At 56.0% G+C, this 67,878-nt stretch overlaps 5 protein-coding genes across 6 annotated transcripts in view; 3 read left to right on the forward strand and 2 right to left on the reverse strand.

The window, feature by feature from the left end:
- Positions 1 to 9,271: 9,271 nt before the first annotated feature.
- On the reverse strand, positions 9,272 to 9,528 carry SMIM45 (small integral membrane protein 45). Its single transcript, XM_064285215.1, has one exon. It carries the CDS (start codon positions 9,526 to 9,528, stop codon positions 9,322 to 9,324), a length of 207 nt encoding a protein of 68 aa, XP_064141285.1. The 3' UTR covers positions 9,272 to 9,321.
- A 5,961-nt stretch (positions 9,529 to 15,489) lies between these two features.
- Positions 15,490 to 30,512, forward strand: CENPM (centromere protein M). Of its 2 annotated transcripts, XM_003419735.4 has the most exons (6): positions 15,533 to 18,056; positions 18,589 to 18,668; positions 19,757 to 19,849; positions 22,532 to 22,611; positions 23,940 to 24,031; positions 29,813 to 30,512. In XM_003419735.4, exons 1-6 carry the CDS (start codon positions 17,883 to 17,885, stop codon positions 29,951 to 29,953), a joined length of 660 nt encoding a protein of 219 aa, XP_003419783.2. In that variant the 5' UTR covers positions 15,533 to 17,882; the 3' UTR covers positions 29,954 to 30,512. The 2 variants fall into 2 exon arrangements, with proteins under 2 accessions (XP_010597603.2, XP_003419783.2); XM_010599301.3 differs by lacking the exons at positions 23,940 to 24,031; positions 29,813 to 30,512 and adding an exon at positions 23,794 to 23,927 and having other exon boundaries at positions 15,490 to 18,056.
- Positions 30,513 to 37,952: 7,440 nt separating this feature from the next.
- On the forward strand, positions 37,953 to 40,829 carry TNFRSF13C (TNF receptor superfamily member 13C). The gene is made up of 3 exons (XM_023559881.2): positions 37,953 to 38,123; positions 38,457 to 38,678; positions 39,413 to 40,829. The coding sequence occupies exons 1-3, from the start codon at positions 37,988 to 37,990 to the stop codon at positions 39,589 to 39,591; spliced, it is 537 nt and encodes a 178-aa protein (XP_023415649.2). The 5' UTR covers positions 37,953 to 37,987; the 3' UTR covers positions 39,592 to 40,829.
- An 8,594-nt stretch (positions 40,830 to 49,423) lies between these two features.
- On the forward strand, positions 49,424 to 57,127 carry SHISA8 (shisa family member 8). The gene is made up of 4 exons (XM_064283443.1): positions 49,424 to 49,974; positions 52,777 to 52,910; positions 53,453 to 53,599; positions 54,078 to 57,127. Exons 1-4 carry the CDS (start codon positions 49,451 to 49,453, stop codon positions 54,470 to 54,472), a joined length of 1,200 nt encoding a protein of 399 aa, XP_064139513.1. The 5' UTR covers positions 49,424 to 49,450; the 3' UTR covers positions 54,473 to 57,127.
- Positions 57,128 to 57,860: 733 nt separating this feature from the next.
- The window catches only part of SREBF2 (sterol regulatory element binding transcription factor 2), a 69,526-nt gene continuing 59,508 nt past the window's right edge, over positions 57,861 to 67,878 (reverse strand). Inside the window, exons 14-19 of the mRNA XM_064283441.1 lie at positions 67,244 to 67,353; positions 65,636 to 65,768; positions 63,503 to 63,668; positions 61,349 to 61,534; positions 59,619 to 59,730; positions 57,861 to 59,193 (exon numbers count right to left, since the gene is read on the reverse strand). Coding sequence (XP_064139511.1) covers positions 58,973 to 59,193; positions 59,619 to 59,730; positions 61,349 to 61,534; positions 63,503 to 63,668; positions 65,636 to 65,768; positions 67,244 to 67,353 — 928 coding nt within the window. The 3' untranslated portion in view covers positions 57,861 to 58,972. The remainder of the gene's footprint in view (positions 59,194 to 59,618; positions 59,731 to 61,348; positions 61,535 to 63,502; positions 63,669 to 65,635; positions 65,769 to 67,243; positions 67,354 to 67,878) is intronic.

The following is a 67,878-nucleotide window of genomic DNA, read 5'->3' on the forward strand; positions in this document are numbered from 1 at the left end:
TGTTACAGCAGCACAAGGTGACTAAGACACCAAGTTACCTCAGTCAGAGACGCTCTCCCTCCCCTGCAAAACTGCAGGCATTTTCCAAATCTTGTCAATTCAACATTTTAAATCTCTCTCAAATATGTCCCCTCCTTCCTGCCCTCGAGGAGCCCCTGAGCGGCTAAGCACTCAGCTGCTAACGGAAAGGTCGGTGGTTCAACCCACCAGTCACTGCAGAAGAAAGATGTGGCAGTCTGCTTCCATAAAGATTACAGCCTTGGAAATCCTACGGGGCAATTCTATTTTTCTATAGGGTTGCTATGAGTTGGAATCAACTTGATGCTGATGGGTTTGTTGGTTTGTTTGTTTGTTTTCTGCCCTTGCCATCATCCTGTCTGGCAAGATTTCCACAGCTCCCTAATGGGCCTATCTGCCTCCAGCTCACTCTCCCAGCCAATCTGCCCTTCACACAGCGCCAGGGCTGACACACAAAGCTGATCCTGCCTCTCTCTGCTAAAAACAAGTCAGTGGCTCCCCCACAGCCTTCAGGACAAAGTTCACACTCCTCAGAACCCATGAAGCCTTTCACCATCTGCATTTCTCCAACTTTCTGATTGTTCAGCCTCCCCTCCCACCACGTACTCGCTGGCATTCTGTGCTCCAACCACGCAACACAACTCACAGTTCTCAGAAAGAGCTGGGTTCTCTCTCGCCTCTGTGGTTTTGCACTTGCAGACTCCTCTGCTCCTTACAGGGAAAACTCTTCTTCAGCCTTCAAAACCCAGCTTAGTAGCCACATCCTCCAGGAAGCCTTCCTTGACGACCCCCTTCCCCGGGAGTTAGTAAATTTCTCATACATACTTCTCTTGCTGTAGTTACAGTTGTGTACTTCATCTGATTACATATCTATCTGCCCCTCCAGGTACTGAGCTCTTTTGATTCAGAAGCTTTATCTGCTTTGTCTTTGTATTCTTCGTGCCAGACCCAGTGCTGGCTTAGAGCAAGTGCTTGACAAGCCTCTTTAAAGACCCAGAGGGTGGTGACATGATGCTCAACACGTATGCAGCGCTTTCTTCCCCACTATCTCCTTCGACATTGGCCGAGGAAGGCAGGCAGGGCAGGAGGGATGTGAAAATAACCAGCTCTCTCCAGAGAACCTGCATGAGCTGAGCACAATGCCAGGCAGCAGCAGGGGATGTTCATCTGGACTTTAGTCGTCTGTGATTCTCAGTGCCTGGTACACAGATATGCTTGGTGAATTCAGTTGTGTTTCCCAGAACTAAAGGAACGTGCCCACGGGCATACAACTTAAATGAAAACAGTTTTATAAGACTGACCATGTGCCAGCCCCAACCTCAAGTTGCTCCCAGTCAGGCCCACTGGGATGCCCTGGCATATGGAAAAATCCTGCCTCCATGGGCACCAGCCTGTTTTTTAGGCTCAGCCATCTGGGCCAGCCCTCCTGCTTTAAAGCCTGCTGAGGACATGATCTGCTGTGTTGCTCTCAATATCACATCTGAGGCATGTGTTTTCAATATTTAGAACCAGAAAACTTGCCTCTCATGAATAGTCTATCACTCCCTTATATAACATAACAAGAATGATATGCCCCCTTTGTGTTTCCCCTTTCATTTAGACTGCTGGAAAGCTCAGTAAAAGTAACAACATTAAATTAAGAGTTATATTTCCTTCTTACCCCCATATACGTGGATCCTTCAGCTGAAACCTTCTTGGTTCCTTTAGGGGAAGGGCAGGTGTAAATAAACACTTATGTAATAAGCTCTGGGAAGACAAGGAGATCAAACATGCAATCAAAATGCATTGATAATTACTAGTGATTGGAATGTGAAAGTTGGAAACAACGAAGAAGGATTGGTAGTTGGAAAATATGGCCTCTGGAATAGAAATGACACCAGAGAACACATGATAGAATTTTACAAGACCAATGACTTCTTCACTGTAAATACCTTTTCTCAACAACATAAATGATGACTATATACATGGACCTCGCCAGATGGAATACACAGGAATCAAATCAACTTTATCTGTGGAAAGAGACAATGGAGAAGCTCAATATCATCTGTCAGAACAAGGCCAAGCTGCCTGAGGGACCAAATTACTGGGCTGAGGGCTGTAGGCACCATCATCTTGGGGAATATCTAGCTCGACTGGCATAACATAATTTATAAAAACTATGTTCTACATTCTACTTTTGTGAGTAGTGTCTGGGGTCTTAAAAGCCTGTGAGTTGCCATCTAGGATACTCCACTAGTCTCTCCCCTTCAGGAGCAAGGAAGAATGAAGAAAACTAAAGATACAAGGGAAAGATTAGTCCAAAGGACTAATGGGCCACATCCACTATGGCCTACACCAGACTGAGTCCAGTACAACGAGATGGTGCCTGGCTACCACCACTGACTTCTCTGATGAATCACAACAGAGGGTCCCGGACGGAGCTGGAGAAAAATGTAAAACAAAATTCTAACTCGAAAAGAAAGACCAGACTTGCTGGCCTGACAGAGACTGGAGAAGCCCTGAGAGTATGGCCTACCAACACCCTTTCAGCTCAGTGATGAGGTCACTCCTGAGGTTCTCCCTTCAAGTAAAGACTGAACAAGCCCATGGAACAGAACAAGTTAAAAGGGCGCACCAGCCCTGAGGCAGGGACTGGAAGGCAGGAGGGAACAGGAAAGCTGGTAATGGGGAACCCAAGGTTGAGAAGGAAGAGCGTCGACATGTCATGGGGTTGTTAACCAGTGTCATGGAGCAATGTCTGTACTAACTGTTTGATAAGAAACTAGTTTGTTCTGTAAAACTTCAAATAAAGTACAAGGAAAAAAAAAAAGAATAGATTTGACAAATTGAGCACTATGGACTGAAAACCAGTGGCGTTGTGGAATGACATCATATATGAGGAAAGCAGAAGGTCATTAAAAAGGCAGGAAAGAAAGAAAAGACCAAAATAGATGTCAGAAGAGACTCTGAAACTTGCTCTTGAACATAAAGTAGCTAAAGCAAAAGGAAGAAATGATGAAGTAAAAGAGCTGAACAGAAGATTTCAAAGGGAAGCTCAAGAAGACAAAGTAAAGTATTATAAAGAAATGTGCAAAGACCTGGAGTTAGAAAGCCAAAACAGAAGAACACACTCGGCATTTCTCAAGCTGAAAGAACGGAGGAAAAAATTCAAGCCTCGAGTTCCAATATTGAAGGATTCCACAGGGAAAATACTGAACGACGCAGGAAGCATCAAAAGAAAATGGAAGGGATAAACAGAGTCACTGTACCAGAAAGAATGGGTCGACGTTCAGCCATTTCAAGAGATAGCATATGACCGAGAACCAATGATACTGAAGAAAGAGGTCCAATATGCACTGAAGGCACTGGTGAAAAACAAGGCTTCAGGAACTGACAGAATACCCAACTGAGATGTTTCAACAAACGGGTGCAGCACTGGAAGTGCTCACTCTTCTATGTCAAGAAATTTGGAAGAGAGCTACCTGGCCAACTGACTGGAAGAGATGCATATTTGTGCCCATTCCAAAGAAAGGTGATCCAACAGAATGCAGAAATTATCAAGCAATATCATTAATATCACACAAAAGTAAAATTTTGTTGAAAATCATTCAAAAGCAGTTGCAGCAGTACATCGACAGGGAGTTGCCAGAAGTTGAAGCTGGATTCAGAAGAGGACGTGGAATAAGGAATATCATTACTGATGTCAGATAGATCTTGGCTGAAAGCAGAGAACACCAGAAAGATGTTTACCTATGGTTTATTGACTATGCAACGGCATTCGACTGTGTGGACCATAACAAATTAGGGATAACATTGTGAAGAATGGGAATTCCAGAACACTTAATTGTGCTCATGAGGAACCTGTACATAGACCAAAAGGCAGTCGTTTGAACAGAACAAAGGGATACTGCATGGTTTAAAATCAGGAGAGGTGCATATTAGGGTTGTATCCTTTCACTATATTTATTCAATCTGTATGCTAAGCAAATAATCCAAGAAGCTGGGCTATATGAAGAAGAACACAGCATCATGATTGGAGGAAGACTCATCGACAACCTGTGATATGCAGATGACACAACCTTGCTTGCTGAAAGTGAAGAGGACTTGAAGCACTTCCTGATGAAGACCAAAGACTGCACCTTCAGTATGCATTACACCTCAATGTGAGGAAAACAAAAATCCTCATAACTGGACCAATGAGCAACATCATGACATATGGAGAAAATATTGAAATTGTCAAGGATTTCATTTTACTTGGATCCACAACCAACACCCATGGAAACAGCAGTCAAGAAATCAAACAAAGTATAGATTTGGGAAAATCTGCTGCAAAAGACCTCTTTGAAGTGTTGAAAAGCAAAATGTCACTTTGAGGACTTAGGTGCACCTGACCCAAGCCATGGTATTTTCAATCGCATCATGCATGAGAAAACTGCACAATGAATAAGGAAGACTGAAGAATTGACGCCTTTGAATTACGGTGTTGGCGAAGAATATTGAATATACCATGGACTGCCAGAAGAATGAACAAGTCTGTCTTGAAAGAAGTACAACCAGAGTGCTCCTTAGAAGCAAGGATGGCGAGACTTCTTCTCATGTATTTTGGACATGTTATCAGGAGGGACCAGTTCCTAGAGAAGGACATCATGCTTGGTAAAGTAGAGTGTCAGTAAAAAAGAGGAAGACCCTCGGTGAGATGGATTGACACAGTGGCTGCAACAGTGGGCTCTAGCATAACAACGATTGTGAGGATGTCACAGGACCAGGCAGTGTTTCATTCTGTTGTACATGGTGTTGCTTTGAGTCATAAACAACTCAATGGCACCTAACAACAACAAAAAGACAAGGAGAAAAGATCCAAGTTTGAGAGCAAAAGGCTTGGGCAAATCCTTTACTATCTCTGAGCCTCAGGCTCCTCGTCCTGCAGTCTGGATGGAGGCCTTGCTGCAGCCCTTGGACGGAGGCAGCTCTCCTGTGAGGAAGACAGACCACCGCTGAGCCCTTGAGCTGGGCCAAGGACAACACCTTCCCTGCCGAAGCCATGAGTTGGTAACCATGAAAGGTTCACACTTCAGGCTGAGTGACCAGAATTTCTGATTTTTAAAGGGAAGCCAGAAAAGGAGATGTTAATGTGAAATTTCCTGACTTTCAGTGTTGGCTACTAATTCACTTTTCTTTAAAACATGGTGACAGACAAATCAAACTTGGGTACAGGCCAGATCTAGCCTGAGACATTCCCTGGCTCAGCCAGTCAAGTCCCAATCCACCTCTAACAGGGTTTTGTTTGGTGTGGAGGAACAGGGGGTGGGGGCGATTTATGTAATTTCTTCTGAAGCCCACCTTCTTCCCACAACATCCATGTATTCCCAAGACAGCTGGCCTGAGCCTGGGTCATGTTGACTGGTCAAGTGGGCCCTGTTCCCCAGCTGGGCATACATAGGACTCTGCCCCCAGCGTCAGGTGAATGGCTTCAAAATGGGCACTTGTTCTAAGATGAGCCAGTGAATCTTTTCCCTGAGACGTTTGGACTTGAAGCCAGAGAAAGGGACAGGTAACTCTCTCTCCAGTGGCTGGGGCTGTGAGCTATCAAACTTGCCAGCTGTTGACCCCTGCTATGTTTTCCAAGATGGGAGCTCAGGGAGAATGAAGTGGGTGCCCAGAGGCAGAAATGTAAAAAATTTGAAAAATGGCCAAAGAAAGAATCCTAAGGGGGTCTGAGCGCCTGGTTCTAGTTGTCTTGAGCCCCTGCCCCTTCCTAGTCCTAAAAGGCCAGAAACCTCAGTTCCCTCATAAAAAAATTCCCTTTCTTGCCTAAGCTAGTTGAATTGGCTTTCCGTGTCTTGCAGCCAGCAGTCCTAACTAGTGCACGTGGCTTCTGCTAGCTGGCCCTCTCCAGTCCCGCCTCTGACCCAGGCTGGGAAGCGGTTTTCTGATAAACAGGGCAGCACTAAGGTTCAAGTCCTGGCCTCCCTCCCAGCTCTCACCCCGCATCTCCCACCCCACTCACTTAGATCTGCATTAAGCCTCCTCCCTCTCTGCGGCTCCACTTTTAAAAGGAAAAAAAAAAAAAAAGTCAGAAGAAAATGAACTGGTGAAACACAGAGCATCATAGTGCCTAACGGGAGGAGTTCATTCCCTCTGGGAAGGGAACTCAGAACACGCTGGGGTCCAGTACTGCGTGAGAGACGGAGGCCGTGTGGGGCTAGCGAGCCCAGTGAGTGGTACTGCCCCCCTTCTTGCATCGGGTGAGGTAAAAGGCATCCAAAGGGCTCCCCGCCCTCCCATGGTTTTTAGAAAACCCACCCACCTCTGCTCCATCAGCCCTGCCCTGGCAGCCCACACTCAGAACCCCAGTTCACTGGCTTACCACCCTCTGGGGTTCCTGTTCACCCTCTCCCTCACTCAGACTTCTAGTCCCAGACCCACTTGGGAATAACCTCCTGGGTGCCTCTGGGTGGGTCACTTCTCCTCTCCTCTAGAAAGCAGTGTTCTCAATACCTCTCCCGTTTTTGCCCACCCAGCCCCTTCCCCTTCTTTTGGTGACAGCCACAAGCACTCTCAGTCCACGTGACCGGTAGAGCTGACTCCGCCCCCGGCTCTAGGGGCGGGCACAAGAGCTGCCTGGCCAATCAAGTATGCCATCTCCTGAGCCCGTGCGCCTGGAGGGCCAATGCGAGTCCACTCCCTGAGCCTTACTAGAACTAGGCGGGGACGTTCTTTCTCCTGAAATCACAGGCTGTGTAAGGCTGGGGGTGTCGGGTCACTTTACCGCCACGCGGAGATCGTCCACCTGAGAATGAAGCCCACACAAAGGAAAGCAGTGCGGAGACAGACAGCGAGTCTTGGTGACATACCTGAGCTTTTGGGTTCAGCCGAGCCCCGGTCTGGAACCTGGGCCTTTTTATGTAATCTGTTCGTGGCGCAGTGGTTGAGCGCTCCGCTGCTAGCCTAAAGGTCGGCAGTGCCAACCCACAAGCCGCTCAGCTAGAGAAAGATGTGGCAGTCTGCTTCCATAGAGATTACCGCCTTGGAAACCTTATGGAACAGTTCTACTGTGTCCTATAGGGTTGCTGTGAGTTGGAATCGTCTCAGTGGCAATGGCTTTTCAGTTTGGTCCCTGTCACTTGTACCTGGAAGTGTCCTAGGTGATAATTGAGGGGAAGACGATTCCTGCCTGGCAGCCACCTAGTGTGATAGAGGAGTGTGTCAAAATCTCCAAGCTCTGCTGTATAAGAGGTTAGGGTTGTGAAACTCCGAGAGCAGGGCCAGGCCTAGGGTGGGGGGGAGGGGGGGAGGGAAGGGCACAACATTTAAGGAGGCGCTCAGGTGTGACCCTGAGAGCAGGTGTTTCCTCAAATGGTGCACCACAGACATCTCTATGGCCTCACCCTAGTCCTGCTTCTGCGAAACAGCTCAAAGAATTCTGGGTTTGCCCCGATAGAGGAAGAGCAGCCCAGCCCCTCGAGGTAAGAGAAGGTACCTTGTCTACTCCCTGGTTCCCAAGAGGGAGCATATGCAGGAAAGAGCCCCTGTCTGGGGTCTGGAGATCTGATCCAAATCTCAGCCCTTGGCTATAGCTTCAGGCAAGTCCCACTAAAACAGGATGGTAGCTGTCTGCCCTTCTTTCAAGGAGGTAGACATTTTACATGGGCACATGGCCACCCAGCTAAAGCTATGTCCCAGCCTCCCTTGCAACTAGGAGTGGTCATATGTATTGGCCCATGGGATGTAAGGGGAGTAATGGGTGCAGCCATCAGGGAGTTTCACTTAAGGGAGAGAACAGAGCCTTCCACCCTCCTCCCTGCCGCTCAGGATTGGATGAGCCATCTCAGATGCTCCCAACCAGGGCAACATCCCAGACATGGCAAGCAACAAGAGAGGCACAGCCTGGGTCCCTGAACACCGCCCTGGGGCAACACAGCCAAACCAGCTCTGGACACCCTCCCTATGGTCTGTACCATGAGAAAGAAAGAAAACTCTATTTGGTATAAGGCCCTGTTGTTAGGTGTCCCTGTGTCTGAGTTTATATCCTAACTGATACTCTACCCCAGGGGTTCCAGTTAACATTTTTGATTGTCACCACATGGGCTGGGGGAGTGCTATTGGTTTCTCGTGGGTAGAGACCAGGAATGCTGCTAAACATCCTACAGTGCACAGGACAGCCCCCCACAACAAAGAACTGTCTGATCTAATGTGTCAGTAGTGCCACTATTGAGAAACCCTGCCCACCGTCCCTGAGATTTAGTGTTCCCATTTCTAAAATGGGGATATTGAACTATCATGTTTTTTATGAGGACCCAGTGGGATGACAGACATGATCCTACTTTCAGGAAAGGAGACCATGCTGCAAAGAGAGTGGTGAAGTCTTTATTACTGTGAAAAAACTAGGATGGAAACTCCAGAGGAGGAGGGCGAGGCAGGTTGCCAATTTACTTCCAAAATGAGGCAACAGAGGCTCCAGGAAGGAAGAGGGACCCAGGGTGTTTTGGGGCCTGGTGGGGGCCCTGGCTCAGAGAGGGCTGGGCTCCTGGAAGTGCACTACAGAACAGGGTGGGGGCAGGGGCTCCTGCCTGCCGCCTCATCCTTGGGGCCGGGGCAAGGGTAGGGAAGTCTAGCTGAGAAAGGAGTGGGGAGATAGTCCCCACACCACCCACAAAGCCCACATCACCCATCCCCACCACCTCCTGACCTGCCTGGGACCCCAGTCTTTCTCACACACAGCTCTTCACCTCCCTATCCATACTCACTTCCTTCAGATGCAAATATACACACACCTCACCTTCCCATATGGGCTTGCCCTTCTGCACACCCCCAGCCACACCCACCTCACCCATTCTAAACCTTACCCCAGAGAGTTAGAGCTGGGCTGAACCGAGCAGATGTCCCGTGAAACGGGGCCCTTTCCTTAGGGCCAGCTTTGAGACCCATGCCACAGGGAACTGCAGGGTTGGGCAGGGCACACTCAGTGCCACTGGGCAGAGTAGTTGAGTTTAACCTGGGACTCAGGACTGTGGGGAAACTGGAGGCCCGAGCCTAGAACAGGCAGGGGCAAGCAGGAGCTCTAGACGGCACAAAGGCACTGGGGGCGGGTGGGAATGTCCCCAGAGCAGGAGAGGGTGGGCGGGATGGACACGGAGAGCCTGCCCCGGGCCTCCAGAAGAAATAACACCAGGTGCTCCATCTCTCCACAGCCAGGGCTCTCCTGGTGCACCCCGGGCTCCCCAAGCTGGGCTGCAGAGGAATCCCCGGAGGACCAGAGGGCAGTCTTCTCTGCTCGGAGGGTCTCCAGGCTGGGCAGGAACGGGGAGGGCGCCACAGGCCCGCTCAGACCTCGGGGCCACCGAAGGCCAAGTTGTCGCGCACCATCAGAGTCTTGCGGAAGTCGCGGTCCACCAGGGGGCGCTGCATGCGCCACTTGTGCGCCTCCTGCAGGCCCGGCTCGAAGTAGTAGATGCAGGCGCCGAAGCCCACGAGGATGAGGACTGAGATGACCAGGTAGACAGGTACGAACCAGTCCAGGAAGTGCGGCATTGCGGCAAGGCTGCCGAGACACGGGCGTGAGGGTCGGAGAAGCGCCCCTTGTCCCGCCCAAGGGAAGCCCCCAGGCAACCCGAGCCAGGAGGCCCAAGCGTCCCTTTACAGACAGGGAGACAGAGACTCAGGAGGGTGGCCGTCAGTGCCTGGTCAACCCAGGCCTCCTGACACCAGGCTCCTCACCCAGGCCGACTCACCCTCTAAGAAGGAGGCGTATAGCCGCTGAGAACCGGCTCTGTGTCTGGTTCAGTCCTTTTCCAGCATGTGTGTCCTTGAGCCAGCTGCCTAACCTCTCTGGTGCTCAGCTTTCTCCTGTGGAAGGCGAAACTAATAGAGCCTCCTCACAGGTGCTAGTGAGGACTCAGTGAGGTTACAAATCCTTGGATGCAGCCGTGCAGAGCGCTCAGGAGGTCTGGTTGAAAGAGGCCCCCACCTCCCCCCACCCCCCCCCACCCTGCCCCCAGCCACGGGGCTGGCCCTCACTGCGCTGTTGCAGCAGCGGCTGCTCTTCAGGCCCCACCTCCCACAGATGGGTGGGGGGCGCCCAGCCGCCTGCACTCACTGACCATCCCTGGGGCACCTGGTTGATATCAGCAGGGTCAGCATAGGCACCCGCGCTTTCCTGGTTAAGAGCATGGACACTAAAGCCAGGCTGACTGGGTTGAGTCTTGTTTCCACTACTTACTAGCCAAAAAACTTGGGCCAGATACTCAGGACCTCGGTTTCCACATCTGTAAAATGGGAATAACAATAGTAGCAAGGACATAGGGCTGCTGTGACTGTTGAATGAGTTAATTTATGTGAAATGCTTAGAAACAGTGCCTAGCACATACTAAGTGATTCACAGTAAGTTTGCTTTTCTCCAAGACTCAGTTTCCTCAGCAGGGATAGAAATAGGACCTTCTCCCAAAGATCACTGTGAATGATTTTTAAGTTGCGGTGAAAATATAAATAACAAAACACCTGACATCTCAACAGTATCTACATGTACAATTCAGGGTCACTGTGAATTTTTAACGAGATAGTGTCTAAAGAGCATTTAGTACCATGCCTGGCACAGAATAAGCACTTAATAAATATTAGCTGGTGTTATTGAGGAGCCTTGGTGGTGTAACAGTGGTAGGCTGTTAACTGAAAGGTTAGAGGTTCGAACCCACCCAGAGGCTCCTCAGGAGAAAGACCTGATAATCTGCTCCAGTAAGGATTAAAAAAAAAAAAAAAAAACCTAGAAAACCCTATGGTACCATTCTGCTCTGCCACATGGGGTCGCCATGAGGCAAAATCCACTTGACAGCACCCAATAACAACAACATTGTTATTTCCAGTGAACCGGAGATGGAGAAAGCAGGAAATTGGAAGGTAGCCAGTGTAAGATGCTTCACAAACATGCCATACACCCAGACTCTGTAGAATGGCCCAATGGCTCCCACATCTGCCTCCTGCCAACCTCCCGGCCTCATCTCCCACCCTACAGGCCATCCTATGGAACTGCTTGTCCATCACCTGCACACACTGGCCTTTGCAGGTGCCTTCTTTTTGCCCAGAACGCCCTTTGTCTTCTTGTTCACTTGGCAAGCTCCTATTCATACTTCAAAACTCAGATCAGAGATTATCTCCTCCAGGAATGGGATATAGTGGGGCTCATTTAATGCATTCTCAAACCCTCCCTGAGGTGAGATGCCCCACTTCTGTCTGCCCCACAGGGAGAGCACTGTTTGAGGGGCTTTCAGGAACTTTACAATGGGCATATAGGGTAGGTGTTACTGTCCACATTTTACAGATGAAGAAACTGAGGCTCAGACAAGCTCACTAACTTGCTCTGGGTTACCCAGCCAGAAAGAGGTGGGGCTGGACCCCAAGCCAGGTGTTGTCCTGAGACCTGAGTCCTCAGGGTGGGGAAAGATACCTGAGCAGGGTGAAGTGAGCGGAGGCCCACCAGGGAGGAAGCAGATGCATGGACAGGTGGCCTCAGTGGAGGCTGAAGAGAAGTCCCACTGCTCTGACCTCTGTCTCCAACCTGCAGTTCCTGTTGGCCCACTACTTCCAGGTGGGTCTGTCGAGGTGACCTGCAACCCTGGGGAGGAAGAGATGCTGCTTCCTGGGCTGCATCCTTCCCCGAGCCCCTCCCTGCCCCCAGGTCACTGGCTGCTCCAAGTCCAGACAGCCTCTCAAGGTTGCCCCACTCAAGGAGGAGTAAAATGGAGCATGCGCTAATTGCCCAAAGTCAGGGCTTTAGCAGCTAGCAGGATGGGAACAGGACCCACTACCCTCCAACCCTCTGCTTTTCTGGAGAGCCAGAGAGAGAATTTAGAATTGCCAAGTCCCAGGCAGGAAGGCTGCTCTAGCCCAGTTTGACTGAGGCCAAGGGGATTTGGACCCCCTCCCCTAGCCCCAGCCAAGACCCAGACTCCTTTCGGCTTAAACATGATGATGCAGGGAGCAGAACCATTTCAGTTGCAATATTGTGGGTCTGCAGAGCTGAGTTTAGGGTCCCCCAACATCTCCAGCCCCGTGAGCAAAATCTCAGACATTCTGGGGCAGACTGAGGCTCCCCAGACCTTTGCCTGGCTTCTCGGGAGACTGGCAGAGGTGGAGAAGCCAGACACCCCCCTGGCCTTCTTGGTGACCTTGGGCCACTCCTCACCCTCTCTGGGCCTCAGGTCCCCAGTGCATAGTGATGGAGAGTGGGGGGTTTACAGATGATCTATGAGGAATTTTCCAGCCCCATCTCAGCCACGGTGCTGACCCGGGCAGTGTGAGGGCTGCAGAGCCCCTATTCCTGCCTCCCAAGCCATCAGCACCCCTCTATGCCCCCCGAGTGCCCGCAGACCCACCTCACACCCTGCAGATGCCTGTTCCGGGGGCTCTGCGCTGAGCACACCACCTCGGCCTGAGCAGCTCAGCGTCGGCCCGTGGACTCAGTCACAGCTGCTGTCCCCAGAGACACTGCCATCTGCTGCTGCCCAGGGGGCTGGAGGCAGAGATAGGGCGAGGCCAGTGCCCTCCACAGGAGATGAAGCTTCCCAGGCCCGGGGGCTCTGACCGGGCCAGAAGGGGGCAGTCCTGGATAGGCTCTGCACCCTGGTACCTCTCCTTGTCCATGGAGACCCTTCCTCTGTCCCCCACCCTCAGGATGCAGGAGGCGGGACCTGTCTCAGCCAATCAGTAGCCTGGCAGAGCAAGGGCTTCATCCTCCGTTGCCCTGGCAACCAGCCTTCTCTTCTGGATCCCTCTCACTGTGCACGTGGTACAGCAGATGACCGGGAGGGCAGGGTTGGGGGATGCAGGGAGGGATGGGAGCCACCCAGTGGGCCACTGGGGTGCAAGGCTGGTGGGTTGAGGGGGGTGGACCCCAGCTCAGGCAGCTGGGAGGCTTTGGAGATTTGCAGTTTGGGGATAGAGAGAGGTGGCGTCCCAGGCAAGTGGGTGGGGACACAGAGGCAGGGACTAGTAGATCCAATGAGGGGCTTACGTTACAGAGGGGAGAAGCGAGCCTGAGAGTCTGGACACATCGTTCCGCCGCATTTACTATGTGCCAGACACTGTTTCAGCGTGTTGTTTTCACACAGCAAGAGACAGTAACGGCAGGGCAAAGCCCTAGCCCAGGCTTCAGGGGTCCGGCCTGAGAGAGTCGAGGCCCTCCCGCCCTGGGCACCTCCACGCGCCAGGCACAGCCCACACATTATTCAGGCCTCGTGGGTGGGTGGGTGCTGAGAGCCTATTTTGGGATGAGGCAACTACAGCTCAGAGAGGTGACACCCTTACCCTCTCTTCTAGGTCACTCAGCTCCTCTGTGACTGAGCTAGAAATCAAAGCCAGGGGGTAGGGGTGAGGGGCCTGCTTCCTGAGCTTGGGTCCTCCACCTGTGCTGTAGACATAGGGTCTGCAGAGTGCTGGCGCCTGGTGAGCATGCCATAAACAGCAGTGGTTACTGTCCCAGCAGGAAAGAGCAGTCCAGGAAGCCCGAGCCACTTGCGGGCAGTGCACGGTGGGGAAGAGCCTTCAAGGAACCACCTCCCTGCGGAGACCCTTCCCAGACATCTGAGGACCAGCAGGTGGGAAGGGCTCTGGGCAAGGTGGCTCTGGGACCCTGGGTCCCCCATGTCACAGACACTCTGCCTGCTCTGAGACTGTCTGGGGGGCTTGCAATGGAGGTGGGGGTCCTCCCTACCATATGGGGAGCAGTGGGGGTGAGTTCGTGTTCACAGGGGGATTTGTTTTGTATTGAGGTGTAGTGTACATACAGTAAAATGCAGAGATCTTATGTGATGAATTTTTACCTATTTTGCACCTGGACAATCACCACCAGATCAAGATACAGGCTATTTCCCTATCACCCCAGAGTCCCCGCCTACCTTTTGCTTGTCAATATCCCCTTCCTGAAGGCACCCACTGATCTGATTTCTATCCCCATCGATTAGTTTTGCCAGTATTTGTATTTAATGGAAACTGAATCACACAATAGGTACTCTTCTGTCTGGCTTGTGTTGCCCAGGTCCCGGGGAAGTGTAGCGTGGGCTTTCCAGGAAGGCCTCGTGCACCTTCATCTCTGCTTCCCCGCCAGCTCTCACCTGCTGCACTGCTTTAGGCGTTGTTATCTGCCACTGATAACTCCCTGAAGTAGAGGTGGCACCAATGGTGCCTGGGTCCCCAGGACCAGGCACCAGGCCAGTCCAGAGCCAACACTCAGAATGGGTCACAGCTCAGCCCCTCCGGGACATGTCCTGGCCAGGGTCCAGAGTTTCCATGGCCTACGAGTTCCTAAGGATCTGGCCCTCAGTCATGTCTCTGGCTTCATCTCTTCCCCTTTCTCCTCACTCTTCTTCAACCGCTGGCCACCTCGCTGGTCCTCAGAAACGCCAGGGATGCTCCTGCTATGGATTGAATTGTGTCCCCCAGGAATATGTGTTGGAACCCTAACCCCCTAAACCTGCGGATGTAATCCCATTTGGGATCAGAATTCCCTTCGTTAACGAAGCCATATCTGTGTAGGGCGTGTCTTAAACCTACTTAATGACTGTTGAGATGTAAAAAGAGCAGATTTGGCACAGAGAGAAGCAGCCACAAATGGGGGAAGATGGCTGCCATGTGGAGATCGCCAAGGAATGCCGAGAAGAACACCAGAGAAGTAGAGACAAAGGTTTTCCCCCAGAGCGGACAGAAAGAGCCTTCCCCTAGAGCCGGTGCCCTGAATTCAGACTTCTAGCCTCATAACTGTGAGAAAAGAAATTACTGGTCATTAAAGTCACCCATCTGTGGTATTTCTGAAAGAGCATCACTAAGAAACTAAGTCCACTCCCCCATCAGGATCTTTGCACTTGCTGCTTCCAATCCAAAAGTCTTTTTCTCAATATACTCACTTGGCTCCTCTCCCACTGCACCCAGGGATGCACTCAGATGCTCCCTTCTTAAAGGGGCCTCTCCTGACCTCATGACTATCTCACCCCACTCTGCTTTACTTTATCTTCATAGTACTTACCTGGCTTCCACACCCCACACTTAGCCATACTGTGGGGGTATCAAAGCCTCATCTGCGCTGGGGACAGGGGCCCCAGGAAGACAATTACTTCTTGATCTTTCTGAGCAAGATGTAATTAGTTTGGTCTGCAAGGTGGAGGATTGAGGTTAGACAGGAGTATACCTCTGCTTTCCCACACACCATAGCAATGGACACACTGTCATCATCTGTCTCCCTCGCCACACTGGTTGATCAATAATTTCTGACTCATGCATCATCCAAGGGTGGGGCATTGGGTCTGGTCCCAGAAAATGATGAATGAATGATTGTTGTGAATGAACGTAAATCAATCCATTCATTTGACAATATTTGCAGAGCAACTACTATGTACCAGGCACTTTTCTGAGCGCTGGACATACAAGCTGATGGTCTCTGCCCTCCTGTGTCTTAAGCTGTAGGTGGAGAGACAGATATTGAACAAGTAATTACATCACTGTTGGCAGATGGGATCTGCCGTGGGCCCTGAATGGTTCTGCACGTTCTTGTTGGGTATTGTTAAAAATGATCAAAACTAACCAAAATTTGAACATAAGGTTGTTTCAGAGCAGTTCATCTATCTGCATATAAGGAGACCATTTTATTTCCAGAAAAAGCAAATGGCTCGAAGAAACTAGGTACAATGAGGCTTTATAAAGAAGATAGGAAGGACAAATATAGAAGATCAAGCATAGGGTAATCCCAAGAAAGATGATCCAACTGAATGTGGAAATTATCAAACAACATCATTAATATCACACACAAGTAAAATTTTGCTGAAGATCATTCAAAAATAGCTGCAGCAGTACATCGACTGGGAACTGCCAGAAATTCGGGCTGGTTTCAGAAGAGGATGTGGAACCAGGGATATCATTGCTGATGTCAGATGGATCCTGGCTGAAAGCAGAGAATACCAGAAGGATGTTTACCTGTGTTTTATTGACTACGCAAAGGCATTCAATTGTGTAGATCATAACAAATTATGGATAACATTGCGAAGAATGGGAATTCCAGAACACTTAATTGTGCTCATGAGAACCTTTACATAGATCAAGAGGCAGTTGTTCGGACAGAACAAGGGGATACTGACTGGTTTAAAGTCAGGAAAGGTGTGCGTCAGGGTTGTATTCTTTCACCATACCTATTCAATCTGTATGCTGAGCAAATAATCTGAGAAGCTGGACTATATGAAGAAGAATGGGGCATCAGGATTGGAGGAAGACTTATTAACAACCTGCGTTATGCAGATGACACAACCTTGCTTGCTGAAAGTGAAGAGAACTTGAAGCACTTGCTGATGAAGATCAAAGACCACAGCCTTCAGTATGGATTGCACCTCAATGTCAGGAAAACAAAAATCCCCACAACTAGACCAATGAGCAACATCATGATAAACAGAGAAAAGATTGAAGTTGTCAAGGATTTCATTTCACTTGGATCCACAATCAACAGCCATGGAAGCAGGAGTCAAGAAATCAAAAGACACATTGCATTGGGTAAATCTGCTGCAAAGGACCTCTTCAAAGTGTTGAAGAGCAAAGATGTCACCCTGAAGACTAAGGTGCGCCTGACCCAAGCAATGGTATTTTCAATCACATCATATGCATGTGAAAGCTGGACAATGAATAACGAAGACAGAAGAAGAACTGACGCCTTTGAATTGTGGTGTTGGCGAAAAATAATGGATATACCATGGACTGCCAAAAGAATGAACAAATCTGTCTTAGAAGAAGTGCAACCAGAATGCTCCTTAGAAGCAAGGATGGCGAGACTGTGTCTTACATACTTTGGACATGTTATCAGGAAGGATCAGTCCCTGGAGAAGGACATCACACTTGGCAGAGTACAGGGTCAGCAGAAAAGAGGAAGACCCTCAACGAGGTGGATTGACACAGTGGCTGCGACAATGACCTCAAGCATAACAACGATTGTAAGGATGGCTGAGGACCGGGCAGTGTTTCGTTCTGTTGTGCACGGGGTCGCTATGAGTCGGGACTGACTCGATGGCACCTAACAACAACAGTCTCCTGAACTGTGAGAAAATAGATCTCTGTTCTGTAAAGTGACTCACTTGTGGTATTTGTGTTACAGCACTCCTAGGTAACTAAGACAGTGAGGAAGCAAGTCAGGTGACTGGGAGGAGACCATTCCAACCAGAGGGACCCGCAGGGGCAAAGGTCCTGAGGTAGGAGCATACTTGGAATATCTGAGGAACAGGCCAGGGGCCAGCATGGCTGGAGGGGCTGTTAGAGGGAGAGGGGCAGGAGATGAGGTCAGGGAGGTTGTCAAGGGCCAGAATGCAGGACCTCGAGGACAATGTAAGGCATTTGCAATGTACTCTGAGTGAGATGGGCTCCATTGGAGGGTTTAAATCAGAGAGGTGGCTTGCTCTGACGTCTGTTTTAAGAGGATGACCCTGACTTCTGTGGGGACAGGGAGCCTGTGAGAAGACCGTTACAAAAGTCCCAGTGAGGGAAGACAGTGGCATGGCTGGGTGGTGTGGTGGAGGTGGTAAGTGCTCAGCTTCTCGGATTCTGGGACTTTGAGGGTAGAACTGATGGGCTTGCTTACGGATTGGATGTGGAGCACGAAAGAGAGGAGGCAAGAATTTAGTTCTGAGCACCTGTAAGGATGGAGTTACCATAAACGGTGATGGGATAGGCGTGGGAGGGGCAGGTTTGGAGGGAATTAAGAGTTCTGCGAATGAGCATGAATGAATGGACGAAAGTGAACAAATGAACCACTGAATGCTTTCTTTCTCCGAGGTTCACGCCTGTCCCGCCAGCAGCACCTTATCTGCCTGAGGCCAAAGCCTGGACTCCCCTCAGAAAAGGGCTAGCGGTCCCTTTAAGAGACCATGAAGCTCCGCCCAGAGAGGGTCACGTGTCCCTCGGCCCCGCCCAAGGGGAAGGCTTCAGGGCGGTTTGAAAACCCGGCGCGCTCCGCGAGAGTCACGGTTCGGCCTGCGGCGAGGATGTCGGTGTTGAGGCCGCTGGACAAGTTGCCTGAGCTGAACACGGCCACCATCTTGGTAGGTCGCGTCCCCTGGCTCCTTTCCTCCTTGGCTACGCCTCCGCCGCCCTTTCCTTTGTGCTTAAGCGCTGCGCGGTCTATCCTGGCTGAAGTGGGTGGGGCGTGGGCGGGGGGCGGGAGAACCACGCTCTGAACCAATCGGCGTGGCCTCTCTGTGAGGCGGCCGGACCCCCCCACCAATCCCGGCTTCTGGTTGGTGGAGTGGGTGGGCGGTGCCCAGAGAAGACTCGATCTTCCCGCGTCGCGAGTCCGGCGGCCGGGAGGGCCTAGGCGGTCGGAGGACGGGCGGAGGCCGTAGTCCGCGCCGTGTAGACGGGACCAGCCGCTCCGAATGATCGCCCACCTCCGGCCCGCAGCCGTGCCTCCTCGCGGGAGTCCTCTTCTCAGTCAATGGCGCCCTCCGAGCGGGGCGGGAGTCCAGGAGTCGCGGCCGCAGCCGCAGGCGGTCGGTGTGTAGCCGGATCCCCGGGAGTGGTCGAAAGTGACTCTCCAGCCTGGGCATCGGTCGGTCGCCTTCTTTCTCTGGGCAGCTGGTGAGCACGGAGGATGCCCTTCTGCAGCAGCTGGCGGACTCGATGCTCCGGGAGGATTGCGCCTCCCAGCTGAATGTGTAAGTAGCGGGGAAGGGCCGTGTCCCTGAGCTGGCCTGTGGCCTTGACTCTGGCCTGAGCGTGGGGGAGGCAGGAGGCGGGCGCAGGTGGCCTGGTTGGCAGACCCCTCCATCCCAACACTGGTCTCAAGGTTCGTCCACGTTGTAGCATGTAGCAGAACTTCATTCTTTTTTATGGCTGCATAATATTCCATTTTGTGCATAGACTACATTTTTTTGATTCATTCATCTGTTGCTGGACTCGTGGGGTTTTTCTCCTTTTTGGTAAACTTTCGTGAACCAAAACGTCACAGTCCAACATGCCCTTTTCTGAACCTGGTCTCCATCCCAGCATGCGATGTGGCTGGCTACCCCCATGCCACCCGACGTCCAAATCTCCGTTTTGCCAAGGCAACCTCTGACCCACTGAGAGCCATCCTCCTGTCCAGATCGCTCTTGTCTGATTCCCTCTGTTAGTAATAACGGCTCCTCTCTGGCAGAGGGAATCAGACAAGAGCGATCTGGACAGGAGGACGGCTCTCAGTGGGTCACAGGCTGCTGCCTCCTGTTTAACAACGTTCAACAGATAGAGAGGGCCTCAATGTCCAGCACAGGGCACAGAGGATAAAACAACGAGAGACAGATACGTACGTTCCCTGTCCTCCTGGAGCTCACCCATCTAGCAGGGAAGAGGGTGTTATGAAGGAGAAGCGTAGGCTGCTTCAAGTGTAAAGGAAACCAAAACCAAATCTTGAGGGAGGTGGTCTGTTGCTGTAGTGTCTGATACCTTGCTTCCCAGGTATGAGGCAGTTACAACCATTATCCAAGTTCCACTGAGAGCCCGAAAGTCCTGCCCCTCAGCTCTAGTAGGTGTCAGACAGTCAGGGTGGTGACCATGTTGATATAAGGAGGAGCTCTTAGAATGGGATTGGGCAGAGCAGGAAGTGATGTGAATGGAGGTACCAGCCCTGCCCTCCTCTGTGCTCACCTGAGGTTGTCAGATGAACAGGTGAGGAGTCCCTGACAGCCTCTTCCCTAAGAGCAGCTTGTGAATGATCACTGCGAAGTGGGGACGTATATCTCTAGTCCTGTAATTCCTTGTTTTTCAGGCACTTGGCAAGGTCCCTCCCTCTGCCCTCCAGTGTGACCCGGCCCCGAATTGACCTGATTGTGTTTGTGGTGAACCTTCACAGCAAATACAGGTGAGAACCAGAGGATGGGGGCTGTCAGGGCTCAGGGGTCCCGGGACAGTGACCCCACTTATGATGGGAAGGAGGGGAAGCAGGGAGAGGCTGCCTGGGGTTAACCTAGAGGTGAGGAAGCAGGGGCTGGTAGGCCAGCATGCAGTGTTTAAAAGACACTGATAAATTTCGGCAGCGTCATTGGTTTGTTTGGCTGATGCTCTCTGAGGCCTGATTTGTACGCCTGACACCAGGTTGGAGTTGAACGAAGCAGACCCCTTATTCTTAAGGGGCTTCTCATCCAGTGGGGGAGGAGGCCAGACTTCTGAACAGTGACACCACCTGGGAGCTGTACTGTACAAGAAGGAAGCGCTAGGTTGGGAGTCCAAACAAGACATCTGATGCCCAGGAATTAGGTGTGGGAGGTCAGGGTAGACTTTGTGGTGGGCTTTGTGGTCTACTAAACTGACACCTAAAAGATGAGAAGGAGTTAACCAGGTGAAGATGGGAGTGAGCAGAATGTTCCAGGCAAAGAGTTAGCATAAAGGCTAGGAGGGGAAGGAACAGAGTGTGTTTGGAAGACTGTTAAGACCCACGTGAGGCCAGGAGCCTGGTCTAGTTTGGGGGCCCTGGCAGTAGCAGCAGGAGTGGGAGATGCCTGTGGCCCAGCCTGGCCTCTCTGTAGCATCTGGGAACCCTGGGACAGGATTGCAGCCAGCCCAGAGGAGTATAGAAGTAAGGCCTACCCTCTCCCCCATCCTGGGGGACAGCTCACTAGGGTTAGGCAGGAGCTCAGGGTCCAGCCCAGAAGCCACAGCAGACATCTAGTCATGTGGCAGGGCCTAAGGGAAGACTGTGGTGGAAATACTGGAAACTCAGAGGCGTGGAGGTACCAGGTACAACAGCAGTTAAGTCCAGAACTCACGAACTGACCTAGTGGGACAATCAGCAGTGGCTTCGGCCCCAATGGGTCTGAAAAACACTGGGCTTTGCCATGGTTGCCACAGCATCCTGGCTTATCAGATCTGCTGCTCTGTGGGTGAGGCTTCTGGTCTCTGATCCAGCCTTTGGAGGGTCCTGCTTCACAGCCACACTTAGGGGCAAGGTCCCTATTTTCCATCCCCACCTCTTTGCTGTTGGCCTCAGGCCTCGTTCTGACCAAGATGGCTTTTTGGCCAGGAGATGGCAGGTTCTGTCATCAGTGCCTAGACATCAGTGAATGAACGCCTTGACCTAGGAGGTCAAAGTGTCCCTAGTTTGGGGGAAAGGGTGTTTTCATACAGTTGGCACAACTGTAGGTTGCTATAACCATGTTGGAAAGCCATCTGACAATAAACCCACCCACCCAGTGCTGTCGAGTCGATTCTGACCCATAGCGACCTGATAGGACAGAGGAGAACTGCCCCATAGAGTTTCCAAGGAGCGCCTGGCAGATATGAACTGCCGACCCTTTGGTTAGCAGCCGTAGCACTTAGCCACTGCGCCACCAGGGTTTCCATCTGATGATACGTATCAATGTTTAAAGGAGTCCCTGGGTAACACAAACAGTTAAGTGCTCAACTACAGGGCACTAGCCAAAAGGTTGGCTGTTCGAACCCACCCAGAAATCCCTTGGAAGACAGACCTGGCCATCTGCTCAAGATCACAGCCTTGAAAATTCCATGAAGCAATTCTACTCTGCACACATGGGGTCTCCATGAGGTGAAATCGACTGGAAGGCAACTAATAACATCAGCATCTGAAAGGCCAGCCACTCTGCTCCTAGGATCTGTCCTACAGAAGCATTTGCTTGGATGTGCAAGGATACGTGTGAAAGGGCGTTCCTGGCTGCGTTCTTGTAAGTGGGAAATCGGAGACCACTTCTGGAAACCCAGAAACACTGGTGGCGTAGTGGTTAAGAGTCTGGCTGCCAACCAAAAGGTCAGCAGTTTGAACCCGCCAGATGCTCCCTGGAAACCCTATGGGGCAGTTCTAACCTGTCCTATAGGGTTACTATAAGTTGGGATCAACTCGACAGCAGCGGGCTTTATGGACACGCTGGTGGTGTAATGGGTAAGAGTGCAGCAGCTAACCAAGAGGTCAGCAGTTCAGTTCCACCAGGCGCTCCCTGGAAACCCTGTGGGGCAGTTCTGCTCTGTCTTACAGGGTTACTGTGAGTGGGAATCAACTTAATGGCAACAGGTATGTCTGTCACTGGAAAAACAGTTGGATCATGGTAGACCGTGAGGTCATTCGGAAGAATGTAACCACCAGCGATAGATGGTGGCGTAAAAGAAGGCAAAGTATAAACTAATACTGCGATTCCACTTGTGATGTTAAAAAAAAAAAATCCCAAAACTCAACTACACACTTAAATATATCCCTGTCTCTCTTTATATATGAAAAAAATTCTGCAAGTTCTAAACTGTTGCCAGCAGTCGCCTCTGGGGAGTTGGGAGTGAAGGACGGTGTTGAGAGAGGGGGGCTTTTCCTTCTTCCAGCACATCCGTATTTGCCAATTGATTCTTTTGCAAGCATGAATCACTTTGTGATTAAGAGTAATTAAAAAAATCAGAAGACCAAGCCTTGCTCTGGGGCTGTTTCCTGTGGTCTCCCGCCTTGCATGCTAGGGCCTTCCTGGCCTCCGAGGAGTAGGGTCTTCAGCTTTCTCTGGTGTAAGGTTTTGTCCTCTGGTTTGTTCTCTCACCCTGGCCTGGCCACCAGCCTCCAGAATGTCGAGGAGTCCCTGTGCCACGTGGACGCCAGCTTCTTCCTGGGGAAGGTGTGCTTCTTGGCCACAGGTGGTGAGTACATCCTTTGCCTGACCCTGCCCACCCCGCCCCCTGGCCCGCCCCAGGAGGGCTATGCAGAGGCAGCCTGGGTGATGGAAAGGACACGGGCCCTGCGGCTGTCAATCTTCCTAAACGCTTTACACTCTGAGCAGATAATGCTGCTGCTGCATGGGCCTCCCTGTGGCTTTCAGAGTGAAACCCCAACTCCCGTAAAGGCACGACATACGGTGCATTTTGACCTCTGCCTCCCTGCCTCGTCTCATCGGCTACGCTTGCCCGTTCTCTGGGCCGGCTTGTAGTTCTCTGAACAAGTCTGGCTGTTCTGAGACTTTGTCACATCAACAGTGGAAGTAGCAATAGCTAACCTTTACTGGGAGCCCCTGGGTGGCGCACACGGTTAGGTGCCCAGCTACTAACTGAAAGATTGGTGGTTCAGATACAATCAGAGGTCCCTCAGAAGGAAGTCCAGGTGATCTGCTTCTGAACAGGAAGCCACTGAGCCCCTGTGGAGCACCGTCCTGCGCCGACGCGCACGGGGCAGCCATTCTGCGCCGACGCACACGGGGCAGCCAGGAGCTGAAATCAACTCCACAGCAACTGGGGCTGGCGGGGGGGTTGTTTTGTTTTGCTTTGGGTTTTTAACCTTACTGAGCACTCGCTATTATCGCTGAGAAAACAGACGTCAAGTGGTTGAGTAACATCCCCAAGGCCACAGAGTTAAAAAGGGGTAGATTCACACCTAGGTAGTGTGCTCAGAGCCCATGATGACACTATGTGGCTTCTCTCAAATAGGTCTTTGCTTTTTGTCTCGCTAACCTGTACTAACGTCTCCAAACACAGCTTCATTGTCACCTTCTGGGGAAAGCCTCCTTGCCCCATCTCACTCAATGGCTTCCCATCTCTGGGAGCGCTCTCACCCTTCCAGCATCACTGATCGGCATCTGACTGGGCGGCCTCCCCAGCAGAGCTGGGAGCTCCCTGGGGACAAGAGAGGAGGGCTGGCACGGATTATTCTCAGTAGACATTGGCAAACAGAAGAATGCCAGGGAATTCCTGTATATTGGTTCATTGGATCTTTACGGTTACTCAGGGCAACAGGGGCTACCATTGTCCTCACTTTTTAGTTAAGGAGCCTCAGGTTCTTATAGAGCACTTTCTCGAAGTGACCTTGATCTTCCTGACTGCCCTGAAAAGAAAATAGGAGAAGATGACCAACCCATTGACTAGAAAGCAGCTGCGGCCCAGAGGGGCAGCGCATTCCTCGCCCGAGCTCCGTGGCTCCCAGCTGTGGAGGCTTAGGTGCTGGCGCCAGCCTCGTAGCACTCACGGCTTCTTTGCAGCTGGACAGGAGAGTCACTGCAGCATCCACCACAACACCGTCGTGACGCTGGCCCGCACCTACCGTAGCCCTCTGCTCTTCTGTGACCTGAAGGTGAGGACCCCACGCTGGTGGCAGGGACGCGCGGGTGGGGTGGGGCAGGGCCAGGCAGCCCCGGTGGACATGTAGGGAGTGTTGACCGAAGGGCTGTAGGGCACCGAGGGAAGTTGCTCCTGCTGTAGAGACACAGTTGCTAGTTCGAATCCTGGCTTCTCCATTTCCCTGGGCAGGTCACCCTAAGCCTCAGGGTACACACCTGTAAAATGGGGGTGCCTCTTAGGTGCCAGGCTCTATCACTTGCTGCCTTGCTCTTTAGTTCGGTTTTCTCTGCACTTATAACTCGATCTTGCGTGTGCGTTTGTGGGCCATGTTAATACCACGTTTTCCCACGAGGTGTGAGTGCTGTGAGCCAGGCAGCGTGTCCATCTCGTGAATCGGTGTATCCTCCTGTCCACCTGGCAGTCAGGTGCCTAATGTCCCCCTTACCTCCCTGGGTGGTGGACCTTCTCAGATTCATGCCTGTGTCCCAGTCCCAGCCCAGGTCTCATAGTCACACAGCTAGTAAGGAGGTGGTAGGGCCAGCGGGTTGGTATGCACCTCTCTCCCTGCTTTGTAGCCTCTGCCTGTGTGGCCTTGAACAAGTCACCTCCCTCCCCCGCAGCCTGGGTTTTCTCTTCTGTGAGAGGGAATCACCATCTTCACTCTACATCTCAGATGCGCATGGGTGGCCATTCAGCCAGCTGTGGTGCCAGCTAAAGGAGCCCTGGTGGCGCAGCAGTTAATTGCTCAGCTGCTAAAGGAAAGGTTAGCGGTTTGAACCCACCAGCCGCTCTGCAGGAGAAAGATGTGGCAGCCTGCTTCTGTAAGGATTACAGCCTTGGAAGCCCTGTGGAGCAGCTCTATTCTGTCCTACAAGGTCACTATGAATCAGAATCAGCTTGATGGCAATGGTTTTGGGTTTTTTTGTGTGTTTTTTTGGTGCCAGCTAACCTACGAACCCACTGCAGTGGCTAAGCACTCGGCTGCTAACCAAAAAGTCAGCAGTTTGAACCCACCAGCCACTCCACAAGGGAAAGGTATGGCAGTCTGCTTCCATAAAGATTTACAGCCTTGGAAACCCTACAGGGAAGTTCTACATTGTCCTACAGGGTCACTATGAGTTGGAATCGACTCAATGGCAATGGGTTTGGTTTTGGTTTGGTAACGCTTGAGGGCAGTACAGTTCTGTGTGTGGCCACAAGGCGGCAGGCCATACCAGGCCCATGTTCTTGTTGCGTTTTAGAGAATGTCTCTCAAGAAAAAGCCTATTGGGCCCCGTGGTCAACTGTCTGGGGAAGCAGGAGCCCAGTCTGGCCCACCAGCAGAAACTCCTGCTCAGAACATGGGTCTGGCCTTCCCTCAGGTAAAACCCTGGGTCTTTGGACAGCCCCCACTCCTCATACCTGTGCTGACCTACATGACCGGGCGTGAGCCTGGCCTGTGTGGCGAGAACCATCAGCTCCGTTTTACAGATGAGTAAGCTGTGATGGTTTAGGTTGTGTGTCAACTTGGCTGGGCCGTGGCTCTCAGTGGTTTGACAGTCACATGATGTGATCATTTCCATGATGAGGTTTGATATTATGCGATCATCTCCATGATGGATCTGCCGTGAGTAGCCAGTCAGTTGAAAAGGAGCTTCCTTGGGCGTGTGGTCTGCACTGAGTAGAAGTGGACATTCTGGCAAGGCTTGGGGGCTTTTGCTCGTTCTGGATCCTGCAGCTGGCTCCTGTTCATCTGAGCTCTGGTTTTTGGGACTTGAGCTAGTAGCTCACCTGCAGCCTTGCCTGCCGATCTTGGGATTCATCGATCTTCCCAACCTGTGAACAAGAGTCCTACTCCCTGACCTGTCGATCTTGGGTTCGCCAGCCCCTGCAACTACATGAATCAGGCGAAGCCTCTATCCTGACCCACGACTTGGAATGTTCCAGCCTCTACAACCATGTGAGCCATTTCCTTGATATAAATCTCTCTCTATATATATATTTATACGCTTTACTGGTTTTGCTTCTCTAGAGAACCCAGCCTAAAACAGAAGTGCACTCAGGGAGGGGTGTGATTCACCCAGTGAGATCCCTCCCTAGGCCACTTGCTGGTCCCTGGGGACACAGATGACTCAGACCGTGCCCATCCTCTCAATGCAGCGAGATAGACAGAGGTGTGACAATGCCACAGAAGAAGGGTGTGCAGGCTTTGAAAGGCCTGCAGTTGATGGGGCAGAAAGACAGTGTGAACGGACTTGTCCCTGGAGCATGAAGTGTGGGCTGGAGGAGGCCCAGCCAGAGGCAGGGAGCTGGGGCCGAGGCTGCACCAAGGCAGACGCAGAGCCTGAGCTAGAGCAGGTGCAGCCTGGAGATGGCTCGGGGGCAAAGGCCAGAGAACTTGGGGTGAGAGGGTTCATTCCACAAATACATCTCACACATCTGCAGTGTGCCAAGCACTGTTCTAGGCACCAGGGATACAGCATGAGACAAAACAGAAAATAAAATCCCATTCTAGTGGAGGAAACAGACAAGGTAAAGAAGTAGAAGGTGTACTGTTAAAAAACGAGCTGGTGACATGTCAGGTAGTAGTAAAGGGGTAACATTTAGATAGGGTGACCAGGGAGGTCCTCAATGAGAAAGAGACTTTTAAATAAAGACTTGAAGGCAGAGAGAGTGGAGGGAAGCAGCAGGCTGTCTCATTAGGGGGAGAGTGGAAAAAAGTTAGGAGTATATAGCAAGGTGTATATAAATTTTTGTATGAGGGACTAACTTGATTTGTAAACTTTCACTTAAAGCACAATAAAAATTAAAAAAAAAAAAAGACTTGAAGGCAGCAAGAGAGTAAGCCGTGGAGATAGCTTGTAGAAGAGCACACCAGGCAGGGAAACAGCAAGTGCAAAGGCTCTGAGGTTAGAACTTTCCTGGTGTGTTCAAGGCCCAGCAAGGAGGCCCCGATGCTAGAACAGAGCAGAGGAGGGGCAGCGTAGTGGGAGGTGAATCAGAGCATAAAACCCCCATTGCCATCAAGTCAGTTTTGACTCATAGCGACTGTAGGACAGAGTAGAACTGCCCCACAGGGTTTCCAAGGCTGCACATCTTCACAGAAGCAGACTGCCATGTCTTTCTCCCACAGAGCACCTGGTGGTTTCCAACTGCCGACCTTTTGGTTAGCAGCCAAGCACTTAACCACTGTACCACCAGGGCTTCTTGAATCAGAGTATAATGGGGACAAATCACCAGGGTCTTGTGGGTCACAGGAAAGGTAGTGGCTTTTACTCTGAGTGAGACGGAAGTTGCCAAGGATTTCATTTTACTTGGATCCATGATCAACGCCCATGGAAGCAGTGGTCAAGAAATCAAAGGGCACGTTGCATTGTGCAAATCTGGTTCAAAAGACCTCTTTAAAGTGTTAAAAAGCAAAGATGTCACCTTCAGGACTAAGGTACACCTGACCCAAGCCATGGTGCTTTCAATTGCCTCATATGCATGTGAAAGCTGGACAATGAATAAGAGAGAACGAAGAAGAATTGATGCCTTTAAATTATGGTGTTGGCAAAGAATATCGAATATACCATGGGCTGCCAGAAGAACGAACAAATCTGTCTTGGGCGAAGTACAGCCAGAATGCTTCTTGGGAGCAAGGATGGCAAGACTATGTCTCACATACTTTGGAAGTGTTGTCAGGAGGGACCAGTCCCTGGAGAAGGACATCATGCTTGGTAAAGTAGAGGGTCAGCAAAAAAGAGGAAGACCCTCAACAAGATGGATTGACACAGTGGCTGCAACAGTGGGCTCAAGCCTAACAATGATTGTAAGGATGGCGCAGGACAGGGCAGTGTTTGGTTCTGTTGTATCTGGGTTGTGGAGTCCGAACCAACTTGGCGGCACAACAAGATGGGAGCCAGTGAAGGGGTTGGAGTCTGGCAGGGATGCGGCCTGACTTGGGCTTTCACTGGACCCTTCTGACTGCTAAGTGGAGAGTAGACTGAAGGAAGGCCAGGGCAGAACTGGGGAGATGGGTTCAGAGACCAATTCAGGAAGAGTTAAGAGTGTCCTGGGCCAGATGGTAGCTGGGGAGGGTCATGGTCTGCAGTTCTGGGTGGGTTTCCAGGGTGGAGCCAACAGAAGGTGCTGGCAGCCTAGACACGAGATGTGAGAGACGGGAGTCAGGGACCACTCTGAGGTTTCCAGCCTGAGCCCCGGGAAGGGGGCAGTTGCCTTTGGCTTTGATGGGGAAAAATACAGGGGGGGCAGGTTTTGGGGGGCCTCTCCGGGGCTCCAATTTGGACAAGCTGAGATGAAGGTGGCTCTCAGGGGTCTGTGTGGAGAAATTGAGGCAGCTGCAGGTGTGCCTGCGTGTGAAGTTCAGGGAAGGATCTGAGCTGGAGACATGACGGGGGAGTCATCACAATCAGAGGGCTTTAAAACCATGGAACTGGATGAGGTCACCGAGGGTGGGAGTGTGGGCGTGAGACCTGGGGCGCCCTGGCATTTAGATGTTGGAGTGAAAAGGAGGCAGCAGCTTGTAAGGTGTGGGGAAAGCCTGGGTGAGTGTAGGGTCCCAGGAAAAAAAAAAAAAAACAGGTGCCGTCAAGTCGATTCTGACTCCTAGTGACCTTGTGTGTCAGAGTAGAGCTGTGCCCTGTAAGGTGTTCAGTGGCTGATTTTTCAGAAATAGATTGCCAGGCCTTCAGAGGCACCCCTGGTGTACTCAACTTCTCAGTAGTCGAGTGCATTTGCACCCGCCAGGGACCCCGGAGTCCTGGAAGCCAGGTGGAAAAGTATTTCAAGAAGGAGGGAGGGGTAGCTGTGGCAGATGCTGCCAAAAGGGCCGGTGAGCCAACTGAGAAGTTACCACTGAGTGGGTACCACAGAGGTCATGGTTGACAGGTGGCGGGATAGGAGCAGGAGGACCATGACCCAGGACATCTTGCTTTCTAGTTTGGGTGATGGAGTAGACGGTGCGCCCTCCTTCTCCCAGCTAGAGAGGGAACGGGGCAGACATCTGGACATTATCATTGACTCTTCCAACAAATGTTTCTAGATCATCTCTTATTTGCCTGGCACTAGGCAGTGCCAGGAGCCCTGGTGGTGCAGTGGTGAAGAGCTCAGCTGCTAACCAAAAGGTTAGCGGTTTGAATCCACCAGCCACTCCTTAGAAACCCTGTGGGGCAGTTTCTCCTCCATCCCATAGAGTCGCTGTGAGTTGGAGTTGATTCGGTGGCACACAACAACAATGACAGGCAGTGCCAGGGTCTAGAACTGTCTTGTTGCCCTGCCTAGCCCTGAGGCTCCTCTGTGCCCACCAGCCTTTACATGCCTGACAAAGCGACCTTTGTTCATGTGTCCTGCCTCTCCTGGTGAGGGCCTCTGTCTGTCCTCCCCCCATTCCCATCTCTTGGTCCCAGGTCGATGAGCCTTTGGGCCATGTAGCCTGGGCGTGGTTGCAGCTGGCCCATTTCAGTCCCCAGCTCTGCAGTCACTAACTGTGTGACCCTAGATGGTTTCCTTAACCTCACCACCCTTGCTTGCTCAGCCCTATTTCCTCTCGAGCAGGGGTCATAGTCTCTGGGAGTCCCTTTCTGGAGGCCATTTGAACGATTCGGTGAGCTAAGGGTTGGAAGTTGCTTGTTGGTTTGTGAAGTGTGACGTGAACAGGGTGGGAATGGGGCATGGCTGGGATGGGCAGCGGAGCCCTGAGCAGCCCCATGTTGCTCAGCTCCTGTGCCCCTGGTGGCCTGTGCAGCCACTCTGGTGACAAGGAGCAGGGCAGGCCCCCCACCTGGCTTACTGCTGTTCTGCTCTCTCCCTGCAGGTGGAAAACTTCCGGGTTACCATGGCGCAGCGCCTGGTGCGGATGCTGCAGGTCTGTGCCGGCCACACACCTGGTGTCTCAGCCCTGAGCCTGGTGTCCCTGTTGCAGAGCCCTGAGAGTCCCTCCCTGGAGGACCTGTGAGGTCACCATGCAGGCTGCCCTCCATACAACTCAGTGTCCAGGTGGCTCGAGAAACACTTAGCAGTGGTGGAGCCCATGGCAGGGCCGGCAGGCCCGGGCAGCCAGTCCCATGGTTTCCCAGATGCCCTTCAGAGCGGGCTCCTCTGAGCTGTGGCAGGGAGGGGAGGACAGGAGGAAGGAGCCCAGCAGGCAGCGCCAGCCCCCTCACTGCCCCCTCGCTGCAGCACAGCCCGTGTCTTTACCCGCCTGATGTGTTACGCTTCTACTTAAGATTTCTCACAAACAAAGGGTCGGCAGCTGAAAACAGTTTGAAAATCACCGGCCTCCTCCACCACTTTGATTTTGCAGATGAGGAAACTGACTCAGAGCAATTAAGCGTGGGGTGGGGTGGGGGAGCTTGGACTCCATCAGCCCCATCTGACTGCCTAGCCCTGCTGTTTCTATGGCTCCTGGCTGTTGCCTCTTACAGCCGCAGTTTCCCTGTGTGTAAAATGGAGATTGTTCTGCTTACCTTGTCAAGTTGTGAGGACGGGATGCAATGATAAGGTGAGGTACCTGAGACTGTGTTACTCCCTCTGCTTCTTTTTTTTACACCTGCTCTGTTGCGTAATTTCATAATAAATGTTGTTAATGCCAAGCACAGGGCCGGGCAGGCCCTCAGGGGGTAGTCACTGTTACGTGAGATCACACAGCCCCAAGTGCCAACACTGGCCGCAGCATTTGGTGAGTGGGAGCCACACCACCAGCCTCATGCATCTGTGAGAATCACGTGAGAGATGCGGCCGAGGGCTGGCTTCAGGGCTGGCAGCGAGACATGTACAGTGACGATTGCTTTCCTCCTCCTTCCGGTCTAATCAGGAATTTGCGGAAGCGTTGGGGCTGGGATCCAGAAACCCTGTCAGCCTGGTCAGGGCTCCTGCCGCTCCACAGAGGCCGGCTTGGCGTATGGGGGAGGGAAAGGGGGTCTGGTGGCTCCCTCCCCTCCAGCACAAGGGCCTGCCCACCGTGCTCAGGCCGCAGGACAGTCCCTGCAGGAGGCCCTGCAGGGCCAGCACTCTGGGGCCTCGGCTTCAATGTCACCATCGCGACCAGGGCTCCTGCCGACATCAGAGGGGGCTCTTCATGAAGGATGGGCCAGCTGATGACTCATTGTAGGCGTCCTGAGGGGCGCTGCTTTCTCCTTCCTGTCTTTCTGCTCCTCTAGGTGCCTTCGAGAGCCTCACCCAGCACCCCCACCCCTAGGTGCTCAGTAGGTACTGTAGACGCCAGGCTGTCTCTGAGGCAGCCCCTGGGGCCCCACCAAGAACCTACAGCGTAGACTCCAGCAAGTTCTCATCACTGGCATTTGCGGGACACGTCACGCTTTATGGAGCTTTTCTCACACAGCAGCAGCTCCTGTCCCCCCTACAGCCCTGTGAGGCTGATTGTGTTTCCCCATTTCACAATTGATGAAACCGAGACTTGTAGTGAGAAGGGTGTCCACAGTCACAGCTGGTCAACAGCAGAACCCAGCCTTTGGCCCACTATGCTTTTCCCTCTGTCGCCTTCTTATGTGTCTTTGTTGTTGGACAGAGGCATGGGCTTCACTGGGCAGGCCCTGAGCCCAGGATACAGGAGTGGTGCGGACAGGCCTTGCCCCTGAGAAGCAGCGTCTGGAAAAGCCCCATAAAATCCACCGCGCACAGTGGGCCGGGCCTCAGGACAGGCTGCTGTGGCACCACCGGCACAGAGGGGAGCTCTGGGGGCATCGAGGGCTGAGGCAGGCTTCACAGAGGAGAGGGCTGGTGAGCAAGTAGCGGGGGCAGGGCAGGGGCCCAGGGCCAAGGTGCGGGGGCTGGTTGATGCCACAGGAGCAGGGGGCGGATCGGAGCATGGGCCTTGAGCAGGCCTGTGGCTGGCAGCAAGGAACTCCCTTAGTGTTGGCCGGGTGTGCCGGCTTCTGTGCTGAGCGGGGGCTGGAGGTGAGGTGAAGGTCGGCACTGACCCCCGAGGCCCCTGGGAACCAGCACAGGTGGTGGAGACAACCCCAGGCCCTGAATGGTGCCTGCAGTGTGTGCAGCCCCTCAGTAGCCTGGGCCATGAAGGGCAGAGCTTTGCAGGGCCCGGGGAGGTCGGCGGGGGGTGGGGGGGGGTGTCCATAAAGAGGAGGAAGACAGTGTGCACCCACCTGCTGCTCCTCTGGGCACCCCACTGCTTTTTCTGGAGTCAAGGGGAGGCCCTCCGCCCAGCCAGCATGGGGGCATGGGGCACACTCTCACAGGCCCCTGTGCCACATTTTCTTTGCCACCTGGTGCCGTTTAAGAAGAGAAGTGGCGTCATATTCCCCAGCCTAAGGTCTGGGAGCCTTTCAAGTGCTGTGGAACAAGATGCTGTCACTGCTGCCGGCTCCAGGTGAACTTGTAGGGGCCCTTGAACCAAGACTGGGGGCTGGCAGGGCCCTGCCTCACAGCAGAGCTGACCAGCATTTAAAAGGCAGGCAGGTAGCCCCTCAGCCCTGCTGTCCCTGGGTGGCCCCTCAGACGCGTCTCCAGGTAGCCTGGGAGTGTGGCTGCTTCTCAGTGTCTGCAGCCAAGGCTGGATGGAGGCCAGCAAGACTGTCCAGGCGGATAGTTTGAGGGAAGGGCTGGGAGACCATCTTTATGCAGCGACTGAGTGTGCCCAGAATTGGTGCAGAGGTGGCGTGGAGGGGGATGGGAGAAGCCGGGCTCAGCTGCTCACTGATCACATCACCTCACACAGGTCACTTGTCCTCGCTGAGCCTCAGTTTCCTCATCTCAGTGGGGTCAGGCTAATGAATGCCTTTCTCCCCAGCTAGTTGTAAGGATTGAGAACGAGGAAGGTTTTTTTTTTTTTTTTTAACATAAAGCTTTAAGCAAGTGTAAGACCCTTCGTACCTGTTGTGGTCACACTATGCAGTTCTTGAGGGTGGGCAAAGACCCCATGGCTGCAGGTCTCGGTGGGCCTCTCAGGTGAGTACAGATGAACGTGGTATGTGGGCCCCCACTACACAGATCAGCTGTCAGAGGCTCTCAGAAGGGCCTGCGTTCATTTGTCCCCGGTGTAGGCAGCCTGGGGGCCCACCTGGGGGAGCTTACCTCTAGGGACGACCCAGGCCCAAGTGTTTGAGCCCCACACCTGGTGGTATTTCCCATCTCTGCCAAGGAGCAGGGCCTTCCTAGTGAGGAGGGACTTTGTGGCACGGCGCCCTGTCTCCTCCACCCCTCAGCAAGCAGAGACAAGCAGCCTGCCTGTGACGAAGGCAGGGGTACCCAGGCCACAGAGGGGAAGTGGTGCAGTGGGAAACGACCCAACCTTTGAGTCCCACCAACTTGGGGTCTGCGGCAGCTCACTTCCCTTCTCTGAGCATCACTTGCTTTCTCTGCCCCTTGAGGTTTCTTGTGAGGCTCAGTGAGAAACTGAGGAGCCTGGCAAGTGTCTGACCCGTGTTTGCCCTTCACAAATGGTGGCCCTGAGGGTCAGCTGTGTGGCAGGTAAGGTGAGCCTTCTTGAGACAAAGCCCTGCCATGCCTTCCCCCGGCCCTACAGGCCAAAGGGGTATGGGGCCAGGCCTGAGTGAAGGATCCCTTTCTGGAAGGTTCCTGCTGGCTTAGCCCCACCTTCCCTCTCAGGCTCCCCTGGGGCCATAGGGGGCAGGCCAAATCACTGTGAAAGGACTTCTCACAGGCACTTGGCAAAGCCAAGAGTTGTGCCTGAGTGTGACCCCATGGACTGGGCCACTGAGGACCAGCTCTGGGAGGAAGAGGGGGTGGGTGGTCTCTAGTGCGCCTGACCTGAACGAGAGTCAGCCTTCCTTGGATCACCCTCTTACATCAGAGAAAACGTCAGCAACATTTGGGGTGGGTGGGGGCCCTGGGAGCTAGCATTTGGTGAGTGCCTGGTCTGACTACCTAACAGCCATGCAAGGCCGCAGCCAGAACGGGGATCCCCCGCACTGGATCCGCTTCTACTATGCTCAGCCACAGGCCATTCTCTCCCGTGAGGGGACCGGACCTGGACCACCACCACCCCATCTGCAGACAGGGAGAGGACCCCACGGATGTGTGGAGCCTGGGAGAGTTCGGGCTGAGGGGCTGCCTGGCTTTGAATGGTGACGCAGTTCCCTTATCCTCTCTGAGCTGGCTTTCTCCTGTCGAAATAGGAGCAGCAATACCATCTCCCCACAAGGCTGGGACGGGCGGGTGACATGCAAGGCGCAGGGCCAGACAGGTGAAGAGACTCCGTACTGTGCGCTGCCATTTTCCTGCTTGCTTCTGCCGTTCCCTTGGCCAGCCACGTCTGCTCCTCCCCAGACAGCCTCAGGGATCACTCACCTCTGTCCAGTCTCTGATGCAAGGTCGCTTCTCCCCAGGTGGTCCCTGACTCCCTGGCCCCCTCCCTCCTGAATCTTTCTCACAGCACTTCTTGCCTTCTCACTACTATATTACCTGTTTGGGGGTTTGTCTGTTTCCTGCTGTCTCCCCAGAACCTAGAAGCACAGTAGACACGTGCTCAGTAAGGACGTGGTGACTGGGAGGAGGTGCCGGCCTGCAGGAGTTGGAGAGCCCGGATCTGAATATGAAAGTGCTCAGAGAGCTGGGGGCTCCTGCTCAGAAGTGAGCTGTATTTGTAAATACACTAGTAATAACACTTGAAAAAGCCCCTCAAACAATACAGAAGCATGCTGAGTGAGAGGCGACATTTTCCGGCCTCCCCAGAGGGAGCCTGTTTTCTTCACCATGGAGCCCCTGCTCCAGGCTTTTGTGCCTTTCTGTTCTCAAGTATGGGCCATATAAAAAATAGTTTGTTGGGTGTTTGTTTCCTAAGTGAGGTTATGCAGTGTGACTTGTTCTTTTTGGCCTTCCCGTCCCCTTGCTGGTCCCCGGAGGGTCAAACCTCCAGCCTACCTCCTTTATAACAGGGGTCGGGCCCCCCGCTGTGTAGGTTCACACTTCTCATGGCATTTCCCTCTGACAAACAAGGATACCACCCGGAAGTCCCCTTTGCAGGGCCCAGTAGGAAGGGTGCAGTGTCCAGCCTGTGGCCATGGGGAGAAAAAAAAAAAAAAGAGGCCCTGGGAATCAGTACGAAGCCATCCATCCATCGAGGGCAGAACAGCAGGACTGAAGCAGAGCGGTGGCCACTGGGCCCCACTGCCCCCTTCCTCTCCTGAGTCCAAACTACTGACAGGTTGGTAGGTACCTGAAGTTGGTTTCCACAGGCCCACGTGCTGTGGTTGTTGTAGCCTCAATGCCCCGCTCTCCCTACGCAGGTTTGCACTCCGTGGGGTTCCTGGCCCTCCATGGTGGGTCAGAAAGCGCTAGCGCCTCAGTCTCTCAGCAGCAGGGAGTGATGTCCCAGCCCTGGGAACCAGCCCAGCAGATGTGTAAGGACCGAGGCTGAGAGGCCAGGTCGGGGAGGGAGAGGAGCAGGGAGGGAAGGTCTTGGAGGTGTGTAGGCCCACCTGGGGTGCCCCAGCCTCCTAGGGGCTGCCCCTCCCTCAGGCCTCATTCAGGGCATGACACCGGGGGGCCTGAGGAGCCTCTGTTACAAACGCAGTGCCGCCAGAGGACTGATCCTCCAGGACCAGGCTGAGGGAACAGGAAGGCGGAAAAGAACGAGTCACAGCGCACAGGCCCGTTTATGAAACAAACACCCAACAAACTATTTTCTGCACGGCACATACATGAGAACGGAAAGGCACAAAAGTCTGGAGCGAGGGGCTAAATGGTGAAAACAGGCTCCCTCTGGGGAGGCCGGAAAATGTCGCCTCTCACTTAGCATGCTTCTGTATCGTTTGAGGGGCTTTTTCAAGTATTACTCGTGTATTTACAAATAAAGCTCACTTCTGAGCAGAAGCCCCCAGCTCTCTGAGCACTTTCATATTCAGATCTGGTGGCCCACCTGCTCTGCCCCTAGGTGCTGCCCCCTGATGACACGGAGCTTGTCCCATGGGCACAGCGTTTCCCCATCTTTGACCTTGCCCCCAGGCACAAAGGGTACACAGGCTTCATCGTTGTACCTACTGGGTCAGAGCCTCAGAACCTCGTTTCCCCATCTGAAAAATGGGCATCCTAGTCGTACCTGTGTCAGAAGGTGTTTGAGGGGGAATTCAGTGGGGAAATCAAGGGAGACTCCCTTCTCCCTGACAGGCCCTGAATTAATCATCTTTGTAAAAAAAAAAAATCAGTGAGTGAAAATTTGTGAATGCTGAGAAGCATTCAATGAGAAGGGTTTTTCAGGCACCAAGTCCCCTATTTTCTATTCAAGCACAGACTAAGGGATAGGCAGACATTTACCACACTGGTCTGAGGGCGAAATCTCTCCTCAAGTTGCTGAATGGTCCGAGCAGAGATGCCAGGCCTGATGTGCACCCCCACACAAACGCACACACCATTGAAGTCTGTCTGGGCCAGGCACATGCACACCCTACCCTCTACAGACATCCTTCAGGCCTCTACTGTCTCCTAGGCCCCCAGGCCTGGCCCTGTGTGGCACATAGCGTTGTTGTCAGGTGCCGTAGAGTCGGTTCTGACTCATAGCCACCTTACGTTCAACGGAACAAAACCCTGCCCGGTCCTGCGCCATCCTCGCAATCGTTATGCTTGAGCCCGTTGTTGCAGCCACTGTGTCGGTCCATCTCCTCGAGGGTCTTCCTCTTTTTTGCTCACCCTCTATTTTACCAAGCATAGAGTCAACCCCCCAAAATTTGCGTCCAATGAGTGTTTCTGCTTCTGTCCTTCAAGACGGCCCACCTCCCTCTCTCCTTGGCTGAGGTACGTCATGGATAGTGAGGCACAGCTCTCCCCCTCTTGTTGAACCGGAGAGTGGCTCCTCGATGCTGGAAGAGTCGCTGCCTCTCAGGACTCTCCACACCCCCTGTGAATCAGGTCTGGCTGCACTGGGCCACTGTCTCTCAGGAACAGGTGTCCTGCTCCTGGGTCCCCACAAGCCTTAGCCTACCTCTGCCCAAGGGTTTGGCACAAGGGTTAAATGAAATGGTGTATGGAAAACTTGACCTGGCGCCTGGTATGAGTCAGGGTCTGTCCGCTGTGAAAATAACAGTAACAGTAGCACCTATAGTGATGGGGTGGCCCAGTCTTCCTGGCCCTGCCTCCCCACCGCCACTCCTAGAACGGCCTTCTCTGCCCTGGTTTTACCCCCACCACCTCAGCACACACCCACACTTACACCCACCACCCCAGGCCCACTTCTCCTTTGCAGCCACCCTACCGCCTACACCTTCCTGCCACCGGGTTGCTGGCCCGTGGGCAGGGGAGGCAGAGGCAGTGGGCCAGGGACCCTCTAAGACTGGCAGGTTAGTGGTCCCTGAGCCAGAAACCTGGGCCTCAGCCTTGCTCCCCTCACTCCACAGCCAATCACCCTGTTCTTTCCTCCTAAACAACTGTGGCGGTCATGCCCCTACCTTGCCCCCAGAAGCTCCCCTACACTTCCAGCCCCCCAGCAAACATCTGATGACCTCCACGAAGACTTTCTGCCCCTGTGGTAATGACCTGCACCGCTGAGGCCAGTATTCAGCTCCTCCCAACACTACCACCTCCAGCTCAGGGCCTGGTACCGAGTGGGTGCTCAGGAAATGTTTGATGAACCACAGGAGGTCCCAAGGAGATGTGGGCAGGTAGGGTGGGGGGACAGGTGGTAGGGAGCTCCTGGGGCCATGGGCTGGCCTTGGTGAAGTGGACCTGAGGAGGCCACCCAGAGGTCTGCATCCCAAATTCAAGGCCCATCCCCTTTGGCTGCCCAAGAGCAGACCCTGGTCTGAGCCCCCAGCCTGTTCCCAGTGCCGGGCCGAGCAACCGCCCAGCAGGGGAGCAGCTGATGGTTCAGTGGTTGAATGGGGGAACTGCAAGCACACAGAGATCTGGGGTGCCGGCCCGGGGGCATGGCTGAGTGGTCCCACTTCAGCAGGCAGGGGGGCGGGGCAGGGGCGGGTTGGGCCGGTGGCCCCTCCCGATTTCCTCCCCGCCCGCCCGAGGGCAGACTGGGTCCCAGCTGTGTGCGCGGTAGCACAGCACCATGGGGCTAGGATCGAGGAGCATGGGGGGCAGGGACGGGTCGGAGCCCACCCTGTGCGGCCAGGCCGAGTGCTTCGATCTGCTGCTCCGGGTCTGTGTGGCCTGCAGGCTCTTCCGGACTCCCGAGCCCAGCCCGGGTAAGGTCGGGGTCCTTCTGGCCGCGGAGAGACCGCAGGGCGGCACCCCGGGGAGGGAGCCACAGGGAGCGCCCCGACCTGTCCCAGCGCGCGTGGGAGCGACCGGCTGAGGGGGGTCTGTGGGCAGGTGGCTGCTGGGGACCAGAGGTCTCTGCGTGACCCTCACCGTCCTCTCTCCCCTCCCCGTCCTCTCTCCCCTCCCCGTGCCCCGTCTCCCCTTTCTACCCCCACTGCCCTGCCTCCCCGGCCCAGCCTCGCCCCCCTGCGGCCCTCCCCCTCCCCGGCCTTCCCTGCCCCCTGCCCCCTGTCCGCCCTCCCTGTCCCCTCCCCCAGCGGCCGGTGCGAGCAGCCCGGCGACCGGGACCGCGCTGCAGCCGCAGGAGTCGGTGGGCGCGGGCGCCGTCCCCCAGGGGGCGCTGCCACTGCCAGGGCTGCTCTTCGGCGCCCCCGCGCTGCTGGGGCTGGCGCTGGCCCTGGGCCTGGTGGGCCTGGTGAGGTGGAGGCGGCGACGGCGCGGGATGGCGCCCCCGGAGGCCTCCGACCGCTACCCGAACGGTGAGTCCGCGTCGGGGGAAACGGACGGCACTGCCCGGTGTGCCCGGGGCCACAGCTCCGGGGCTGGAGCAGTCTAAGAGGAGACGGTGCCCTGGGTGGGGACAATCTGAGCGGGGAAGCGGGGCCCTTAGGGGTAGGGGCAGTGCAGAAGGGAAGACACAGGCCTGAGGGGCGGGATTAGTCTGAGGCGGAGGCTCAGGTTGGGGGCGGGAAACTAGGCCCTGCTGGCAGGGAAGATCTGAAGGGGAGAAGGGCCCTAAAGGATGGTGCAGACCCCGAGGGAAAAGAGCTTGCCTGGAGAACCTGGCCTGAGGGCGAGACATAGCCCTGCCCCTGAGACCCTACTCCAAGTGAGGGGCACAGCTCTTCCCCACCCCCACATCCCAGTCTGAGGACAACACTGGGAAGCCCAGTCTGAGGGAGGAGGCTCCCCTGCCCTCTGGGAGTCTGAGGGGCCTGGTCATGCATCTCTGTGGGACCACCATCCTGGGCTCTCCCCCATTTCCCTTCCCTCTTGTCAGCACTCTCCACTCTCTTTGCCCTCTGGCCAGGCCCCAGGCTCAGCACTTCCTGTCCTCAGGGCCTGTCCTGTGCCCTCGTCCCTACTCCACAGTGAGTGGGTTTCATTAACTTATCTCTTGGGTTTGAGGGCTGCCCAGCAGAGGAGGCATCCACAACAGAGAGTTGGGGTAGGCTGTGACCCAATCCTGACCCTCCATTTCCCCCCCTCCCAGAGTCCCTGGACAATGTCATCATCCTCTCCCCTGGACCCATTGATGCCACAAGTCCTGTCTGGTCTCCACCTGAAGACAGAGCCACCACCCTACCTGGCCACAGTGTCCCTGTGCCAGCCACAGAGCTGGGTTCTACTGAGCTGGTGACCACCAAGACAACTGGCCCTGAGCAGCTGTAGCAATGGAGGGGGCAGGAGGTGGCCCTGCCCTCCCTGTGGGCCACCAGCCAGGGGCTTGGAAGTTGAATTTGGCTCTTCACCCTAGCACCCACCTGCCCCTTTCCTGGGAGCCAAGCTGCTCCGCTGCTGCACCCTGCAGGACCACAGACACTACAGACGACAGTGTTCAAAGGCAGCATGGACTGCTTACCGTGCTTGCTTTTGGCTTCCAACCATACCATCTTTGACAGCCCTGGAAGGTTGTATCTGAGCTCCTGTCCTTTTGAACAATTGGGGCACCACATAGAAGGGTCTTCCTTACACTGGGAAAGCACCATTATGCCAGAATAAATCTAGATAAAGGATAACTCAGAAGGATGCTTAGTTTGCAACCAAAACTGAAAAACCAAAGCACTTGCCAATTCTGACTCCGGGCAACCCCATGTGTTGCAGAATAGATCTGTGCTCCGTAGGGTTCTCAAGGCTATGACCTTTGGGAAATAGATGGCCAGGCCTTTCTTCTGAAGAATCTCTGGGTGGGTTAAAACCGCCAACCTTTTGGTTACTAGTCAAGTGGTTAACCATTTGCGCTATCCAGTGACTCCTGTTTGTAACTAGGTGTTATATTTCTTTAATACTTGCTCTCAGAGCTGTCCTGCTTTTAAACTGACGTAAATGGTAGCAATGAGTTTGCCCTGGGATTTAGGAATGAGAAGTAGCCTGACCAAAAGGCCAACAATTACTGAAAAGCAAAGACTAGAAGATAAGGGGTCACGGAAATCAGAGTACTGCAAAGGGAACAAACAGAACCACAAAGAGAATATTGACACATTGTGATAAATGCCACTGAACAGTTTGTGTGGAAGTTGTCAAATGGGAACCTAACTTGCTGTATAAGCTTTCACCAAAAACTCAATAAAATATTATTTAAAAAGAAAAGAAATAGCCCGGATTGTGCTGATTCTCAGGTATCTCTATCTTAGGGTCAACCCTGAGCCTGGCCCAACCTGCTGGGACCTAAGACGCCATTTTCACCCTAGTGACAGCTTCCAGAACCATAGACCTGCACCTGGGAGGAAGTCCACACCCTCTGGGGCTGGGCTCCCAAACCCAGGCTGAGGGAACACTGATAGGCACTGCCCCCAGAAACCACCCTGGAGTCCCAGCAGCCTCTAAGCCACCGCACAGTCAGCTACACACAGGACAGAGTCTGAGAACTACAGGAAGCTCCTTTGTACAGAGGCGAGGGCAGGCCTGTGGCCTGGAACCAGCTGGACCTGATGTCCCTTGAGCTACTTTCTCTCTGTGGCTTATCTTCAAGCACTAGCCCTGAGTGCTGGGGTCACTTGGCTGTTCTATGCTGGTCCCTAGATTCACCCCACTACTCCAGTGGAAGCTGCTCCTCTAGCATTGGTGCCCCTTGCTCTAGGGCCTGGGGCAGGACCATCTCTGTCCCCTCTGGACACAACGCTGTGCCCTTACAGTCAGCTGCTGTCTCTCCTGCCTGCCGTCCTACACAGGAACAGACCTCCTGATCTGGACTCCGCCCTGCACAGCTTCCTTGGAGCTTGTCACAGCTTAGCACTCTTGGAAGGAGCACTGGACTGGGAGTCAGAAGATGAGGTTCTGGGTCCCACTTTGTCCTACTGTAGGGCCTTGCCACATTCTCTTCCATGCGTCCGAGGTTTCTGCCTGCCTCTCCCTGACCTGCCCACCAGAGCTGCCCAGCAGACACCTGCCCTTCCTGCCCACTGCTTTCCCAGCTTGGTCAGTGGCCATCAGCATGTGGAACCCCCAGGACCCAGGCACTCCACTCACACCCAAGTTACTGCCCAGCCACTCCCTTCCCGAACCCATCTCAGATACCCCTGCCCTCGGGGAGAGTCACGTAGCTGGGGTGAGGTCAGGTGGCTGACAGTGGGCAGGGGAAGGAAGGGGGGGTTGCAGACCCAGAATGGGTCTAGCTGTCCACTTCCCTCTTTGTCCCTGAGTTGGAGGAGTCTGAGTTGTTCCTAGCCACCACCTGTTCTGTTCTATCTCACACCCCACCTTTTCCATCACTGAGGGCTGAGCCCTGGAGATGAAATGAGTGGGTAAAATCCCTGGGGCCCAGACATGCAAACCTCTGTCCCACCTGAACCCTGGCTGATGCCAAGCTTCTTTTCGGGGTCTCAGTTTTCTCTTCTGAAAAATGGGGGGAGGGGTTTCAATGTAAAGTTCTAGCCTCAGAAGTCTGGAAGGAACCCTAGGGAACTTACCCCGTTTTACAGATGAGGACATTGAGGCCCAGGAGGCGAGGACTTGGTTTCAGAGCTGTCCAGCAGATAATAGAAAAGAAGTTCCTTAGGGAAGAACCAGGAGCAGAGACTAGGGAATAGGGAGACCCAGTATCCCCCTGGAAAAGGGTCCCGCCATCTGTCCAAGGTGTCACTTTCTAAGGAGGCTTCACACCCAGTACCCCAACTGGATCTTCATAACAGCACCTGGAAGGGGGGAGCTATTTGTGTTTGCTTAAAGAAATGCTTTTTATTAAAAATCAAGACACACTTTTTGTAGACAACTTGGAAAGTTCCAGAGAGTAAAGCTAAGGTGGGGGCCTGGAGAAATGACCCATAATCCAGCTACCAGCATATTCGATGTATTTTCTACACAATTGCAATCATTCTACACATACAAACTTGTTATCTTGACAATCACATTTTGGGAGTTTTCTCCTGTCTTTAAACATTCTGCAAACAAGGTTTTCAACATTCGCCAAGTTTTCCACTGAGCATTCATTCAGTTGCTTTCGGTTTTTTTGTTATTGTAACTGAGGCCATGAGCATTTCGGGAGACTTGCACTAAAGGCCTTGACCTTTTTAAAGCTTTTCCCAAAAATCCACACCAGTTTACAGACATCGGCAGGGATTCTATGGCCCATTTCGCAGAGAAGGAAACTGAGGCCCAGAGAGGCAAAGGCACCTGTCCCAAGACACACAGGCAGGGAGTGGTGGAGCTGGGCTAGAGTCTGGCCCATGGAAGGGCTTTGGCCCAAGTGCCCTCCTGGGGTCATTCCAGGCTCCACCCTTGTTTTTACTACCACTCAAAGGCTCCCTTCCCAGCTGGTTTCTTGCTGCAGCAAGAGGGATCCAGGATAGAGACTGGCAAAACCGTGCTGGGGTAGGAACTGAGGGAAGCAGACCCCTCCCCCAGCCTCTGTTTAGGCCAGGTTTTCCTGAAGGAGGGTCAGCTTTCCCCGAGGTCCCCCAGGCCCCGGCAGCTGGGGGCGGGGCTGGCTGAAGTCTCAGTTCCTCTTAGGGCTTCCTACAGGCACTTTTCACTTCCTGCTGGGCAACTCTGGACTGGGGGCACAGGGTAGGGGTAGGAAAGCCCAGCTGGTGAGGCCTGCGAGGAAGGGCCTACCCCCTCACCTCCCTCTGTCTCAGCAGAGATGACCCCACACAGCACTGTCCTTAGAAGCTGGTGGCATCTCTCTGGGCCTGTCTCCCTATCTGCAAATGAGGCTCCTGAGGGCCAGCTGGCCCACATGGGACATTAGAGAGGTAATGTGGCAAGCAGCTTCTCGAACCAGGAGTGCCTCCACCTCCTTCCTTCCCCGGTGCTTCCTTCTCAGAGCCACCAATGCTCAGACATTCCCCCGGAAAATGAGCATCCCAGAGCCCGGGTCTAAGGTCTCATCTATCACTCATCTATGTACTGCCCCCCAGTCACACAGGATGCCAACCACACCTGTCCTGGGCCAGCCTGGTGGGAGAGACAGAGCCTGCCACAATGGCAGGACAGGGAATGTCCCAAGCAGGGAGGTGACTAATTCCAGGGCCCAGGGAGAGCTTTGGAGAGTAGGAGGTCTGTCCTGCTGGACTGGCGCATAGAAAAGGCATTCCGGGCCAGGGGAACCAAGTGCAAAGGGGCCGAGGGGCAGGAAGCAGAGGAGGGGAGTGGCTGGAGAGGTGGGCGGCTGTTCCGGAACCCTAAATGAGTCCATGCCTGCCCCACGGCCGCCCTCAGGGAGCCCGAGAGCTCCTCCGGCCTCACCACGTGGTGTCTCGCCCTTCCCAGTCCCCTCTCACAGGCTTCCGCACACCTCTGGGGACAGACGGGGTGGGAGCTCACTTCCGTCTGCTCGGCTGTGGGTAGTTCAGGCCAAATTCTTCCTCACCCAGTCATGGTCTGCTCTGTGCCCCCTCCCCGACTGCCTGACCTTAACCTGGGAGGCAGCGGGTAGCGACTGCCCAGGGTCACGCGGGGACTGGGGCGGGGCCAGGAAGAGCGGAGGCCCGTGGTCCCGGCCCAGGGGCTTTCCTCTCGCGCTGGCCTGTGAGCCCCCAGCAGGGCGGAGAGGCTGCCCGGGGCCGCTACCGGGTCTTGGGACCCAGGGGGCCCCTGAGCATCTCCTCTGCTCTCTTCAGCGGCAGAGCACTTGGGATCCAGCCCCGGGCGTCCTGCCCGGATCCCTGGCCGTGCCAGCGACTCCGGGGTGGGTGAAGGTCTATCTGCGCGACTGGTGCAGCCTGCCCTGCCCACGGCGGCTTGACCTCTGGGCGCCCGCGTGGGGAGGGGGCTCAGAGGTAGGGGCGGGGCCTCCCAGACGGGGCGGGGCCTCCGAGACGGAGGGCGGGGTCAGGCCGAGAGGCGGGGCCGAGGGACCCCAGGCCTCAGAGTTGGATGGAAGGGGCGGGGCCGGAGGAAAATCCACGGGGAGGGGTCAAGTCCAACTGGACACCCTCCAAGCTCCTGCCCTCCGCCCCAACGCGGGGTCCCCATCCGCGCCCGGAGGACTGCCGCCACAACCTGGAGGGTCTCGGAGGCAGAGGAGGCCAGGGCTGCGATTCTGGGGCCAGGTGTGCTTGTAGGGGTGCAGGACGCCTTCCTCGGACTCCAAGCTGTCCTGAGTGATGCCCGGAGCGGGTGGACCTTCCCCAGGGACGCGCTGTGTGGCCTCCTCCAGGTCCTGCCCTCCCTGAGTCTGTTCCCCTGCTACGGATTTGGGGGCCGCTCCGGATCTGCACATTCACGGGCCTTTGGAGGGTCCTGAAGGGGGAGACTAATGGTGGGAATTCGGGCAGAAAGATCAACTGCAACGACTGGAGCGAGACTCCGCGTGGCAGTGTGGGTGCAGACCGGGAGAGGGTGCATGGGGGATTAGAATGGGAGACTGAGGCCCAGCTCCCAGCCCCCCAATCTCGCTGCTCCCCGCGACCTCAGGAGCTCAGGCGCCCCCTCCCTCCCACAGGCAGCTGGAGCCTGAGTCATTAGCTGCCTCTGAGAGGCAAAGGCAGCCGCGGGCCCTCCCCCTTCGGCCCCCTCCTGATACCGGAATTTGCGCTGGCAGGGAGTCCAGAGTTCCCCAGAATCTCTGCTTCTCGGGTCACCCTCCATGCCCAGGAAATAGAAGCAAAGGGGGCTTGGGAATGAGGCCTCTGAGGCTTGTGAATGACTCCCTGCAATTACCACTCTCTCAGCCAGGCTGGGTGGGGGACCCCCCCGGAGGCTGCATGTACCTGGGTGTTTCCCAGTAGGGGCTCATTGACTTTTCCCTGCAGCCCTGCCAAAGGGGTACTAGCAGCCCATCTTGCAGATGAGAAAAATAGAGGCCTAGAAAGTTTGGCCCTAGTAGAGCAGGAATCCCAAGCCAGGTCAGTCTGGGTTCAAAATGAAAGGTAAGTGGGAGCTCTCAGCGTGGGGGCTGGTAAGACATTCCAAAAAGAGAACAGCCTGTGCAAAGGCGCACTGGGGCATGTCCACATCAGGCACAGGCAGGTGTGTTTTCAGGGTGGAGAAGAGGCACTTCCCCTGGGCTCTGGGCCCAGCTGGGGCTCCTCTCTGCCTCTGCCGACCTGACCAGAAAGCAGGTTTGGGCCCAGTAGGCAGGTTCCAGGCCAGACCCTGCCCCTTCCTGGCTTGAGTGTCAGTCACAGAAGTCACTTCCCTTCCCTAAGCCTGAGCCTTGGGTTTCTCTCTAGCAAATCTCAAATGCCCTCTCCCAGGGCTGGTCAGAGCCTGCAGGCTGGCCACCCACCATCTATAATGGGGAAACTGAGGCCCTGCATAGGCAATCCCTAATGTCCAGACCTCTCAGGACCCCTAGCCTTCCACAGTCAAGTCCAGGTATCCAGTGAGGGCTTGACAGTGACATGTGTGCCCAGGCCAACCCACAGTGACACACACATACACAAGTGTACATGCATAGGTATGGTACAGGGAAGGCCTCATAGCCACACCAGTCCCAGCATGCACACTCTCGCTCACGTTCATGCACACACCCAGACACCCTCACATTTGAGCTGTCAGCTTCGGGAGCTGGGGGTGGGGTGGGTGCCCTTCAGGCACAGAGATACAGCTCCTCTGCCCGCCCCGCGGGGCTGGCTGCAGATGCCAGGGGTTATTTTAAGCCTGGATCAATGGACTCTTTTTGGTGACACAGGCTTGGGGAGGGGCAGTTAAAGGAGACGGGGGCAGATGACCTGGTGCCTTTTTGTGGAGAAGGGGGGCTTGCCTGAGACCCAGGATCCAGGGACAGGAAGCCTGGGCAAAGGGATCACTCCTCGGTCAGGCCGCTCCATCTCTAGATCCCCTCGCCTAGCACATGACCCGGCTCCTGTGGGGTGGGGGGCAAAGTCAGCTGAACGGGTGGTCAGGGTGTTCATATGGAGAGGGCACTAAGCACCTGGCATGGGCCCAGCAGATATGGGCATCTGTGCTTGCTGGCTGACCCTTGAACCAGACTGAGATGGGAGAAAGCTATACAGGGTGAGGGTATCAGTCTCTAGGTGAGGTGGAGGGACTGGAATCCAGGTCCTTCTTTGGACAGACAGCAGTCACAACCCCCTGTAATTGGCATGTATGTTTGCAGGACCTGATATAGGAGTCAACATGGGGTCAAAGGTGAGTAGAAGTCCAGTGCCCTGACAGGGGGGCAAGGAGGGGGCAGAGAGATAGCATGACCGCAGGGGAGGGCAATGGGGAGACTGGCTCTGGGCCCAGTAGGATCACCCTACCTAAGAAAAGGTCATGGTCTCAAAGGGACAGAAACATGACTATTTAAGCCTAAAAATCTCAACCCATTGCCATGGAGTTGATTCCTACTCATAGCGACCTACAGACCAGGGTAGAATGGCCTCGTAGGGTTTCCAAGGCTGGAAGTCTTTACAGAAGCTGACTGCCACACCTTTCTCATGCAGAGTGGCTGGTGGGTTCAAACCAAGGACCTCTTGGTTAGCAGCTGAGCACTTAACCGGTGCACCACCAGGACTTCTATTTAAGCCTAGTCCCTTGCCACGGCGGGGCAGGAGAGCAGGGAGAAGTGTCATTCTCAGGGCCCCAGCAGCCTGGAGGGCAGCTGGCAGTGGGAGGCAGAAGCATTCCCACAAACTGTGCAGTTTGAGCTGCTGTTTCCATTTCTAGGAATGTCCCATAAGGAAGCAGAAAAGGCTGCTCCAGAAGGTGGAGCCATGAAGTTCTGAGCAGAAGAACAAACTAAAAGTTTAAGAGCATCAGAAAGCAAACCAAAATCCAGTTACAAAACAGTATGTAAAATGTGACATATTTTAGCATCAGTGTCTCTGGTGACAGGATTAAGGCGATTTCATTCATTCCTTTACTTATCTTTTTTTCTTCTTCTTCTAAAATTGTGATAAGGTTTAAAGAAAAAAAAATCTTAATAAGGGAAGTCTTGTTTTTACACGCGCTGCTCACTTACGGACATGGTTAGTTTCCAAAGACCAGATCACTATTCGAAAATCAGCATTATGCAAAAATGGAGGATGCCCACATCAGATCACAAAATGGAGGATGACTGCATCATTATGTAAGTGCCAAAATACATCATTACATAACTGCCAAACCACTGAGAATCATGGCCAGGCCAAGTTGACACATAACCTTGACCATCACAGCCAGCATTACTCTCACCTCTGCTTTCCTTACTGCCCTAGTTGTGAATGTGCAAAATACTAGATTTTTTTTTACTATTGTCTTAAATGAGAAATAACAAGATAGTGGATAAGTGAGAAGTAGGTGTAATTGGAGTGGGGTCTTCTGGGCTGAATGGAAATTGAATGAGTGGGTGTGTGGGTGTGGGACGTGGGAAGTAGGGCGTCTTTATTTAGCCAGGGCACAAGGAAGGACCTAGGAGGGGTGGGCTGTGGGGAGGTCACCCACTTCCTGTCTTAGCGCATTAATACTTGAAATTAGCTGTCAGTCCCTCATCCTGGCAGCAGAACCACTTGATCCTCCTTAAAATGTAAATCCTCCCCTCTCCCCCAACCCCCACTTTTATGAGCGGATACCAGCTGCCCAAGGAAGAGGGGATGGAAAGGACAGCGGGAAGAATCCTGTCGTCAGGTGCCGTGGAGTCGGTGCCTACTCAAAGCGACCCCACGTAAAACAGAGTGAAACGCTGCGGGGTCCTGCGCCATCCTCGCAATCCTTGTGCTTGCACCCATTGTTTCAGCTCAGGAAACCCAAACGCTTCATCTTTTTACAGAAACTAGAGACCAGAGTTACTTCATTCATTCGCGTAGCAGATATCGGGGGAGGCCTGCGCAGCGCTGGGAGCTGGGGCGAGCTGGATGCCGGTCCTGGCTCTCCTGGGGTCTGGACAGTGGGGACCGGACTATACCGACCCTGCCTCCTGCGGGGATGGGAGCGGGTTATAAGTCTGCCTTCCACCAAGTTTTTGATGTTACAGATGAGAAACTGAGGCAGAAAAAAGCAGGGCGCCAAGGCTCGGTCACATTCTCCAATTAAACCCAACTGGGCAAACACCGAGCAGCCCCCTAGCAGTGCCCGAGGACAGGTCCTTGCTGGGTTACAGCCCGCCACCTCCTCCTCCTCTCCCTGGGCTTAAAGGGCCGGCGGAGGGCGGGGCGGAGGTCCGCCATTGTCCCCGCCCCCAGGACGGGCCTGGCCACTGGCTTGGACGGCACCGGGTGGCCCAGTCTCCGCCCCTTCACCCTCGGGTGCTGTGTCCGCTCCCATTACTACAGGGGTGGGAGCTCCCGAGCGAGGTTCACGCCGCGCGCCCTGGCTGCGCTGACAGTCCTCAGACCTGCCCTCTGCAGAGGCTCTGCTGGTGGTTTGTTTCCCAGGGGACAGACGCACAGAGGGAAAGGGCCCCACCTCAAGTCACATCTCTGTGTGGATCAGAACCTACAGAGGGAGCGGGAAAGGAGGCGGCGGTGGGGGCGGGGGGAGCACGGGGCCGCCCGGGACTGCTCCGGCCTCTGCGCCTCAGTCCCCACCTGTACAACACAGGCGCGCTGTCGCCGGCCCGAAGTCCGAAGTAACAGCCCCGGAGCCGTAAGCTAAACCCATTTCGAGCGTCCAAGTCCCTGGACTATTTGGGGAGGTCTTCGGGGAGCGTCCCTGGTGCCGGCTGCGCGCCGCCGCCCCCTCCCTCCCCAGCGCGGCCGCGCTCCTCCCGGCTCGGCCCCTCCCCGCCCGCCTCGCTCGCTCCCCCGCCCGCCCGCCCGCCCGCCCGCCGGAGCCGCTGAGCCGAGCCGGAGCCGGAGCCGGAGCCGGAGCCGGAGCAGAGCGCGGGAGCGCCGAGCGGCGGCCGGCAGGCAGCGGTGGCGGCCGGCCGGGCGCTCACCTCTAGACCTGGGACCGCACACCCGCCGGGCCGGGGAGAGGCTGGGGCACAGCTCACAGGAGAAAACCAACAGCCCGGCCTGGGGGTCCCAGGGCGCAGGACTTGCCGCCTCCTGCCGAGGGGAGCCCCGGCGGAGGTGCTGCCCCCGCAAGCTCCGGACCGAGTCCACCGGGCCTGGGCGCCCGCCGGACACCGCGCCTGGGCCAGGGCCAGGGCGACCCCTGAGGGCGCGGAGCAACCACCAGAGGCCGGGCCATGCGGGGTTCGCAGTAGCCGAGGCGCGGCCCGATGGAGCGGCCCGGGGCCCTGGGTGCGTGTTGTGGCCGCCGCCCGCCGGAGCTCTGGCTGGCGCTCGGGCTGGTGCTGCTGCTAGCGCGGACGCCGTCGGGCCTCGCGGGGGCCCCGGAGGAGCAGGAGCCCGTGACGCCGGGCACAGCGGCCCCGGCGGGTGGCGACCGCTGCCGCGGCTACTACGACGTGATGGGCCAGTGGGACCCGCCCTTCAACTGCAGCTCCGGCCCCTACAGCTTCTGCTGCGGCACGTGCGGCTACCGCTTCTGCTGCCACGACGGGCCGCGGCGCCTGGACCAGAGTCGCTGCTCCAACTACGACACACCGGCCTGGGTGCAGACCGGCCGGCCGCCTGCGCGCGCCCGGGACACCGCGGCGCCCCGGGACCCGGGCCGCGAGCGCAGCCACACGGCCGTCTACGCGGTGTGCGGTGTCGCCGCGCTGCTAGTACTGGCCGGCATCGGAGTGCGCCTGGGCCTCGAGAGGGCGCACAGCCCGCGCGCGCAGCGCACAGTGACCAGGTGAGCGCCAGGCCTGGGCCGGGGACCCCGGCCAGCTGGGGTCCCGACTGCCCGCCCGCCCGCACTCACGCGCTCCCTCCAACCCCAGACTTCCCGCCCCTCTCTGAGCGCTGGTCTTCTAGCAGTGCCTCCCCCTGCTTGTCTCTCCCGTCTCTGTCTCATGTCTCTGTCTCCCCCACCCCCACTTCACGGAGGGCGACAGCTGATACCGCCCTGTCTCCCCCTGACCTTCCGGCCAGAGTTGGGCGCTGGTCCGCCCTCCCTGCGGCTCCCGCCTCCTCCGGGGAGGGCTGGTTGTCGTTCTGCACAGAGGGCACAAGGTCCCCGCCAAGGGGAAGAGGTCTGAGGGCAGAGCCCCACTATCCAGACAGGTGGGGAGTGGGGGAAGCTGATAGTGTAGTGGGCCTCTGGGGAAGAGGTCCCTGCCTGAGGAAGGGAAGGGGCACCTTCTGCAGCTTTCTGGGCTCTCTCCCCTCCTGCTTTCTCATCTCCCCTCCTTCTATCCCCCACCCCCTCACCAGCTGTGACTCAGGCCTGACCTTCCATCTCTGGGGTCTCAGGGTCTCAGGGTCCCCCTCCCAAGTACTTCTCAAGCAATGTCAGGGCTTCCCCCTGTGTAGAAAGTGGGTGGACACAGGTTCCTATGTTCCTGAGGCCAGGACAGGCGCTGGCTGAGTTTCAGGCATGGTGTGAAGTGGGGTGTCTGGGACCCAGGTTCTCTTCCTCAGCTGGAAATCAGGGGTAAGATATGGGGTCTGGCATTCTACGTGTTCTGGCCCTGGAACCCCCCACCCCCCACCCGAACACACATACCACCACAACATCTGGAGACCTATACCCTCCTCACCCACCAGCCCCCAGCCCCTTGGGCGTGTAGACTGCTGGGTAGCTGTTGTTGCTGCATTTGACAGGCTGGTATTTAGAAGTGATAACAAAGGAAGCATGCCTTCCCCTCCTGGGCCTCAGGGGCAGGGGAGAAGGGCTTCCTTGGCATTCCAGGACCCCTTGCCCCCTAGATTTAGTCCTCCTCCTCCCTGGTGACTGGAGAGCAGAGGTGGGCTAGAATCCTGGACTCTGCCCTCAGCCACTGCGCTGCCCTGGGGATGTGCATCTCATGGCCTGGTCCTCGATGCTGCCAGGGGCAGGGACTGGGCCTGCTGTGCTTGGGGTCCTCATGCTGAGTGAGGGTGGGGGAAGCACAGGGTGTGTCCTTGATCAGGGTGCGTGTCTGAAGCTGTGGGCTGTGATGGATAGAGGGGTGGCTGCGCAACCTGGCTGACATATCCGCCTAGAACCCCCTTTGGCCGAAGGGGACTGGGATGCAGGTCTGGCTCTGCTACCATTGTCCTCAGGATGTGCTGTGTGGCCTGGTCCAGGCACTTTCCCTCTCTGGGTTCAGGCTGCCATGCATCTGATACCCTGTCCTCTCCGGGGAGACCTGGAACATGGACTCGGGCTCATGTGTAGGTGTGTTCTGAACCCCTGCCTTCCCTGTCCCACCCTGAACTGTCGTATTGGGAGTCATGGCCAGGGACAGTCTCTCAGAGCACTGGCTGGGGGGGTGGGGGGGTGGGGGTGGGGAGGGCTGGAATCTGTCCCTGAGAAAGTTGTGCAAAGGTCCAAATCAGAAAGCAAAACAAAACCCATGGCGGTCGCACGGATTCTGACCCATAGAGATCCTATAGGACAGAGTAGAACGGCCCCATAGGGTTTCCAAGGAGTGGCTGGTGAATTCCAACTGCCAGTCTTTTGGTTAGCAGCCAGAGCTCCCCATAGCTCTTAACCACTGAGCCACCAGGGCTCCTGTAAAGGTCCAGAGGCATGAAAATGACTGAGGTGTTTGGGAGAGCTGGGCTGGAGGGTGCTTGCCCAGAGATGAGACCAGGGAGGTGGGCAGCTGAGTGAGCAGGGCATGAAGGTCAGCTCAGGAGGGCATTAGGAGGTGTTCAGACCCTGTCACATTGCAGCCAAACCGCACCAACCCCCAGGTGTCCCACCCCCAGCGTGTCTCGTCATGAATCAGCCATTTGAGGCCCAGCCCCAGCAGGCGGTTCATATTTAGTTAGGAGAAAATCATGGATTCTGGGCACCAGAGGCAGCTGGGCCAAGGTCTGTGGCTAGCTGTCTTCAGGGAAGCCTGTCAGCTGCTGTCACAGCTGGGTGGGGGCTGGGTATCCTGAGCACCCAGGGAAGTGGCTGCCCAAGGTCATACAGCCTTTTGGTGCTGGGCTGCCACAAGGCGATCTCCTGGCCTCCCTTCCTGCTCTCATCTGCCCACCCCTCCATGTCTGTGCTGGCAGCCATGGCCCAGGACCCAGCAGAAGCCCCTACTGTAGGAGCAGAGTTAGGTAAGCAGGTAAAGAAGATGTCTTGGACAAGGAGGCACTCCAGTGGGGATTTGAAGAGTGAGTAGGAGTTTTACCAAAGGAGTTGGCAGGAAGGATATTGTAGGCAGAGGGAACAGCAACAGCAAAGTCCAGGAGGTTGATATATTCACAGGGCTCGTGTGGGAGAGGAAGCTCAACTTGGAGAGCCTTGGATAGGGGCTTGGATAGGACGAGGAGGAGAGAGGAGCCTCTAGAAAACAAGATGGCCACATGTGACCCCACTAGAGCTCCTTGACCTGCCCTGGGGAGGCCATCTTAGGGCCACCAAGATGTATGAGGTCAACTACAGGAAAGGATGGAGGCTTAGAGAGTGATGCCCAGGACGGCACAGTGAGACAGTGATGGCTGACCTCTGAGCCAAGGCCTGGCCAAGAGGAGTCTGGGAGGGTGGACTCTCACCACTTCATCCCCACAGGACACTGACAGAACTTCTGAAGCAGCCAGGCCCCCAGGAGCCACTGCCGCCGCCACTGGGCCCACCTCTGGGCAGCTGTGTCCAGGTGCAGATGGGTGATGGTCTCCCTCAGGGTTCCCCACACATCAGCACAGGTGAGTATGCTGGCAGCCCTGGACCTCCCTGGTCTGCCCCTGTCCTGGGCTCAGGAGGGGTGTAGTGTTGGTCCCTTTGGCTGGGGAGTAGAAGCTCTCAGCTGGCTGCTTCCCAGGTGGAAATGAACTGCCAGTGGCTGCAGGTGTGTAAGTGGGGGCTGGCCAAGGTGGTAGAGGAATCCCCTGGTGGAGGGGAATCCGCCGTGGGCCCTGCCACTTTGATTTTCAGGGGCTGTGACTTCAGGCCTGTGACTTCCTGTGGGCTTTTTCTTCCAAGCTGGAGGCTGCTCTTGACCTCTAGCTGGAGAGAGAGCTCTGGCAGCTCCTCCCCCACCCTATCCACGGGGTCCTGGGACTCTGCACCTGGCTCAAGACTGACACGTGGAGGGTGGGCTGGCGAGTCACCCATTAGGTTAGCACCCACGCGGGGCTGACTATTATTCATGGTATTCTGAGCCAGGCCCTGCAGGGTCTGGCAAGTGTGGAGCGCGCCCCGGGCAGCGGGCCCAGGAGGTCTTACCTGCCCTCTCCTTGCCTCCCAGACAAGAAGCGCCCCAACAACGCGCCCCTGGGGTTGACGACACCAGGGCCCCCGAGCGGTCCCCGGCTGCAGGGCGGCGGCACCATGACGCTGCAACCCTACTACGCCAAATACACCACGCTCAAGGCCGCCGCGCTCAAGGTCGCAGGTGAGTGTCTCGTCTGTGCCGGAGCACCCGCTGCCTGGCCCACTCACTGCCCGGCCCACTGACCCTCGGTACCCAAGCTCCTTGATTACAAGGCTAGGGGAAAACAGCTCAGAGCCCAAAGTTCCCAGCCTGGCTGGGAGCAGCGAACAGAAGTTTCCCGTTGCAGCCAGTCGGCTCCCACGCCTTCTTCGCCTGTAACCCTCCATCTCCCGCCCAGCCTCCTGCGGCCGAACCCCACCCTGTCCCGCACCTTGGGCGCTGAGGCACCGCCCCTAGGACCTGACCCCGCCCCTGCGGTCTGATCCCGCCCCCGCCCTGTTCCCCTATCCCCTGACCTCGTCCCTGAGGTCTGACCCCGCCCCGCCCTGTTCCCCTATCCCCTGACCTGGTCCCTGTGGTCCGACCCCGCCCCTGCCCTGTTCCCCTACCCCCGACCCCGTCCCAGAGGTCTGACCCCGCCCTCGCCCTGTCCCCACAGAGGGCGCCCCCCAGGACTTCTACCAGCATTTCTCTGCTCCGGAGCCGGCACCGCTGACCCTCCCAGCTCGGGCCCCGCGGCCTTCAGAGGACTTGCCCGCACTGCTCGACGCCTGCCCCTGGGCCCCACCGGGCTACACACCCCAGGCCGGCCCCGCCTCATCTGGCCACTACAAGGCCTGGACAGCCAGCCGCCCCGCCCGGCCTGCCCCACGTAGTCACCTGGCGGCCCAGGCCTCCCCGGCACCCCGGCGGCCCGGCCATACTCCCCGGCGCCAGATCAGCCTGGAGAAGCTGCCCGAGGCCTTCAGTGCACAGCCTCCCAGCCTCTACAGCAGCTCGGGCCGCGGACCACGGCACCTGAGCACCAACAGCAAAGCTGAGGTGACCGTGTGAAGACTAGGACGCTGGTCCTCCAGAGGCATCGCCCAGAGCCCTCATCGGCCGGGGGCAGCTGATGGCCCAATCCAGGGCATCAGACCGCAGGAAGAAGGAGCCTCGGCCCAGAAAGGCCAGCCCTCTGCCTGCCCAGATTGGGTAGGGTGCCTTGGAACTTGAAGGTGTAAGAAAGGTCCACAGGCTCAGGCCAGTCGTCAGGCCAGCAGGCCCCAGGGCCGGAGTTCCTCATGTAAATAAACCCTATTCTGTGGTTCCTGCCCCCAAGAATAAAGAGGGTGCCCCAGCTTGGCTGGGCAGGCGCTGATGGCAGTGCTGGCCACTGACTGGACAGACGGCAGTGCGACCAAGAGCACAGCATGTGCAGCAGCAGAGGGCTGCTCCGGAGGGCTGGCACTCAGGTGTTGGGAGCCGGGGAAGTGATGGAGAAATGGCCAGGGTTGAATGCCAAGCTTAGTGCCCACACCAGTAGGAGCCATGGGCAAGGGGGCATCTTGAGACTTGGGCACAGGGGAGAGGGCTGTTGGCCCCTTGAGGCCTCTTAGGGAGTCCATGCCATCAATGGAGGTACCCCCACCCCAGGTCACCCACCCTACAGCCGAGTTAGCTGAGCCTGGTTAACATGGTCTGGCTCTGGGCCAGCCCCTGGCCTGCTGGCTGTTTGGCCGGCTCATCCTGGGGCCACCCCCCTAATGGGCATGGGCAATGGGCCAGCTGGACAGCTGGTGCTCAGGGTGAGGACCTCCTTCCAGGAGCTGCTCTCGGGGGAGGGGGATGAGATGCTGGACTAGGAGGCTGGGCAGTGCCCCCACCTAGGTTCTCACACCAAACATGCTTGGCACTGCCAGCTCCCCCTTTCCTGCCAGGAAGACTCCCGGTATCTGGCTGTGGCCCAAAGCTTGCCAACAGCCTGTATGCCTCTTTGATGGGTTCTTCTGTGCCAGGTACTGTTGGGGAGGTGGCGGCTGCGCTACAGCCCTGGATATGTGACCATGGCACAGCCACTCAGTTGGGCCTGTTTCCCTCCTGTGTACCTCGGCACCGTATACTGTTCTGATAACAACGGCATCCATTTGTTGCTGTTTCTCCCATTTAATCCTCACAAGAACCCCAAGAGGTGTGGCTTTTATAGTGCTCACTTTATAGATGAGGAAATGGAAGTTTGGAGAAGTCACCTGCCCAAGGTCACCCAGCTGACCCCAGTTCAGGACGCTCCCATATTCTGCCATCACTGTGGATCTGGTGGTGGAATGGTGTGCAGTGGGGCAGTCTGGGGGAAAAGGGAAGATCATGAACGTGTGTGCTGGCTCCAGGTACAGGAGCCCTGTTTCAGACCTTCCGTCTGCTGGCTGGCCTGCCCCAAGGCCCCAGAATCCACCAGGCCTGGTCCCAACTCCTAGCTGCAGGAGGGTTCAATTCCCTCCCTCTTAAAGAAGGCTGTTGAGGGAGCCAAGGCCCAGAAGCCCCTGGATCAAATGGAGCCCATGGTCCTGCCTGCAGTGAGTGGCCTATAGCTTCCAGAGGAGGGTGGTGGTGGGCCCTGGGCCTATCCCACATCTGTGTAGAGCTGGGGGAGAGGGGTGGCTGCTGAGTCATGGAGCTTGCCAAGACTCACAAAAGGATCAGGCTCCTGGGCATGTCGACCACCCACAGCCACCCACCCTGGTGACGCAGCCCCTGCCCCGGCTATGTGGGAGATGGGCACGACCCCTCCACTCTTTCTCAGCTCCGAGGGCCTGGATCTCCGTCCCACCAGGCTGAGGCCATGGGAAGTGGCCACCACTGAACATGCTGATGTTCTAACTGTGGGCATGGACCAGCTGTGGCCGCCCTCTCCTGGCTGCTCCAGGCCTTCAGAGAGCAGAGGGGTTCAGAGAGCTGAAGGGAACCGGCCCATTTCTCAGCCAGGGGAGCACTCGCCTGTGGCCTCAGCTGTCACCCCCCACCACCCCAGCCTTAGAAGGCCCAGTACTCTGCTTTCCATCTGCTCCATGGTGGTCCCCCCCAACCCCAGGGGTGTCCTAAACCAAGGCTGGCCTCACCTGCCTTACAAGGCTGCCAAAGAGCCCATGACGACTGCTGTCGCGGGCAAGGGTTGTCATTGCCATTCAGAACATAAGTACAGACTGAGAGGTGACATCTCCTGCCCGAGGTGGCCCAGCTGGGAAGTACAGGAGCTGGGCTTCGTCTGACTTGTTGCCAGTGAGTGTCCTCAGAGGCTCACTGCCCTCGGGGAGGAAGAGGAGACTAAGGAGAGGGCCCCCAATGGGGGGAGATTTCTTCTGAGAATTAAAGCACAGAAGGACTTAGCCTCAAAATCCCAAAGGACTGTGTTATCAGCCACCTGGCCAGCTCTACCTCTGGGTATAAGACAAAGTGTGGGTATGGTGACCTCTGACCCGAGCAGCATCACCCATAATCCTTATCACAGGCCTTTCCTGGGCCTGGAGTGTGGGCTGGGTGGCCAGCACTGGAACGGGCAGGCAGTGGGCAAGGAACGTCCTTTAGGCTGAGGCCCCCTGGGGGCTTCTGCCTCATCAGCAGTGATTGGGTGGGGGGCCCGCCATTACTTTCTGGTCCACTGGAGGCCCAGTCATCAGCCACCTGGCTAGTCCCAGTGGTCACACTACAGACCCTCAGACACCTCACGCTGGTCATACCAATCGTGTTTATTGAATAGCCTACGTCCTGGACACGTGAAATGAGTCAACATCAAGGAAGCCCTGGATGCATACACTCATCAGTGGAAAGCACCCCCTCCCGCCTCTGGACAGTAAAAGGCACAGTATACACACACGACACAAGGGGCCTGAGGGGGCTGGGGGGCAGGGCCCATAATTTACAGTGAGAGCGGGGAGGGGGTGGAGATAAAGTGGGAGGGGCCCGCAAACCTGGCTCAACAGGGTCCTTCCAGCCTGCACTTGGCATGGAGCCCTGCCCATCCTTTGTGCCCCTCAGGCTGAGGGGGTGAGAGGCACAGGGAGAGAGGGCAGGCCCCCGGGGTCCCCAGAGAAACAGTCTCAGGTGAGGGAACTGAGCTAGGGGGCCCAGAAAAGTGGGCAGCTTTTCCTCCTAGCATGTCCACCAGGGCATAGGACCTCTGCCTTAGTGCCCACTGTCCCCATCCCAAAAAGAGGGGCTTGTCTCTAGGGAGGGGCTGTAGGCCAGTCCCTGCCACCCTGGCTTGTTTTCAGACAAGAATTAGGGATATAAACAGACTTCGGAGTTAGGAGTTGGTCTGGGGTGGGGGTGGGAGGGAACTGGAAAACCCTCGCTGAAGGTTCTGGTCCCCAGCCCCCATGGGTGGCCTCATTCCTCCCAGCCCCTTGGCCTACCCTGAGTTTGGGCTTACATCCCAGGGGGCGGGGGGTGGGAAGGAACAGGACAATTAAATAAGATACCATTTATTTTTAAAAAAATTAAAAAATAATGCCGACATTATTTCATCCATCCCAGGCCTGCCCTGCCTCCCACAGCCTCCCAGGGCAGGCTCCCCGCTGTCCCTGGCCATCCTGCATAATAAGAACAACAAACTGGCTTTGTCAGGCACAGGGGAGGGACGCCGACCCAGGGGAGAAATATACTACAGCAACAGCCCTGCACCGTGGCAAACCCATGCGCACGGATATAAAAACGTTCGTATAAAAAGGGGGCACGCTGAGCACAGGCCCGAGACCTATGTCCCCAGAGGAAAGCCTGATAAAAAAGGAGGACGCAGGAAAGGGGGACCGATGTCCAGTGGACACTCGTCCTGAGAAGGCTGAAGGCGGGGCTCAGCAGCCTTCAAGCCTGGGACCTGTGCCACCTGCCCTGCCCATCTTTCCTCTCAGACCACCTGGCCCTGGGCCCAGGGCCTCTGCTGCAGCAGATTAGGGAGCTCTGCCCAGGGGCCACTGGCCTGAGGAGGCCCAAAGGCCAAGGGTGGCAACAGCCCAGAAGCAATGCTCATCCCACGGCTCTTGGAGGGAGGACAGAGGGAGGAGGGACAGAGGGAGGAAGAGGATGGGAGACAGCGTGAGGAGGAAGAGAGAGGTTGGGAGACAGAGGGAGGAGGGAGAGGGAGACAAAGGGAGGAGGGAGAGGATGGGAGACGGGGGAGGAGAGGATGAGAGACAGAGGGAGAGAATGGGAAAGAGGGAGGAAGGAGAGAATGGGAAAGAGAAGGAAGAGGGAGAGAATGGGAAAGAGAGGGAGGAGGGGGAGAATGGGAAAGAGAGGGAGGAGGGAGAGGGAGACAGAGGGAGGAGGAAGAGGATGGGAGACAGAGGGAGGGTGAGGATGGGAGCCAGAGGGAGGAGGGAGGGAGAGGATGGGAGCCAGAGGGAGGAGGGAAGGAAAGGATGGGAGACAGAGGGAGGAGGGAAGGAGAGGATGGGAGACAGAGGGAGGAGGGAGAAGTTGGGAGCCAGAGGGAGGAGGGAGGGAGAGGATGGGAGCCAGAGGGAGGAGGAAGCAAGAGGCTGGAAGGCAGGGAGAGGGTGCCGCACAGCAGAGCAGCGGTCAGGAGGCAGCGATGGCCGTGCCGCCACCCAGCTTGACGATCATCTGTTGACAGTCGTTGCAGGAGCGCCGGTCGCCCACCTTCTCCAGGGTGCGGGCCGCCTCGGCCAGCAGCACTGCCCGCTGTCCCGGGGAGGAGAGGAAGGAGAGGGGAAGGTGGCGGCAGGCCAGCAGGATGGCGGTGGCCCGCTCACGCTGGCCGGGCCAGGCATCCACCTCACCTGTGGGAACGGTGAGAGAAACATGTGGGTCCTGGTCAAGGGCGCTGTGCCAAGTGCTTCCTAGGACTCCGTCCTCACAAGCACCTCCCCTGCCCGAGTTCACGAGTGAACAGCTGCATGGGGCTGACCCACAAGGTTCGGCTCCAGGACCCACGTCGCCCCTCAGGGGCAGGAACTGCACTCACTGCTGAACTAGGGTTCCAGCCCCACACTGGCCCATTCTGCTCCTCAGAACCAGCGCCCACTCCCACGCCCCCACGACACCGCCTGACCCTCGCAACAACCAAATCAGGCCTCGTCCTCATTTCTGTCTCCCAGCCACCCCTGCGAACTTGCAGACGGACACTGAGGCTTAGGGGGTGAAAGCGGTGCTCGAGGCCGCTGTGCCCGATGCAAGGCCTTTGAGCTGGTGCTGGTGGGCTCACCATGCTTGGCGTTCTGTGTGGTGCGCCTTCGCAGGCTGTGCTCCAGCAGCTGGTGGGTGCGGGTAGGGCTGGCTCCTGCCATCAGGCGGACGGTGGCTTCGTGCAGGAACACCTGGGGGAGATGCAGTCGAGCCCCAGGTCCTCAGGTGTCCACTGCCCCAGTGGGTCCCTCTCCCTCTGCCATCTCTTCTGCCACGTGATGACACCCCTTCTTCTCTCCATACTACCCTGCCTCACTCACTCCTGACAGCAGCCTCCACTGCCCTGCACTCCAATCCTGAGCCAAGCCTAGCCAGAATCCTGAGGGAGCAGGAGGGATGAAGAACAAAGCAGAGGTGAGGGGCGGGGTCAGGAGTGAGGCCGAGATGCTGGAAAGGGGCAAGAGGCCTGAGTTCCCTACTGGAGATGAGGGAGCCTGCTGTTCCCATGGGGCTGGGAGACAAGTCACCTGGTGAAGGCACAAATCCTCTGAGGCTACCTCCAGCTTGAAAAGAGGACAGAAGAGGAAGGAGGGACAGAAGGGCCAGGACCAGGGAGGTGCAGGGTCCTACTTCCTTCCGTTTCTTCAGAAAGAGACTGGAAGGTTCCAGGAGAAGGCCTGAAACTCTCATGTAATATGAGTTACTGGGGAGCTTGGGGGGAGGCGCCTTTACATCCTGTACCATCTGTGGGGAGGGTCTTGAGTGCGCCTGTAGCAGGAGGTGACAGGGAACCTATGAAGGGTCTGAGTGGGAAACCGGCAGGAAGGAAACGGCATTTGAAGAGGAGGGCTTTGATGCCAGCTGCTCCTTAGCAGATGGAAGGCAGCTGGAGCTGCTCCCAGGAGGCAGGGCTGGCCCAGGCCCCAGGGCCCACTTCTACTTCTCTGCAGCAAGAGCTGACCTCACACGATGACATCTATCACCTGCTGGGTCTGGCCTGCTCATGCACACTAGAACTTGAGTGACAGGAGGGACACGAGTGTAAGCTCGTGAGGCCCACAGCACCCAGGGCAGCAGCCTCCCTCAGGGCCCTTCTTTCCTCTGTCCTGCCAAACAAAGCCCCCCTCCCCCACTGGCACTTCTGGCCTCCTCATCTGACTTTCTGGAAAACAATTCAGGTAACGATGCCAAACATATTACTCTAATTACCAATAAAAGTATAACAAACGAGGAAATGATCTGAGTCCAGCAAGTCAGTCACACAACTGTCCTCAGAGACCCTCGACTCCTGTGGCTGGCACCGGGGTCTCGGTGGGGAAAGTCAGGCAGCAGAGCTGAAGGGCTCCGAGAAAGAATCAAAGTGGACTTTCCTTGAAATGCGGTTCCAGGGAGTGTCTGTCCTCTAGCAACCAGTTACCCACGTCCAAGAGGGGCGTCCTCAGGCTCAAGCCCTGGACAGGCCAGGGGCGCCCTACTTATTCCCAAGGCCCCCAGACTCCACCTGTCCCAGCATTGTCTGGTGGGTTACAGCTCCATGCCAGCCACCCTCTCCGCAGGCACAGAGTGGCCGGCTCACTGCTGCGCTCCAGGGCTGGGCACACAGTAGGTACTCAATCAAGCAGAGGAGGGCATGGCGCCCAGCCCAGTGTCGGGCCTGAACGGGTGCCTGACAGGTCACCTGGCTGACCTCAGAGGGCCAACTGCACAATTATGAACTGGGCCCCACAGCCGTGGCCTCTTGAAGCCCAGGAGGGAGCCCGATGAGGGCCCAGTCACCTCCTCCTGCCCGTTCTTGCTGTTGGGCCTCACCTTGCGGTATGCCGGGCGGAAGCTGTGGGCCAGCCTGCGCAGGCTGCCCAGGTCTCGCTGGAAGCCAGCCAGCTCGGCACCCGATGCCTGGTAGGTCTCACCCAGGGCCTGGCTGGCGCCTGCCTGCTTCTGCCAGAGTGCAGTCCTCAGCGACAGCAGCAGGTCACAGGTGAGCAGCTGGACCACCTGTGGGAGGGCCCAGAGGGAGGAGTCAGGTGACCAGCAGGGGTCCCAGCCCAGGCTGGGCAATCAGAGAGCCCCAGATGGGGGCAGCCTGGCAAAGCACTGCAGGGAGGGAGAGGAGAGCCAGAGGCGAACTTGGTCTCATGTCACCTCTTTCTGTGGCTCTGGGAGGTGGAAGAGGTATTCCCTCCCGTTCTGCAGGTGAGAGCCGAGGCTCACAGAGGTGCAGGACTCAGGAGTCTGCAGAGGGGGACAGTGGCAGGGGCAGGAGGGAAACCCTGGTGGGTCTGCTGGGAAGGCTCAGGTTTTTCCTGCCCCAGCGGAGACCCCTGGCTGGCCCAGAGGTGGACACGCGACTTTCCCTGCCCCCAAGGCTCTGGACGAGGCGAGGCTGCCTGTGCTGCACAGGCCCTGCTGACAGCCCCAAAGTGGCATGGGTAAGGACCTCCTCCAACAAAGCTGACACATCTAAGATGTGGGCACCCGAGGGGCACTTCTGGACCAGGGAACAGCAGGGCCACCAGGCTCCACAGGGTCCCCTCTCCTCCTCCCACTCTCCCACCAGCAGTCCCAGACCCCAGGGCAGCCACAGCCGTTTGTTCCCCAGACTGCACTGTGGCTGCTTGGTTCTCCCACCGAGACAAATTTCCCATCCTGCCTGTGGGGGCCCCAGTTCAGGGGCCTGGGCCCTTCTGCATGCTGACACCAGGTCACTGTGGGCTGGTGTTCCATCCCAGATTCTGCACACTGTAACGGGCTGGTGCCCTGTCTCAGGTTCTACACTGCCTGTCACTGGGACTGGTTCCCTGTCCCGGGTTCTGCGCACTGCCTGTCACTGTGGGCTGGTGTCCTGTTCTAGGTTCTGCACACTGCCTGTCACTGTGGGCTGGTGTCCTGTCCCAGGTTCTGCATGCTGCCTGTCACTGGGGCTGATGCCCTGCCCTGGGTTCTGCACAGTCACTGGGGGCTCGTGCCCCATCCTGGGTTCTGCACGCTGCCTGTCACTGGGGCTGGCCTGCCATCCCGGGTTCAGCCTGGGCCCCTTGATGTCCTCCAGCCAGAAGTGCCAGTCTAGTCACCCAGGGACCAAACCCCAGCAAGGGCTGAGTTTGACCCCCAGGCCTCTCCCTGGCCCCCTTCCTGAGTTAAAGCGTGCTCTTCCAGGTGAGCAGACAGGCGAGCAACCGGTAATTCCCTTCCAGTTGTGCGCACGCCTCCTGGGTGGGCCGTGCCATGTGGCCCGACAGTGGCTTAATGGCCACAGTGCCCTGTAACAAGGATCCCTGCCCTGGTACAGGTGGGGAGGTCTCCTCGCAGGCGGGCAGGTGGGTGGGCAGGCCTCTGGGATGCACTGTGGGAACATTGCACGGAGCTACACAACATGCAATGCAACTACAATGCACCCCAGCTGCCCGCCAGGGGTGCTGTCGCCGCTGCTCAGTAGGCTGCAAGGAGGCATGGCTGGTGGGAGGACCTGCAGCTGCAGAGCACTGTGGGCAGGTGGGGGGAGCCTGAGGCTGCGGAGCACTGTGGGTGGTGGGGGGACCTGGGGCTGCAAAGCACTGTGGGCGGAGGGGGGCCCTGGGGCTGCAGAGTGCTGTGGGCAGGTGGGTGGAGCCTGGGGCTGCAGAGCGCTGTGGGCGGAGGGGCTGCAGAGCACTGTAGGTGGGTGGGGGGAGCCTGGGGCTGCAATGCACTGTGGGCGGAGGGGGGACCTAGGGCTGCAGAACGCTGTGGGCACGTAGGGGGAACCTGGGGCTGCAGTGCACTGTGGGCAGGACCTAGGATTCAGGGAACACACCTGCCCCTGGAAACAAAAAAAGAGAGCCCAACTTGGCCAGTTGGCCATATTTTTGGAAAAGAAGGCTCTCGGACAACACCAGGCGCTGGGTACACTCAAGGAGGGGGTCGGCTTCTCACCAACCAGAGCTGAGTACCTCCTGAGGGGTGCTCGAGATGCCCCCAACTCACTTGGTTGAGGGTGGGGTCGGAGGCGGCTCCACTGACATTGAGGCTGCTCCACAGGTGGCTGCTGGCCCTCTCACAGTGGCAGAAGCTCTGCTGCCCATCGGCCTTCCCTGAGAGAGAGGCATGAATGGCTCTGCAGGCATGGAAGACGGCCTTCACCAGTGGGCTCCTGCGGCGGGAGAGATGAGGTCAGCCCTGGTGTCGGGGGGAGGGCAGTTACGTCCCTTGGTAACAGGAGGCAGAGCCCAGGTGGGTGAACGGACCCTAGGTGACTGCTAACCTCATGCTACCGTGATGTGAGGGTCAGGCCCAGCTCCAGGTCTGATGTGGCTGGCTGGGGCCTTCTCTGGCTGCCCCCCAGGTTGGGCCCTTTGTTCCCACCTCTGCTCCCCCACAGACCAGGCTGCCTTCGAACTACTGGTTTATGGGCCTCTCCCTCACCTGACGCTGTGTGGGCTCTTGGAGGCTGACCCCTGGCCTGGAACCCCTTCCTGTGAAGCTGAAGGGACGTGCTGCTTTCCAGGCCCTCGAGAGGTGGCGGAAGCAGGCTGGCCTGCTGAAGGCCCACAGAAGACAACCTGTGCTGGGTGGTCCTGCCATGCCTCAGAGGCCCGCCCTGGCCCCACCCCACTCCTCTGCCCCCTCATCCTGCTTTATATGTTCTTCCCAGCCTAAGCACCACCTTCATTACTGCGTATATTTACTGCCAGAGCCTCGAAGAGCCCAGCTCTGAGTAGGTCCTCAGGGAAGTATCTGTGAGGGATGACGGTATCACAGGAGTGCAGGAGACCCCTGGAGACATGTGCAGCCAACGAGGAAGGAATCCTCCAGGCTCAACCGCCTGGAGGACCATCTTTCAAACAATCTGTGCCTCAGTTTCCTTATCTATAAAGTGGCCACGATGCTGCTGGCTGCTACCTACGGCGTCATAAAGTGCTGGCCCTGTTACACGTGCCTGCTGTCTAAGGGACCACTCCCCCGGAAGCCTGGTGCTCAGCTCTCTGCAGGAACTTAGCCTGTGTTCAGAGCAGAGGGGAGAGGATGGGGGGTGGGGCAGGGGGAGTGTTCTTACAGCATCTTTTCCCTGAAGAGCAAAGGGGCCCAGGAGTGACTGAATGCAGGTGGTGGGGGACCTGCTGAGGCATCTTAGCTGCACGCTGGGATCTGCCACTTAGAAGTGGGGTGACTTTAGGCAAGCTACCTCCCTGAGCCTCAGTTTCCTCAGGTGAGTTGGCTGGGAGACAGTGTACACATGGGTGAAGCTCTACTATAGGGCCGGGTGCTCACTGGCCAGGGGCTTAAAATGGAGCAACGGCAATGAAATTGGGGGTATTAGGCCTTCTTCAGGGAACACAGGACTTCAAACCTGCTTAGGCCCCCTTTTCTTGGCTCCGTGTTCACCTGGTTAAGAGCTGCTTGGTGGGACACAATAGTCTTGGATCTAAGGCCAGGACCTCACAGGGCTTTGATGCCAGGGAGCACTTTGCAATTTCTCTGAAGTGGCAAAAATGCCAGGAACACTCAGATCCAATCAGGAGCAGCCTGGGTGTCGGTGTGCAGGGCTACCTGTCACAAAGGGCAGAATGTCCCCAAGAAGCTGACAGAAGTGCCCAAAGCAGAAGGTCGTAAGCTTTCAGGTTGAGCTGAAGGCCTTTTAGTTATGGAACAAGGTTGATATTGCTGCTGGTGGGGACAGTGAGTGGCTAAGAGGGAACAGGGTGAAATGCTGGCATGTAGGGAAGACGCTCACTTCTCTGTGCCAGCCTTGAGATGCCACACTGCCTGTCCCCCAGTGACATGCCCCACAGCGATGCTCCCCAACGCGCCGGGGCCAGACTCTCCCCTGCACCTTGTGGCTCCTCAGAGGCCACACGAGGAGCCCTGGAAGCGGTACTCTCAGCTGCTGTGATGACTGCTGAGCTGTGCCCAGCACGACACAGGCAGGCATACTGCCTAGCCACGCTTGGTTCTCCACGGTACCCGTTTCCTGTCTGTCATTCAGCTCTCCATCTGTCATTCAGTCCCGGGGCTGCCTGACTCCTCAGCGCAGCACAGCCACCCAGACCTGTGCCCCTCCCACTAATGTGAGTGGGCCTGGCACACAAGCTTTTTGGATGTCCAAGGTGGCCTACGCACTCGGTCACTTCCAGGGCCTTGGGGACACGCTCTACTTCGGCAAAATGAGAGCGCACAGCTGTGTCATCTCCCTGGAGCCAGCTGATGGCCATGGTGACTGCAGATGTCCACCACCGACAGACGACATCTGGACCTGGAGGGGAGCAGTACCACACGTCATTCCAGCACCCACAGAAGCCACGCTGTGGCGCTCAGCCCAGCTGGTTGCACCTGTGCCTGCATGGTGCACAGCCCCTTTACCTCTGGCGAGGGCCCAGGGGCCCAGGCTGCCCTCACAGTTCTGCTGGAAGCATCTGCCAGCACTGTCTTTGGCAAGTGACTGGCAGTGTCTATCAAGAGCCTTAAAAATGCTCACTCCTTGGGAACCATCCCCGAAGACAATTCATCAGACATGAAAGGGACTGGACAGTGGGTGGGAGAGAGATGCTGAAGAAGAGTGAGCTAAGTATATCAGGTGGACACTTGAGACTGTGTTGGCATCTCCTGTCTGGAGGGGGGATGGGAGGATAGAGAGAGTTGGAGGCTGGCAAAGTTTTCAAGAAAGGAGAGACTGGAAGGGCTGACTCATTAGGGGGAGAGCAAGTGGGAGTAAGGAGTAAGATGTATATTAACTTATATGTGACAGACTGACTTGATTTGTAAACGTTCACTTGAAGCTCAATAAAAGTTAATAAGAAAAAAAATATATATATACTAATGGCAAAAAAAAAAAAATGCTCACTCCTATTGACCTAGTAATTCCACTTTCGGCTATCAATCACAAAGGAATTGGCATAAATAGAGAAAAAAAAGTTTAACGAAGATGGTTGCTGTACTGTTATTTTTAAGTAAAAACTTGGGCACAACCTAAGCTTCCAACTGCCATAAAAAATGGCATTTTCAAAGCATTTATCATAATAGGCTCATGTTAAATCTTTTAAGTTTTTCTCTCTGTGAGCCTTAGTTTTCTTAATTGCAAAACTATGATCCTAGTGACCTCACCCAGCCCCTGGGGATGGTCACAGAAGACAAAAGGCACAAGGGCACATCCTTTTCTATGCCTTGAGACAGGCTGCAAGGTTAGTGGTCACAGTGGGCTGGCGGCTGTTCTGCAGTCCTTCTCTCCCTGGGAAGTAGCCCAGCACCCCCGTCTTGCCCTGAGGCCCCAGAAGCTTAAGAGGTGGCGGCTAATGTGCCATCACCCTGATGGCAGTTTAGGGATAGAAGCAAAGACGGCTCTGGTGCAAGTCAGTGGGCTGGGCTGTGTCACCCAAGGCAACAGGCAGCCGGAGGGAGTAGAGGTGCCCCTGAGAGGTCTGTGCAGCCGCAGTGTCAGACCCACCAGTAGCATGCATCAGGGGCCACTGCACATCTAAACGTTGTGCTCCGCCAGCCTGTGGTGCCTGGGCCGCGACCTGCCCACCCAGCCACTGTCCTGCTTCTGAGACTATTATTTCCTGCCCTAGAATGCGGCCCAGGAGGGGTAACTGTGGGTTGGTGCTGCATGGGATCCTGCGGAGACTCTCCAGCGTGCACTCCTAACTAAACCTGGGCCCTCCAGGAAGAAGGGCTGTGAGGGACTGAACTAAGGAGCCCTGAGACCTGAGGAACCCGCCACAAGGTGCATACCGAGGGCTGACTTGAGCACGGAGCTGCTGGCAAACGGCGGGGTCACAATCCCCACAGAGTCCACAAAAGAATTCAGCAATTTCAGGTACTCCAGAGCACTGGAGAATTCACTGGAAGGAAAAGGAAGGGCCCCGTGTGCAGCACAATGTACACAAAGGCCAGCTCAGCCCCTCAGCGCAGCTCCCCAGCTGCAGAACATACTTCGTCCCCCTGAGGGCCATTTTCGGCCCCTCCCCACAGCATCCCAGGCCCACCCAGGGGTCTGCCCCTGCACCACTGTGCCCCACAGCCCCCTGTTTCCCAGGCCTCTGGACTGCTACCAACCTGCTGCCTTCCTCCAGCCCTTCTCATCCGTCACTCCCCAGCAAAATCAGACTCCCCACAAGGCCCAATTCAAAAGTCACCCCTCTCAGGAGCTTTCTCATCTCCCAGGCAGAACTGACCCTCCCCAGGTGCACTCCAGCCAGGACCTGGGCCTTGTACTAGGGTGACTTGGGCACCTGTCTGCCTCTGAGTCTGAAGGAAAGGCTGTGCCCAGTAAGTATGTAAGAGTTAGAATTGGCCTGGCAGAATCAATGTGGGTCTGAGACCCAAAGGTGCCCGCACTCTGCTGAGCGCTCTGCTTCCATCTCTGT

Source organism: Loxodonta africana, chromosome 4 (assembly GCF_030014295.1).
Source record: "Loxodonta africana isolate mLoxAfr1 chromosome 4, mLoxAfr1.hap2, whole genome shotgun sequence".
Taxonomy (NCBI): Eukaryota; Metazoa; Chordata; class Mammalia; order Proboscidea; family Elephantidae; genus Loxodonta; species Loxodonta africana.

Bases quoted from the DNA above. Each gene is read 5' to 3' on its own strand.
- SMIM45 (XM_064285215.1), bottom strand. From the start codon at position 9,528: ATGCCGCACTTCCTGGACTGGTTCGTACCTGTCTACCTGGTCATCTCA.
- CENPM (XM_003419735.4), top strand. From the start codon at position 17,883: ATGAAGCTCCGCCCAGAGAGGGTCACGTGTCCCTCGGCCCCGCCCAAG. The intron at 18,669-19,756 runs GTAAGTAGCGGG...CTTGTTTTTCAG, and splicing joins TGCGCCTCCCAGCTGAATGT to GCACTTGGCAAGGTCCCTCC. The intron at 19,850-22,531 runs GTGAGAACCAGA...CCTGGCCACCAG, and splicing joins AACCTTCACAGCAAATACAG to CCTCCAGAATGTCGAGGAGT.
- TNFRSF13C (XM_023559881.2), top strand. From the start codon at position 37,988: ATGGGGCTAGGATCGAGGAGCATGGGGGGCAGGGACGGGTCGGAGCCC. The intron at 38,124-38,456 runs GTAAGGTCGGGG...CCCCTCCCCCAG, and splicing joins GACTCCCGAGCCCAGCCCGG to CGGCCGGTGCGAGCAGCCCG. The intron at 38,679-39,412 runs GTGAGTCCGCGT...CCCCCCTCCCAG, and splicing joins CTCCGACCGCTACCCGAACG to AGTCCCTGGACAATGTCATC.
- SHISA8 (XM_064283443.1), top strand. From the start codon at position 49,451: ATGGAGCGGCCCGGGGCCCTGGGTGCGTGTTGTGGCCGCCGCCCGCCG. The intron at 49,975-52,776 runs GTGAGCGCCAGG...TCATCCCCACAG, and splicing joins GCGCAGCGCACAGTGACCAG to GACACTGACAGAACTTCTGA. The intron at 53,600-54,077 runs GTGAGTGTCTCG...CTGTCCCCACAG, and splicing joins CGCCGCGCTCAAGGTCGCAG to AGGGCGCCCCCCAGGACTTC.